A 63,394-nucleotide genomic window follows, 5' to 3' on the forward strand; every position below is an offset into this window, starting at 1 on the left:
GATCTCACTTATTTGCGGATTCTAAAGAAAAGAATAAGTGAATGAACTAATCAGAAACAGTTTGGGAGACAATGAGGAAAAACTGAGGGTTGCTAGATGGGCGGGGGGGGTGGGGGGTGGGGGGGAGGGGGAGGGGATTGGAGGGCAGTCGGTGACCACAGGATGGCCACGGGGTTTGAAAATTAATCTGGGGAACGTAATTTGGTGGTTACCAGAGCGTAAGGGGGTTGGGGGGTGGGGGATGAGGGTGAGGGGGATCAAATGTATGGTGATGGAAGGGGAGCTGACTCTGGGTGGTGAACACACAGTGTGATTTATGGATGATGTGATACAGAATTGCACAACTGAAATCTATGTAATTCTACTAACAATTGTCACCCCAATAAATTAAAAATAAATTTAAAAAAAAAAAAAAAAAAAAAAAAAAAAGAAGTGATCCCCCTGACTAGTCTAGTACCCACCTGGCATTATGCATAGTTATTACCATATTATTGATTATATTCCCTATGCTTTACTTTACATCCCCCTGATTATTTTGTAACTACCAATTTGTACTTCTTATTCCTTTCCCCTTTTTCACCCACCTCCCCAACACCCTGCCCTCTGGCAACCATCAAAATGTTCTCTGTATCTGTAAATTTGTTTCTGTTTTGTTTGTTTCTTTGTTTTGTTCTTTAGATTCTACATATAAGTGAAACCACATTGTACCTGTCTTTCTCTGTCTAACATACTCCATTCAGCACAACACCCTCCAGAACCATCCGTGCTGCCACAGATGGCAGGAATCCATTCCCTTCCTTTGCCAAGCAATATTCCATCATTATATATATATATATATATATATATATATATATACATATATATATATATATATATGTATGTATATATATCACCAATTCTTTATTCATTCATCTATCAGCTGATGCCCAGGCCGCCTCCACATCTTGGCCATTGTAAACAATGTTTCAATGAACATATGGATGCCCAGGTCCCCTGGAAGTGGCATTTTGTGTTTCTTCGGATAAAGAAATTACCTGCGAGTAAATGTATCTGTGTGGGGGGCATTTAAGAGAATTTTGGGTTTCCCACAGCCTTCCATCCCACCCTGATAGTCAGAATCCCCTCATTGTTTTTAACAGTCAGATGTTGTGGGAGCTCTTCTTCCCAACACCAGTACTCCAGGCTGGGACACCTCCCAGGTGTGGAGCTGGGGTCCCTCGCTCCTCCAGGGGGAAGCTCTATGGCTGAGATAGTCCTCCCAATTCTCAACCACCACATGGAGGTTTGGGGCTAGCCTTTTCCACGTCGCCGCCCCTCCTACCAGTCTCAAGGTGGTTTCTTCTTTATATCCTTAGTTACAGGGCTTCTTTTTTAAAAAAAATTATTAGTAAATTTATCAGGGTGACATTGGTTAGTAAAATCATATAGGTTTCAAATGTACAATTCTGTAATATATCATCTGTATATTGCATTCTGTGTCACCACCCAAAGTCAAATCTCCTTCCATCACCGTATATTTGACCCCCTTTACCCTCTTCTACCACCCACCTCCCTCCCCCCTTACCCTTTGGTAACTACTAAACTATTGTCTGTGTCTATGATTTTTTATTTGTCTTGTTCATTTGTTGCTTTGAGTTTTATATCCCACATTTGAGTGAAGTCATGGTTCTCGACTTTTTCTGTCTGACTTATTTCGCTTAGCATGATAATCTCCATGGATGGATAAGATCCATCCATGTTGTCACAAATGGAAGTATTTCATCTTTTCTTATGGCCAAGTAATATTCCATTGTATATATGTACCACATCTTCTTTATCCAATCATCTATCAAAGGACACTTTTGTTGTTTCCATGTCTTGACCACCATGAAGAATGCTGCAATGAACATAGGGGTACATACATCTTTACAGATAAATGTTTTCAGATTTTTGGGTTAGATCCCCAGAGGAGGGATTGCTGGGTCATATGGTAATTCTTTCTTAATTTTTTGAGGAACCTCCATACTGTTTTCCATAGTGGGTGTACCAATTTACATTCCCGCCAGCAGTGTATGAGGGTTCCTTTTTCTACACAACCTCTTCAACACTTGCTATTTATTACTTGTCTTGTTGATAATAGCCATTCTAACAGGTGTGAGGTAGTATCTCATTGTGGTTTTGATTTGCATTTCTCTAATAGCTAGTGAAGTTGAGCCTTTTTAAATATATTTGTTGGCCATTTGTGTGTCTTCTTGGGAAAAGTGTTCAGGTTTTCTGCCCATTTTTCAATTGGATTGTTTGTTTTTTTGTTGTTGAGTTGTATGAGTTCTTTATATATTTTGGATATTAGCCCCTTATCAAAGGTGTTGTTTGCAAATATCTTCTCCCATTTGGTTGGTTGTCTCTTTGTTTTGTTGATGGTTTCTCTTTCTGTGCAGAAGCTTTTTAGTTTGTTATAGTCCCATTCATCTATTTTTGCTTTACTTCCCTTGCCTTTGAGGTCAAATTCATAAAATCCTCTCTGAACACAAGGTCCATAAGTGTAGTACCTATGCTTTTTTCTATGCAATTTATTTTTTCAGATCTTATGTTTAGGTCTTTGATCCATTCTGAGTTACTTTTGGTATATGATGACAGATAGTAGTCTAGTTTCATTCTTTTGCACGTGGCTTTCCAATTTATACATTTCAGTGTATAGGTATTCACATCCTTTAAGTTTATTCCTAGGTATTTTATTCTTTTTGTTGCAATTGCAAAAGGAATCGTTTTTTAATTTTTTTCCTAAAATTTCATTGTTAGTATATAGAAATACAATGGATTTTTGTACATTGATTTTATCCTGCAACTTTAACTGCATTTGTTTATTGTTTCTAATAGTTTTGGGTGGAATCTTTAGTGTTTTTTATATAAAGAATCATGTCATCTGCAAAAGTGACCATTTAACTTCTTCATTACCAATTTGGATGCCTTTTATTTCTTTCTCTTTTTCTGATTGCTCTGGTTAGGACTTCTAATACTATGTTGAATAACAGTGGTGAGAGGGGGGCATCCCTGTCTTGTTCCTGATCACAGAGCAAAAGCTTTCAGTTTTTCACCATTAAGTATGATATTAGCTGAGGGTTTGTCATATATGGCCTATATTATGTTGAATTACTTTTCTTCTATACCCATTTTATTAAGTATTTTAATCATAAATAGATGTTGTATCTTGTCAAATGCTTCTTCTGCATTTACTGATATGATCATGTGATTTTTATCCTTTATTTTATGTGGTGTATCACATTGATCAATTTGCATATGTTGAACTATCCTTGTGTCCCTGGAATGAACTCCACTTGATCGTGATGTACAATCTTTTTAATGCATTGTTGTATTCAATTTGCTAGTATTTCTTTTAGGATTTTTGCATTTATATTCATCAAAGATATTGATCTGTAGTTTTCTTTTTTGTGTTATATCCTTACCAAGTTTTAGTATCAGGGTAATGTTGGCCTCATAAAATTAGTAAGTACTGCATCTTCTTCCATTTTTCTGAAAGAATTTGAGGAGAATGGGTTTTACATCTTCTTTGAATGTTTGTTAGAATTCACTAATGAAGCCATCTGGTCCTGAACTTTTGCTTTTGGGCAGGTTTTGGATGATTGTTTCAATTTCCTTACTATTGATCAGTCTATTTAGATTTTCTGTTCTTCATGATTCAGTCTAGGAAATTTATATATTTCTAAGAACTTGTCCTGTTCAGCTAGACTTCAGATGGTTCTCCAAGTTGATTGTTCTATAATTTAGTTGTGTTCATGGGAGGAAGCAAGCACAGTGTTTATCTCCTCCACCATCTTGGATCTCTCCTATCTTATCATTCTTGAGCTTACATTTAAAAGGAAAATTAAGTGAAATAAATTGGTTAGGATTTTCCTAAACTTCACATTCAGAGTCCAACCTTTCTGAATCACTTTTTGACTCAGAGTCATTGATGTCCATATTGTTACATACATATTCTCTTCTGTGGCCTCAACAGAAGTTAGAGAACTTCATTATTTTCCAAGTCACTGTCACCCATCCTGCAAGGCTTAAAACAGACCTTTCCAGAAGTTAACAGGTTTTCAAATAACCAAAATTCATATTCCGTCCTTAAATGATTTGCTGATTGAAAGTCAAAGGGTAGAAGTTGTCTAGTCACGCGGCCAGGAATGACAAGTATACGTGCACGTGCGTGCATGCACCATGACCTCTACAGCATGATAACCACTTGATCAACAGCCATTATAAAGCATCATCTTTTGTAACGTAACCCCCCAATTTCAGAGTGGATAAAATATTTTTTTAATCTTAGAATCAATGAAATGTGATATTAAATCTACAGGGACTTAGAATCAAATATCCTACCTGTATGATCTTGCTAAAAGGAATGATAAGAGTAGATATAGAAAAAGAAACAGCTATATGTCCCATGTGGACCTTTGCTTTGAGGTAATTAGGGGAGTTGTGGACATCAGAATTTTAGGAAAGACTTGTAGAAACCATCCAAGCTATCCTCATTCCACAGATGAGAACCTGTGAGCCCTGAGAGTTTCAGTGACTTGCTACATCATTTTTAAATGAAAAGAAAGCCAGTCCTCCTGTGACACATGTGTCCATGTAGGCACACTACATACACAATCCTAACAGCTAAGTAAAAATTATATTTAAAGAGTTCTTTGCTTGAATGACAGTAAAACTGGTTAAGACATAATATCAGGTGAAGAAAACAAGATACAATATTGAAAAATACAGTGTGATTTAACTATGTCAAAAATATAAAGAAAATCAAATGGCAAGACATAAGACAAAATATGAATAGGGATTGTCAATACTTAGTTCTTAGGTACTAAGAGTATGAATGGCGTTTTTTGTTGTTGTTGTTATTCCTCCTTTGTTGTTATTCCACTTGGCACATTTTTCTAGTGAACATGAATTGCTTTTATAGTCACACACACACAAAAATCTTTGAAGAGGAAAGAATACAATATATTCTTACTCAAAGCAAGACCTAAGACACTGAGAAACGGGTAGAACAGGGATTAGGGAACAAACCGCACCTGAAGACAATGAATGACCGAATGCCTCTGCAGGGGAGATGGAACTGGCACTTTGCCAGGAAACTGAAGGGCCTCGTGTATTTCATGGATATTTGATTTTTCCTTTTTACAAAGGAAATAAGCATGGCTCAGTGTTTGCTCCTGAGAAAACAACCTCTAGACTAATCAGTGTAAAATAAATAAAGATTCAAATTTAAATTATATGTATAGCCTGGAAAAACACTTACCCAGCCTTTACTCTCCACCAAGATGCTCATTAGGCGTTTTAGTGAATGCTTCTTACCTGTCCCTGTCAGAGATAGTACCATGGCCTCTTTTTAATCAGGAAACCTACCAGAACCACATTCCAGAACCTTCCAGAATTACACAGACCAGAACATTCCAAAATGTTGTGCTTCACAGATATCAGTCACTTACAAAAAAAACACATGACACATAAAGATGAAATTTAATGCTCAAATAAGGTAATGAAATGCATTAGTTTATGCCCATTTTTATATCTTCCTTTATAATAAAAGTATATATGCATTGTTGTCAGATGCTTTTCTTAGGCCAAAGCGCAACTCCCTCCTACTTCTCCACTTCCCCTGGGTCTGATGTGAGGTTGGTCCTCTCACAGTTGTCATCACAACATCAAAAGAGAAGGAGAGAAGGCAGTGGTAAAGGTGACTCTGGAGTTAAATCCCCCATTAGCCCCAAGTTCTACTGTCCCTGGGCAGGGAGAGGAGGGTTAGCAATGAAATGAGGGTTGTGATCCATTTGTGGGCAATTAAAGTGACTACTTCCTCACTTTTGCCTAAATAAAAATTAATTCACAGAGGGATGGAGAGGACTCAGTGTGGGGAATGCAGTAAAGAGGCTTGAGGAGGAAGATATTTGGGGGAATTGGCAGCAGTGAGCAAGGTCCCAGGCTGCTGAGAGGGCTCACACTGACCATTTCTCATTTGAGGCTACACTTATGATATTCGTGTTTCTTATTTGCACCACCTGCTATGGACTAAATTGCATCCCCCAAAAAGTCATATATTGAAGCCATAACCCCTGATATGACTGTATCTGGAGATGGAGCTGTCAGGGGTAATTAAGGTTGAATGAGATCATAAGGGTAGAGCCCTGATCCTACGAGGTCTGACAATTAAGTTCACAAACTCATCCTAGAAAAAAATGCTACATACATCATTGCTGAATATCACTATGGTCACCTTCTAAGTACTCCCCTTGGGAAGCTGTGCACCACCTCCATCGCCTAGTCCACTCTGCAAAGCAATTTTGGAATTCTTTTTCTGAAATGGCCATCAGAGCTGTCGTCATATTACCCTTGATGTCCTGAATGTCATCAAAATGTTTTCCTTTCAATGTTTCCTTCATCTTTGGGTAAAGAAAGAAGTCATTGGGGGCCAGGTGAGTAGGGAGGGTGTTCCAATACAGTGATTTGTCTACTGGCTAAAAACTCCCTCACAGACAGTGCCGTGTGAGCTGGTGCCTTGTCGTGAGGTAAGAGCCATGAATTAGTGCCCTTATAAGAGGACACACCAGAGAACTTGCTTTCTCTCTCCTTGTGCATGCTCAGAGGAAAAGCCTTGTAAGGACAAAGCAGCCATCTAAACGCCAGAAAGAGAGCTCTCTCCAGAAACTAACACTGATGGACCTTGATCTTAGACTTCCCAGCCTCCAGAACGGTGAGAAAATAAATTTCTGTTGTTTAAGTACACAGTCCATGGTATTTCATTATGGCAGCCCCAGCAACCCGAGATGCATTGGAGGGACTAGGGAGTGCAGAGGAAGAAACACATGACATTGCCTGGCAAAAGCCTTTCTGTAGTTGCAGACAATTAAATCAAATGAAGAGGAAGGGTTTTTCCACTGCGAGAAAAGGAAAAGGATTTTATAGGACAAGAATATAGCTTGAGCACTGCCGTAGAAAAAAAAGACCAGCATTGTTCACCCTGCAGCCCTGTGTGGCTGAAGTATAAGCAGTGAATAGTCAAATGACCAGAGGTGTGGCTAGAAAGGTAGGCAGGAGTCAGACCACCTGGTCACTGTCAGGGTGAAGGCCAGGAGACACTCAGCATAGCCGGCCCACGAAAGCCCTTTAGCGCATTGCTAACTATACCTTGCCAAGAACAGTCATTTAAGGGCACTATTCAGCCACTATGGCAAGCATCATTTTGGTATATTAACATATAAACTTTTATAATTTATCAGCATTTCTAGTGTAGTGGTTAATCGTACGTGTCAAATTGATTGCCACAGGGTGTCAGAATTAAACATTATTTCTAGGTGTGTCTGAGAGGGTGTTTCTGGATAAGATTAGCAATTAAATCAGTGGACTCGGTGAAGCAGATAGCCCTCCCCAGTGGGGGTGGGCATCATCCAACCCACTGAGGGCTTGAATAGAATAATTCCTCCTTTGGAGGAAGGAGGAATTTACCCCATTTTTCCTGCCTCCCTACTTGAGCTGGCACATCTCATCTCATCTTCTCTAGCCCTCAGACTGGGATTTACACTATGGGCTCCCCTCGTTCTCAGGCCTTATATAAATATATAAATATATATTCTGTTTGTCTGGAGGACCCTGACTAACATATCGAGTTAGCATTACAAATTGGTCTATATACGCCATAAACTTTTTTAGACCCTGAGAACTGCGGACTGAGGTTCTCACAGGTCAGCAATCTCTTAGTGTTCAGTCAGCTGCCCCCACTCTTCTGCTCTGGGGGCTGGTGTCCCTGGACTGAGCTCCCAAGCACTGCTGGGGGGGAAAAATCACACAATCATTTAAACTGGTGCCAATAAAAATTCAGGGGCTCCATCCCAGCTGTGCCCTTGCCACTATCTTGCATCTCAGCAGAGGTTTTTCTCAATCATCCCCACTTCCTTCATGCCTCACTTCCCATGCCTTTCTCTCCCATGCACAACTTCATTTCCAAGTCAGACAGATGTGAAGCTGACAGGCCTGGGCTCCTTTGTCTGCTCTTTATCATTTCCTGCTGCCATTCCCTCCTTTCACCCTCAAGGACACTTCTGGATGCCAAGTCCTTCTGACCCTGAGCACACCTCAATACATCGTTTTCTCTCCACTCTGGCCCTCGCCATTATTTTCAGCCTCTCCTTTTCACCCATTCACCCTTCATCCCACAGCAAGGGAAAACCTAAGCTGTTGGTACTATAGCTACCCCTGCTGAAGAGGCTGATTTAAATTAGTATTGCTGGAAGTGGGAAATTTCATGAACAAGTACTCCAGTAGGAGCCAGAACAGGCTTTGAACTAGGGCTGGGAAGACCAGTCTTCTCAAACAGGGCTAAAACACCTGAACTAGGTCCTGGGCTGACCCAACCAAAGTCTGGGAAGAAAGGGCTCAGCAAACTGAGCATTGATTTAGAAAAGTTTAGGAATTCAATTCCTGATGATTCTGCTCCTAGAAAGGTCAGCCTACCTAACTGGTACAGAAGGGTTAAAAACTAGAAGAAAACCTACATAATTACCTAAATATTTGCTAAGCTTGTTGATTGATTTATTGATTACTAACAATACTTACCTGAGATGTTTTCCTTCAGGGCCAGAAGGTAAAGATAAGAAAACTACTAGAAAATCACCCCAGACCAATTGAAATTGACCAGAGGACACTTCCATGACCTGGCAAGAGCTTTTCTCATTATAACCTCATTATATTGCAAAACTCTCCACCCAAGTAGGGGCTTATCCACCATTTTATGTATATGGGACATACATATAGCCATGACCACTTACTGAGCATGCTCACCCCAAACATACCTCAACATGCTACGATGTCAGCAACTAGCCCTATAATACCAGGTGGTCTCTTATTCTCAGGGAGGCACCGCTCAGGGAATGATCCCCAGTGCACTCCTTGCTCGCTGGCTTGCAATAAACTTCCTACTTAAAAAAATCAACTTAGATATTCTTTTGGCTGACACCTACCAAGTGACCGGACCCCTTTGCAGGCTGGTAACAAGGACAGCTTTGTGAGCCTCCCTTTTCATGTTTGGGAGATACGAAGCCATGAGCAGAGGCGAGGGCAGTCAGTGGCCGTCACAGATTTAGAAAACCTTTGTGCTTCTTACGCATCCATCCTCCCTGTGCCCTTGCCCATGTGCACACACCGCCCACACCAAATCCACACCCTCCTCACCCACCCAGCATCTTCCATTCAGCCCATCTCAAAGAAACTAGCAGTGCCCAGAAGCCCATTCCCTAGGATTTTTAAACCTAGTTTGCATTTCAAGGGAAAGTTAAGTTGCATTCCGTGATTTACTTTACATTTGCCTCTTCCACAGGCTGGCGCCAAGCTGCTGGAGCCCTTTGCACAACAAGCCTCTTTTCTTTGAAACAGGAAGTGCCGTTTGGCCCAGCCTTAAAGGAGTGGTCCTTCTAGCCCCGTGGAGGAGCACCACCAAGATTGGCTGTGGCGCCTCCCTCTGCCCCCTCTGGGCTGAGGGTTCTATAGCGTGGGATCAGGCTGTCCCCAGAGGAAGCAGGGGGTGGGGACCTGGGAGTAACCCTTACTTAAGGCTTCTCTGTAGCTAGAACTGGCAGAACTGGATCATGTTTGCTGGGGAAATACCACTGTCCTGGTCTCTACCACTTTTTTTAGTCTAAAGTAGATTAAATGTCCTCTGAAAGGCCAACTGAATAAGTGGCCATGGGCTCATTGTGACTACTACTGGCATGAGAAGAGTAAGGTTTGAGCGGGAGGGGCAAGAGGGACAGCTCTCTCCTTTGTCTTGGTGACACTGGGAATTTCTAGATCCAGATCAGCAGCAGCTGGTTGAGACTCTTCACTGACCCCCAGTCATTGCGCTGTTGCCAGAACACCAGCCCTGATTAAAGAAAGTTCTTCCCAGTTTGTCTTCCAAGTGGTGTGAGGGCAGGCCGAGGGCACATTATGAAACTCCAGGTTTGTCTTTGACCCTCACGTTTCCAATCCTACTCTCCCTTCCTCTAACTCCACCAGACCTGAATTCCCTGCCTACTGCTATGGGAACACACCTCATCTATGGAGGCTGAACTGCTCTGGGTTCCAAGCTCAGCCAGAGAGCAGCTCTTTACAGGAAGGGCCCCTGGAGGCTAGATTGCTGTGAGGTTAAACCTGCCACTCTGGGGACAGGCAGGCAGGAAGCACCACAGGACTTGGGGAAACCATCAATCCTCTCATTCTGATCCTCTCACCTTCTCACCTTTTCCCCAGGGGCAAAGCAGAGGCAGAGAATTTGGATTTCAAGCAGGCATTCTGAGACCACTAGCAGGTTCACGTCCATAGGATTAAATAGGGGTTTCATCCCCAGCCCAGAGACTTCATTTCTGACCACAGGGCTTGTATATATATACCTGCTTGGATCTCTGTGTTAAATCTTTACACCAAAGGCCTAAGCCCTCTTTGCAATGTGATGTTACCTCCGCTCCCATTAAGAGGCAGAGTTTATGTCTCCATCTCCTTGAATCTGGGCAGTCCTGTGATGAGCTTTGATCAATAGAATGCTGAGGAAGTGACGCTATGTGAGTTCCAGAATCTGGGCCTTAAGGGATCTTGCGGCTTCCGCTCTCACGGAATGATAATCTAAAGTCAATCCAGTTTACTCCTGGGTGAGAGACCTCACGGAGAACCAAAATGCCCCAGCCGACAGCCATAACCCTCTGCCAGATGTATGAATGGGAACAGCTTGGCACTTTCAGCTGTTCCAGCTGCCCTCTGACTATTCACAGCATCAGTGAGCCCCGGCAGGATCACAGAAGTACTGCTAGGCAACTCACAAAATCATCAGAAGCTGTTGTTGTCTTAGGATAATCAGTCTTGGGGTGGTTTATTATGCCACAATAAATAATGTCATAAACATGTCAGCCTTATGGATTGGCCTCCAGTGTCTGCCCCATCCTAGTAGGTCATTCTCAAGCAACATCTTTCAGTGTCATTCCTACCTGTCTAGATGGCTATTGGCTGGAGCCTGAATATAAAATAATTGTAATTATATATTGTCTTCTAAGCTGTGAATTTTTCAAGGGCAGGAACCAGGTCTTACTTATCTTTGAATCTCCAAGACCTGGGAGAATGAATATATGAAGGTAGGAAGGAGGAAGGCAGGCAGGAAGGAAGGAAGGACCAAAGAGAGGAAGAAAAGAAGGAAAGAAGGAAAGAGTCAGTAGGACGATGACCTTCCATTAGTGTAACCCCCCCTTATCCACGGATCTAAGACGCCCAGTGGGTGCCTGAAACCATGGATAGTACCAAACCCTATATATACTATGATATTTCCTATATACCCATAACTTTTCACTTAGGGAAAACACCTTATGGCTTCTCTTTGGCATATCCCAATTGCCAGCATCACTACTCTTGTGCTTTGGGGCCATTATTAAGTAAAACAAGGGTTACTTGAACACAAGCACTGCGATATCGAGACTGTCAATCTGATAACCAAGATGGCTGCTAAGTGACTAATGGGGCTGGGAGTGTCTACAGCACGGAGACGCTGGACAAAGGGATGATTCACATCGAGGGGGGACAGAGCAGGACAGTGCGAGATTTCATCACATTACCCAGAATGGCGCGAAATTTAAAACTTATGAATTGTTTATACCTGGAATTTTCCATTTAATATTTTCAGACTGCAGTTGACCATGGGTAACTGAAACCATGGAAAGTGAAACCATGGATAAGGGGGGTCTATTGTATCTTCACCTCCGTCCACTTTTCTAAATAGTTTTAAGTTACAATAGATGAAGGGGTTAGGCACCTTCTATCCAATTCTGGTTTCACGATGCCTTGGGACATACATGCAAAGTAACTTGGCTAAAGAAGATTTGTATTATTTCCCCACGGGTGCCCAAGGTGAGGTTGGGTGTGGCGCAGAACTGAGATAGGGAAATTCAGAGAGAGACCTCAAAGTTGTCATCTTCCACCAGTCAGTTTGCTCCTAAGAATCAATCTGACTGGAAAAGATCAGCGAAGTGGGCTGTAGTTCATCAAACAGCCTGTTTCATCAAATGGGCCGTTCAGTCAAAAGCAACCATGTCATAGAAAATAATCTAATTATATTTGCCGTCTCTCTTGGGGAAGATATTGTATATGGAAACAGTTTTGTCAGATTGTAATGCTCTATAAAAACATTAGCTAATTAATTTTTCTTTTACATCATTGGCAAGACTAGAGTCCATGTGCAGTATAGCAGTTTTAAATAACTGTCTTTGAAGTCACACAGACCTTAGATTCAAGTCCTGGCTTCCCCTTAATTAGTCGTGTGACCCTAACCTACTTAGTTTCTATGAGCTTTCATTTCTTCATCTGTAAAATGACCTCACAGGTGGTAGTGAGTATCAGAGATAATGCATGTAAAGTTCCTAGCAGAGCACCTGGCCCAGAGTAACTGTTCAAAAACATCAGCTACCATTTATAATAAAAACATAATAAATATTAGCTAGTACTACTTATAGTTTATTACATACAAGGAAGTTAAACTCTCTTGAGGAGGATAAGATGTCTAATCCTTTCTCCCAGACAAGCCGGGGTCTGGGGTGCTGACCAGAATTGTAGCTTTGGTTCCCCTCAAAGACTCCGCTGCCGGGAATCCCCCCTAAGAGATTCAGGGACCCAAAAGCATTGGGCAGAGACAGGGAGACTCTGAGTTTGTGGCAGCTGGAGGAATACCATGGGAACCAGATGAACTCAAAAGGTTCCAAGTGGAAAGCGGAAGAAAAACATTAAGGAAATTCAAGAACCCAAAAAGAAGGCTGCAGCTTTGTTTCATTGGGTGCTGGAGACCTCGTGTTACCTGTGGCCAGGAATCCATAACGGCACCACCAAGGTCAGGCTCTCTTCCTCATCTTCCTCCAACCCAGTGTTGTGGTGGTAAATGTTTAATAACCAGTTTGGGTGGAATGGCCTATTTGTATATATAGTTTGCTAATATAAAGGATATGTAATACACACGTTAGAAATAGTAATAAAATATACAATACTCATTATTGTAAATTCCATATAGCCAATTAATTGATAAACCAAAGAAGGCGTTCATTGATTTTTGCCAAACTCTTTTATGAATAGCCAACCTAAGGTTGCAATTGCCAAGTGAGTAGTTCTGACATGAATATTGGTTGATATTTTATTTACAGTAACAAGTAACTTGCTCATTATAATACTAGAATATCTTCCCATTTTTGTGCTATTCACAATGTAACAGCTGCAGATACAATACATTTATGAGTTTAATACTCATTATTAATATCTTCTCCATCACTCTTTAAGTCTAGATGGTCAACAAAAAAATCACGTAAGCTCTGATCTGTAGCCTTTGCTAATTTCTGTAATATAAATACTACCAGCATGGCCAGTTTTCAAGTTGCCAACATAAAGTCGCTACACACAATGAGTCAGAAAATTTTTCAGTAGTATAAAATTATACAGTATGATCACCATACAGAGAGAATCGATATAAATAACCTCAAAAACATGGGTAATTATAAAACTATAGTAAAATAATTAAGAATTTGTTTTTAGGACTTATGACTGCTATGTAATATAATTTATTTAATTGTAAATTTAAATAAATTAATTTTTAATAATGGCTATGTTTAGCAACCAGTTCACAAAATTTCTGAAAACTTAACCATTGGCTCTCACAAGTCCATGTGAGCCAGATTGGACACACTGCTGTCCCAACCGTCCTTCTCCAAGACCCCGTTGCCACCCCCAGCTGAGCCATCTAGTGCTTTCCCCATCTGGGTCTGGCAGGAGGGCCTAACACTGTCTGACAACTTTTTGGAGAGAGATGGGTATCCATCCCACAGCCACTCCTCTAACCCCTATCAAAGGCCCTGAGAAACAAAACAAAATGAAATGAAACAGAAAATTCCATGAGGTTGGAAAATTTGTAACCTTGTAAGGATGCAAGCAACAATATTACATTTATTAGTGTTTACTAGATGCCAGGCACTTTTATAAGCATTGTTTGTGTGTTAACTCGTTTAATCCTCAGACCATCCATATGAGGTAGTTACTATCATAATCTCCACTTTACAAAAAAGGAAACTGAGGCACAGAGAGATGAAATACTTTGCCTTGGGGTACCCAGTTAATAGATCGCAGAGCCAGGATTCAAACCACACTAGGAAAGGACCTTCGACTCTCAGCAAGGGGAAGGAGGGCATGCATGCTTTTGCCTAGAGAAGAGTCAGAAAGCATCTGCCACCCAAATGACCTCCTTTGGGGCACAGTGCCAGCCAGCACACTCCTTGTACAAGTCTTTGACAGAGAAGGGTATTTTGGGTGAACTGTGACTGAACCCTTCTACTGTCCCCTGCTGTGTGAGCTAAGACAGGCCAATAGCCCTTTCCTTTTCATTCACAAAGACCTTCATCCATTAGGCTGGCGCCCTCTCTCCTCCAAGACAGAATCAGGACTAAATTCCACATGTGCCTCAATCCTGTTCCCACTGGTCAAATCCCAAAGCTGTACACTTGCCCACTACCACCACTTTCTAGACCACTCCTCTTTTTATTGACCCTCTCTTTTGAGACTCACCCCACCCAACTGTACAGCCCTTTTCCATTCCATGTCACTTCCCTTTCCTGAATGCCTTATTCATGACAGAACTTGCCACCTGGGTCAACCTTTCTGTGCTTCTTGGGTGAGTTAGATGTCTATCCGCAAAGCTCCCCCGTCCGAAACCCGGCGTCACAGTTCCTTGACAGCCTCGTCTCCGCCTCAGCCACGCAGCCCCACACGCTCCCCTGGCTCTGGCACCTTGCTCCACCTGGCCAACTCAAACATCGCACTCTAACCACAACATTCACTTTCCACTCCGCTTGCTCAATTATTCACACTTAATTACGACTGTCCTTAACCTCCTCAAAACCTCCATTCCTTGACCTTTTTAATCATTAACTCCCTTATGTGTTCATTTCCCTCTCTTTATAGCTTTGATTTCCTATTCCATCATTTCTATCACGCTCTTGCCAATACCCTAACCTAGTTAGTTCCTCTATTCTTTTCTAATACCTATTTGGCAAAACTCCAATGCCGTATAAACCCATTCATATACCTTCTTTGTGCCTAGGCTCAGGCAGCTGAAAGCAGCTAGAAAAATTATTCAGTGAGTATAACTTCCTGCAATGAATTCATGATCATCAACCTCAGGCAAGCACTTACCATGGCCTTAAATAACTATTTTCTCTGGCCCACTCTCTACTTTGACTATATCAATTACTCTTCACTTTCCTCAGACTTTTGATCCTCCCACCTCCTCCCTAGGGCTCAGCAGATGACCCTGCCTCCTACTTAATAAGACATGGTCAGGGCTAAATAGTGTGTGTGTGTGTGAGTGTGTGTGTGTGTTCACCTGAACTATCAGGGAACTTTGCCTCTTTTATTCAGGTTTTCATCTTTTTCAATTCCGACCAGAAACTAAATATAATTTTAAATTGGTAAACACTAGTTTTACTCCAAGGGGTAGGATCATTCAGATTTAATTCAGTAAAGTATGCTACCCTTAAGCTAAGCTTTACTTACTTAAAAAAAAAAGAAAAAGAAAACTATGCAGTAGTCTTTCTTTATGCTCATTGTAAAATAAGTTAACGTTTTCATATTCAAATTTTTTCTCACAATTTAAGATCTCAATCATATAACTTTTTCTATTCTGAAAAACCCTTATGAGATTTTCTTTAGAATTGTATAGAAACCAGTATTTTGGCCAAGATTCCCTTTTCATGTATATTTATAGGCCATTTGGATATGTGCTTTTGTGAAGTGCCTATTCAAGTATTTTTTCCATTTCTGGTTGTCTGTCTTTTTCTTACTGGTTTGTGTGAAATTGTCATAGATTCTGGATACCATTCCTTTATCAGATTGTATGTATTTACACAATATATATATATCTATATAGATAGATAGATAGATATATCTTTTCACAAACTTGTTGCAATGAGGTCCCTAACCTTTTTTGACATCAGAGGGATTGTTCATTATGAATTTGTGCCAACTGGACGGTTAACCAAGTTTACTATTTGGAAGTACTGAAAAGGCTTCATAGAAAAGTTAGATGACCTGAACTTTTCACCAACAATTCATGGCTCTTGCATCACAACAATGCACCAGCTTACACGGCACTGTCTGTGAGGGAGTTTTCAGTCAGTAAACAAATAACTGTATTGAAACACCCTCCCTACTCACCTGATCTGACCCCCAATGACTTCTTTCTTTACCCGAAGATAAAGGAAATGCTGCAAGGAAGACATTTTGATGACATTCAGGACATCAAGGGTAATATGATGACAGCTCTGATGGCCATTCCAGAAAAAGAGTTTCAAAATTGCTTTGAAGGGTGGACTAGGCACTGGCGTCAGTGCACAGCTTCCCAAGGGGAGTATTTCAAAGGTGACCATCGTGATATTCAGCAATGAAGTATGTAGCACTTTTTCTAGGATGAGTTCGTGAACTTAATTGTCAGACTTCATATGTGTATGTGTATATATGTGATTATACATGTGATTCTGATATATATATATATATATATATATATATATATATATCACAAATATCTTCTCCCAGTTTCAAGACTTTCTTTTCATTGTCATAATGAATGAACAGAAGTTCTTAATTTTAATGTAGTTTGTCTACATAAGAAACATCCAAACCTGTAGAGAATTTTTATAAGTTTATTTGAGCCAACTGATGACATATGCTGGGGAGCAAGATCTCAAATGCTCTGGAGAATAACAGTTTTGCAGCTTCTTTTATGCATTTGAAGATTACTTGGAGGTGGGAAAAAGCTAAGCAGGGATTGGATTACAGGATATTCAACAAAATTGTGCGCTCTCTTGAGGGTGGTTAGGGCTTATTTCAAAGGTGTTAACCTAGATGCACAGAAACAATAGACAGGGCTTTCTTAAGGCAAACATAAACCTTTTACTAAAGAAGCTATGTACGTGGGGTGTGACTACCCACCGTGACCTGCCCAATGAGGAATTTATGATCAGATCACCCTGTGAGATTACTTTCCATAAAACTTCTTTTTCATCCACAGGTTTTAAATATATATATATGCATATACATGTATACAAAAGAAAATTTGGAAAATACACACAGAACAAAGAAGTAAATCAAATGATCCCCAATCCTACTGCAAAAACTAACCCTCTGAAGCCCTTTTGAAAAGGGCCAGGGATCAGCTCAGGGCTGCTAAAAGCACACCCATCAGGCTATCAGCTGCCCTTCTGCCCACAAGGGAGTTTGGCTACATTCAATCCAGTAGACCTCCTAATCCAAATAGCACCCTAGGCTCTGCAAAGGTCATGGTGCCCACCCACCCTTTGCGATTCAAAATACGTAACTCTCAACAAAGTTCTGAATTTTCCCATGACTCCACCAGGGCCTTTTTTTAAGCAGTGAACATCAAAATCTTTTCAAACCAATGCTCCCCCTCCCTTTCTTTGTTTGAATATTTGTTTTGTTTTGCTTTATTCTGTCAGAGGTTTTTGTGTCCCTGCTTTTGGTGCCCTAAACCCACACACAGTCTGCCTGTTGACTATTCCTGCCCTGCTCCTCTCCCCACTCCCAAGAAGGCTGAGTCACACCCAGGTTGCCTGCCCCCACCAATCCCCACATCTATCCCTCCTTTTTCAGTCTTACCATTGTGTCCCAGGCAAGCTGCAGAACAATGAATTCATAGCAGAGGATGGCATTGCCCTCTCTCCACGTTCTAAGCCAACCCCAGTTATGCCTGGCATCCGGGAGTCAGCATTTCATAGGCTTTTGTGACCTTTGAGAGTTTACATCCCACTTCTTCCAGCATTTGGAGAAGAGAAGGAAGGACAGAGAGCTGCCCTTCTTACCACCAATGAGCTCATCCTTCTCAGAGAGGCAATAAGAAAACTGAATTTCAATCCATGAATCAGGAAGCCTGAACTCATGAAAAAGCACATATTCCCCAGCTGTGTGGCCCACCCAGCTGACCTTTCTATAAAAAGGAGAACTAGACGAAGGCCTCCTCCCTAGAATGAAATAACTAATTAAACAAAGAAATACATTTTTTAGTGAACAAACCTTTTAGGCCATCCACCTGAATCCTTTGATTACTGTAGACCTTCCAATGTCACATTTTTTTTCCAGACCTCTGTGGCTGAAGTCACGCGTTTCTGGGAGCCCTTCCCAACTTCAACACGTGGGGCAGGATAACCATGGGCAAGTCACTTAACAGCTCTGAGGATCCGGTTTCTCGATCTGCCAACGGGGTGCACTCATTCCTCTCTTTTTGCATTGCTGAAAGGGTTCACTTTGTGATCCTAGGGCAAAATGCCCGTAAGCATTACTCACTGTCTCTCAAAATAGTGGTTGTCCAACAAACTGCTAGATAAATGGTACCATGAGATTCGGTTTGACCCCTTAGCGATATTCACTCTATAATGAAGCCATTGAGTTGTCATCCCCTGTCTTACAGAACAGTGGCCTGGTTCTCCCAACAGAGTCTCCTCAGAATGGAGAAGCCTCGGTGTTCTTAGCCATCTGGTCTTTCAAACTCAACTGACCATAACAAGCCTGCCCGCCAGCTTTCCTCCAAATTCTTTAACTATGAGGCCAGTCTTCCCCTGTTCTCTTTCTAAATTACTGCTTTACGTTTATTGTCAAGCATATCTCTGACTTTCTGTTTGCTTTTCTCAGTGGGAATTTTGAAGACTTTGGCATCAGAATCTACAGGCTCTTCTTTCTCCCTTGGCCAGCAGCCACGGTCCTCCCCTCTCTACAAGGCACTTGATTTATCTTTCTACTCTCCAGTCTTTTGTGAGCTTGCCATAAAGGTTATGCACTGATTCAGAATCTGAATCTGCTCCAGGCTTGGAGTTTGCACCCCTGAGAGCAATAGTCTCTTTGCATCCTTGTAATACAGTATCTGTTGTTGTAAAGCATGGCATTGGAACATATTAGCTCTAAATTATCCTTTATTCCTTTTATGCACTGGTAATCATAATGCTAGATCTCCTCTTTTATGGTACTAATGCCACTAATCTTTAATAATTTTCGAATAGTCAGGAGTCACAGGAATTGGAAAGAAAGCTTTTGGGTCCTTTCTCTGGGATTGCCTCATCCATTGATTCAAAATTTCTGGAAGGAAAGGCAAAACTATGGAGACAATAAAAAGATCAGTGGTTGCTAGAGGTGGAGTGGGGAGGAGATGAATAGGCAAAACACAGAGCATCTTTAGGACAGTGAAAATACCCTGTATGTAATATAATGATGGATATATGTCATTACACATTTGTCCAAACCCAAAGAATGTACACCAAGCATGAGCCCTAAGGTAATCTACGGACTTTGGATAATTATGATGTATCAATGTAGACTCAATTCTTGGTTTAAAAAAAATGTACCATTCTGGTGAATGATATTGATAACGGGGGAGGTTATGCATGAGGGCAGAGGGTATATGGGAAATCTCTACACACGCAGAGGAGAAGGTCATGTGAATACGGAGGCAGGATGCAGCCACAAGCCAAGGAATGCCGAGGTCTGTCAGCAGCTACCAGAAGCCAGGAGAGAAGTATGGAAACAGATTCTTCCTCAGGGCTTCCAAAAGGTAGCAACCCCGTCATCACCTTGATTTCTGAATCCTGTCTCTGTGAGAGAATAAATTTCTGTTGTTTTAGGCCAAAAAATAAAGTCAACAGTGATTGATTATGGTGATGGTTGCACAACTCTGTGAACATGCTAAAAAAAAAACAACATTAAATTGTTTACCTCAAATGGGTGAATTATATGGGATGTGAATTATATCTCAGGAAAGCTGTTATTTTAAAAAACTTCTGTCCTGATCTGCCAGTGAACTCATTTGCTCCCACTCTCAGGGCCAGCTTCAGAGGGTCCATACACATTCCTCATAGAGCTGTTCTGTCTTAACTGAGCTTCTGGGGCTTTTTGGGCCTACATGGATCTGTCCTGAGGCCCGTCCACCACATGCACTACCATCCCAGATCCAGGGAGAGTGGGAGGGGGAGGGAGAGAGAGAGAGAGCCCATTTAAACAAAGAGAGACTGTTGAAACAAAGAGAAAGTATAAAAAATAATCGAGCAAGTACCTATTGAAAGACATTTATGTTGTTTCCATTTTTCCCCTCCACAACGGAATTACAGTGGCCATTCTCATTCACGTTTACTTGTGCACCAGTGTGAGAGTTTCTCTAGCAGGTAGTCTAGAGTGGAATTACTGGGTCACAAAGCCTATATTCAACTCCCCTAGACACTGATAAATTATTCTTCAAAATGGTTGAAATACCTTACGTTCCTACCAACAATATGTAAGCGTTCCCATTTACCTAAATCCTACAAGCCCTTGGTATATCAGATGAATTTTTTTGGGGGGCATCATAATTATAAAATGTTATATTATTGTTTTAATGGGCATTTCTCTGATTACCAGTGGAGTTAAGCATATGTCCATAAATTTATGGATATTCAAGTTATTTCTCTATGAATCACCCTTTCGCATCCATCACCAATTTTCTACTGGGTTGTTTGTCTTTTACTTATTGATTTTTAAATCTACATATATCCTGGATACTAATCCTTTGTCAGTTACAGTCAGTTACATGCATTGCAGACATCTTCACTCAGTCTACAGCTTGTCTTTTTAATTTCAATATTGTCAAATTTTCCTTTATGATTCATGGGATTTATTTTTTGTTTTATGTGAGAAATCTACGCTCTATAAATATATACTTCTGTGTTTCTTTTTAAAGATTTACCCTTTTCTTCCACATTTGTTCTTTAATGTATATGGGATTTACTTTATGTGTGCTATGAGGTAGGAATTTAATTTTATTTTTCTCCATAGAGAGTCATTGGTCCCAGCATATTTATTGAATAGTCCATTGTTCCCTATAATTCATAGTGTCTCACCATTAAATTCAAGTTCCTGTATACAGATAAAGACCTCAGAAATTGATCCTTCAGCAAAATTACATAATTTTAATTTCTACAGTTTTATGATGTCTTCATAACTTAAAGGCAAATACCCTCACCATGCTCTTCTTCAAAGATTCTTAGTTCTTTTTGATCCTTTAACTCTTTAGTATTAATTTTGTCAAATTCCATGAAAATCTTACTCAAAATGTGACTTACATTACATTAAATGTATGAATTATTATTTGGGAGAGAATTGTTCTCATTCATGAATATAGTGTATCTCTCTGTATTAGTCTAGTTTCTCCAGAGAAATGGAACCAATTGTGTGTGTGTGTGTGTGTGTGTGTGTGTGTGTGTGTGTGTGTGTAGAGAAAGAGAGAGATTTATTTTAAGGTATTGGTTCACACAGTTATGGGGGCTAGCAGTCCAAAATCTGCAGGGCATGCCAGCAGGCTGTAAATTCCAGCAGAAATTGATGTTGTCGTCTTGAGCCCAAAGGCAACCTGGGGAGAGAATTCCTTCCTCTTCTGGGGACCTCAGTCTTTTCTGTTAAGGCCTTCAACTGATTACCATGGTATAAACTTCTCCTCTGCTCCCTGCCCCAAGTACTCAATAAAATATGCTACACACAAATGTCCTTGTTTGCTGGGAGCATAGATTGTGTGGAAATTAAGGAAGAGGCCAGAAAGCCTCTTCCTCTGTCTTCCATCCCCACTCTAGCCCACAGCCCTAACAATCCACAGAAATTTTAGGGAGACCTCTGGATTACCTAGATATGAAAAAGATGGCTCACAGCAATCTTATCTAGTTCTTAAAGAATTAGATGACCCCCGGCTGACACTTGGGCAACACTTCAATAGACTCAAAACTGGCAAGGTTCTTGTATTTATTTTATGATGCTATTCTGTCATTATTCATTCATTCATTTAAGCATGCAGGCAATCAATAAATCACATTTCTGGGGGATTGGCCACAGGGAAGGCACTGAGCAATAAGCGCTGGGGATCAGCAGTGAACAATGAATGAGCTACCTGTCCCACCCCTCAAGGAGCTCCCGACTTGTGAGTGATGAGGTGAGGTGAGCGCAGAGGGCTCCACACTTTTGTCAGGGTAAGCACCTGGGGAACAAGGACATACAGGAGCCTACCTGGTTGGTTGTCCAGCCTCGAGGCAGTGCAGGTGGCACAGCAGAGGGAAGTGCTAAGGCAGCCCCCCCTTTGGACATGACATGGCTGTTGCGGGCCTCACCCGTGTCTCTTCGAAGGCCCTCCTTTCAGCTGAGCTCCAAGGCCCCCAGACACTTACAGTCCCCTTTCCTTCCAGCAGCAAGTCCCTCTCTTCACAACGGCAGCCACTCCGGCCTCTGATTCTCCTTCCCAGCTCTCCCCATCCCAGCTCGAGCAGGGGAATAACACACAGTCTCCCTAGCTCCCCTTTGTATTACTCCCCAGAAATAAAGAACCCAGCAATCTTGGCTTTGAGAATTGTACTGCTAATCATTATAGGATAATAAGGAATATAAAATTAGTAACACACGTGTCACAAATATTCCAAAATCTTAATACATTCTTACAGTCCTGGTATTGAGTCAGGAGTTCCTGATTTTTCTCTGAGATAGTAAATGAAATGACGGTGACGATAATAAACATAGAGCAGCTATTAGATGTCTAGAATTTTTAGGTAATTTGCATTCCACAAATGCACAGGTTTAGTAGAATTATCCCCTTTTTGCTGATGAAGAAACAGAGGCTCAGTATTAAGTGCCTTGTCTATGGGTGCAACGCTAGTGAAAGCTGTGCAAAGGCCATGCGATCCGCGCCACACCATCCTACCCCAGGAGACTTCGCCCTCCACATTTATTCCCGAAGGCAGACCTCACCATCTCCTCGTCCTCCTTCTGACTAGACCATGGGCTAAGCTCAGAAGGACCCTTTCCTCCACACTGGCCCCTCTTCCCAGACTCAGCAGAATCGTGGTTACTCTCCTTTGTCTCAAGTAGGCAATTTGCTTTGCAAGGGCCTCTGGATTAGATGATAACTAGTTTCTGAACTTCGGGACTGACCTGGAATGAGCACACCCCTCTATTTCTCATAGCTCTATTCTTTTCATGTTTAAGTAAAGCAAGGAACTCACCAAGGAAGACGTGAGAGCCTGCAAATAGGAATGCTTTCTGTTTCACATAATTTTCAAAGTATACAGTAATTTCTGTGAAAACTCTTAACACAGAGTTGATCCTGTGTGTGTGAGTTGAAATTAAACAGGCTTTCACTCACATCTAACTGCCGGGTAAATTCTTCTCAAGCCTTCTACCTCTCCTGGCTGCTCACTCTGGAAACAGGCCACTTGAACCAGCTCAGCTGATGCCCCCTTCTCCCTAGACCTTGACCTCTTCCCTATTTTATGGGTTCCCCTCTCTCCCAGAAGCAGTGTACACCTTACAAGGTTAACCCTTCCATTGGACTTTGAACCCCACACCCCTCTAGGCTGGGCTGTATCAATTATTCCTCTTTAGTCTCCTCCCCCATCTCCTTTCCTTCACCTATGCACATGCTTGGTCTTGCCCAAGATTTTAAAAAAGCAAACCTCTTGACCCTGTCCCTCTCTCAGGTTTCCACCCTTTACTTCTCCATCCCATCACTACAGAACTCCTATAATACCCTACCTACCTGGATTCCTGCAAATGTCATCACAAAAGTCACCAACAACCTCCATGTTGCCAAACTCAAAGGTCTCTTTTTAGTCTTGATTTTGCTGCTACACTTGACCCTCAGGACCCCATCCCCTATTCCTGGAAATTCTGTCCCAGCCTGTGCCGCCATTCTCACCAGGTTCTCCTCCTGCATTTCTGACCATCTCTCGCCTTCTTAGTCTCCTTTGCCACCTCTTCTTCTTCCTTTAGAAGAAGGCAAACATGCGGAAGGCCCCCAGTTTTCTCACCTTGGCCTCTTTCTCTTCTCACTTTATGCACTGTCCCTGGAAAAGCTCATCACTAACACATCTTCAATAGTCTTCCAAATCATCATTTCTGGTCCCTGAGCACGGGAGGCATGGAGCCAGACATGCTTTATTGAGAGCTGTGTGTTCCATGAGGGTACTGGGGGTGGCACTATCCTACCCAAAGCTTGGACTTCTGCCTGGTGACACTTTATGTTTAGCTGTCAAAGTGGGTCCATGTGCAAGGCCTTTTGCTTGAGGGGGTGGGAGGAAAGCATGAGGGGTGGGGACGCACATAGACGTAAAGCCCTACAAGTTGGTCATCAGTCCTCCTCCTAGTGTCGGACGGTGGGGCAAAGGTGTACCGGCCACTGTAATGAGAAGGTACCTTCAGACCACAAGATGAAGCAGGCAACTCCATAGAATATAACAGAATTTATTATATGGTAATTTACTTACAGGAAGATTGGGCTGGAGCAGACAGATGGTCCAGAAGTTTTGTGCAAATTATTCTCCACTAACAGACCCCTATTACAGTACTTTTTTATAATATAACTCAAGTACTAATGATTGACAAGACAAAGGGACAAAGAATGCCGTAGCAGCAGGAGCCATACCTCCCGGTGGGCTTGTCTTAGATAATTGTTTATAATTGATACTATTACCAGATTGATATTTATCTTGGTCGCGATTCTGGCTATTACTAGCAAAAATATGTATGGCTACATTTTAAGGAACATAGACAATCATCAACTAGAAAGCTTTGATATGCTTACTAAGGACAGTGAGGTTGGTCAAAGGTCACAGAATAAAACTTAAAAAATGAAATAAAATCCAGGACCGATTTAGAGTTAGCTTTGTTCACATCTACATCTATATGCAGCCTAGGATATCCACATGACCACACCCACCCATCCCTACCGTCATATGGTCTATGCAACAGAAAGAACGAGAATTCAAAAAGGATGAGCTGCTCCACCTTTACCAACACCCAAATCCTGTTTCTCTCTTCCCAGCACCCTACCCATCACTCCACCCCATCCCCAAAGTGAAATGGATCCAATGTCACATGATAACAGTGCCCTCTAGAGGAGTGCTTTTCAAATTGCAATGGTGACTTATAAGAGGGTGTGACAGATTGCATTTTCCAACGATAGCAGCCACAGTAACTCCCATCCCACCTGCTCGTCTTACAATGTGACTTTGTCACTTCTTCCATCAAGAGGTGGAGCTTATGTTCCCTTTCCTTCAGTTGGGGTGAGCTTTTGGTTATGGAGGACATGAGGCTATGTGACTTCCAAGGTTAGGCTACCTTCTGCCTGGTTCTCAGGTTTGCAGCCTTGAGCCACCTGTAATCAGTTCAACCGCCCTGAGGTTGCCATGCTTCAAGGAAGAACACAATAGCCCATGCAGAGAGACCACATGGAGAAACTGCTGGAGAGACAGCTGATTCAGCCCCACACTATTGCAGCCCCAGACTCTAACTGATTATAACCACTTAGAGTCTTAAGTCAGAACAGCCCTGCTGAACCCTCCCAAATACCTGCACCACAAAAAAACAAGGGAGATACTAAAATGATTGGTGCTGTTTTAAGACACTAATTTTTAGGGTGATTTGTTATGCAGCAATAGATAATGAGATTAATGGGTCATGAATTCAATCTAGTATGTCATGACCAGTATGTTTTTTAAAACTAAGTAGAACAAAACAATAGAATGGAAAAATATAATAATAAAGGTATACATATTGTTGAGAAACTTTTTTGATAAATGTGTGTGTTGTTATATGTTATATTAAATCAAGAAGTAAAATATATTTGTTCCTGTAAATCATATAAAAATTTTAAAGTTTTGACAGGTTGTATTATTATCGCAATCCCAGAAGTTATAAAAATCAAAGCCCACTGAGGCCAGTATTATCAGAGTGAGTCAAGGAGGCCGGGAATTCGACTATCTTGCAAGCACATTACAGGTGGGCCCATTCAGCTTTATCATCTAGACCCGACAGAGGAGCAGAAATGCCTTCTGCTTGGGAGAGCAAGAGAGAAAGTGATTCCTAGGAAAGGGATGTTCTAGGTGGTTCTAGGATGTTTTTACTATAATACTTAGTACGTGAGTCTTTCGGTAAATACTCTTGCATTAATGGGATTTCTGAAACCATTCTGTGATGTGTTTCTCCATGAAACTCCTACATCAGAATCACTAAAATGCAAATTCCTGGGCTGCTTCTTGAATTTACGCCGTCAAGGTCATGAGGCCCAAGACCCAGCTCCCTGGTCCTCACCATATTAAAGTTTGAGATCTACTGAGTCACAGGGAGGACTGTGTTGGCAGCGTGTTTGAAATTTAAATTCCTCTAAAAAACTGAAAGGGAACTCTATCATACAAAGGCCTATAAGCTGGTCAGAATACTGAGTGGTCTCACTGAACCATGGATACCACTGGAAATAGCACTGCTCGTCAAGAAACCTCATCCAGTACTCCTTTAAAGGGAGAGGGCCAAGGCTGGAACGCCTCCATTTTGTAAAAAAGAAGAGATTGTATTTCTGAATAGTAGTATATTTCTCTGTGTGTGTGTGTTTATATGCATCTCTCTGTGTGTGTCTGGGTGTGTTTGAGTATATTCTAGAATATATACTATAGTACAATATATTGCTCTAATATATTTTATCCGTATATATTATATTACTGTAGTATAATATATAACAGAACACACTCAGCTATATTATACTATTACAATAAATATTGTATTATTTTCTATATATTATGATGTTTCATATCTTAAAAACCCTTTCTGGCTGAGGAGAGATTGCCCCTCTTTGGGCCAGCCAATTTTTAGAGTTAGCAAAGCGCCCAGCCAGGAGCCTGCCCTAAGTAATCCAGAGCCAGACCATACCTCCTTTGTCTGGCCCAGAAGCAATATTCCTGTGCCTTAATCATCTCAGGGCCAAGTACAAAAACAACAACAACAAAAAAAAAAAACTCTGACTGGCCTTGTGAGTTGTACCAAACTGCGCAGGCTGATCAAGCAACTAGGGTTCAGCCCCCTAGCTGAGAGTACACTGAAATTAGTCAAACTAGCCAGTCCTAAATTGTTCACCCTGCCCTGCTTTGCCTTTCCCACAGAAACCCCCAGAAAGGCCATGGGCTAAGTGCTCCCCTTGTCCCTGTCTCCTGACCACCCTGTGTCTTTCCCATGTAGCCCTGTGTGGTGTGCCATGCCTCCTGTCTCTAGGACCTATAAGTATAATAAACTTTGTTTTCCTGCGCTTCTCCTTTGTCTCCTTTTGTGGCTGCACTTGACTGACCTTCTCATAAAAGAATACAAAACAGTGTCTGTGTGTGTCTCTGTGCCTGTCTATGTCTCAGTATGTCTGTGTTTGTGTGTGTCTGGGTGTCTGTGTGTATCTGTGTGTGTGGCCATGGAAGGAGTCCTGGGAAAGCGCTGTAGGTAAGGTGTCTCCTGATAAGCTCCAGGAGCAGTCCCTATCTACTCAGGTCCCTTTAAGCTTCCTTGTGCTTGAGTGTTTTTACACACACACACACTGCATTACCCACCTGTACACATATACACACGCTTTGCTTTGATTGGTAGATCCCTAAGTTCCTATTGGATGGGGCCTCCTACTTTTGTTTCTTCTTTTATTCCCCAAATTCCATCTATATTAATACAGATTCACTGATCCAAAAGAAAACTTAGAGATCCTACAATCCACTGCTTTCTTAAGAAATCTGACAATACAAAATCTTGTAAATCATCGTCCATTGACGGAATGTGAGTAGGGTCCCTTGGATTCAACTAAGCAACCGAAATGTTCTCACCAGGAAGTTAAATGCTACACAAAAGGATCCACAGTTTATTCATATGGTATTTTATCTCAAACTGGAGTAAAAATATTAAATAAATTAAATCAGTTTTATTGTATGAAGAACAAAAAGCACAAACTAGGGCAAACATGCGTAATAAGTATAAGACAAGAGGCCTAACATAGTGTCGTGGTCGTCAAGTAGATGCTGGGCCTCGACCCCACCATGGCTGGTAATCACTGCTTATCCACCAGCAGGGCCTTTACCTCACGAGCCTAGGCCTGGGTCACCACCCCTTAAAGATACTTGATCACATAATACGCACCATATAGCTGTGTTTCTATTTTATTAGATCTTTTTAAATATATTTAAGAAAAAAAATATCTGTATTATTTTGAGAGTTTGTTTTGGTTGGTTTTAGGATTTTTAGGATTACCTCACAAAAGAGAAATTTAGAAACTGATTCAACCTCCTTTACAGCTGGGAAAACTGAGTCCAAGAAGAGCAAAGACCTGCCCAAGAGGGTAGGTTCTTCTTCATTTCAGACTGTCAGGGGGAAAAACTATGTGGAGAAGATGCTCAGGCATGCTAAATACCTCCTGGTCTCAATCCTGAGGGGACTCTGGGGCCCACAGGGGCCCACAGTGGACTGCTGGGAATCCTGGGGAGAATCAGAAGAACTGGAGCTATTGCTGGAATTTTCAAGATGTTAAGCTGGTCCTTGGGCCTTATTTATAGATTTCATTATTTTCTTCACATGCATAACCATCTAGAGAGTTTATAAATAACTTACATAATTGGGAGGGTCTAATTTGTCTGTCCTTGGTCCCAACAAGACTCGGGGAGTTGACAATGCTGGCTAAGCCACAATAAAGTCAGATCCATTCAGCTCTGCTGTGCACATTGGCATAGTTATACAGACCTCCTGGGATAAAAAACTGGCTCCACGTTGCCCCGATTTCCCTGGAGCTCACACCAGAAGCTGGTGAAAAGCTGCCACCTGGTTGTAATCTTTTGTGCAGTGACCCCTGCTGCCGGGATCTGTAGACACACATGAAAACCATGGTGCCAAGCTTGGGAGGCACTCTGGCCCCTCTGTTCTCTCTCTACTCAATGAAAGCTCTTGCCCAAGACCCTCACTCACCCACAGCAAACCCACAGATTGGAGTCAGGTGTTTATGTGGATTAAGAAACAACATTGTAGAGAAGCTTGGGAAGTGACAGATGGCTAGCGAGGCATGGAGGTGGGCACAGGCACTCAAAGGGAGACCCCTGGCAGAGGGTGTGGTCTCTGACAGCACAGTGGAGAACGGTTATGTTCAAACTTGAAGAATGTGTAGACTTCTGTGGGGACAGAGCCCCAAAAAGCAGTTTCCAGGCTCTCGGCCTCACATAGAAAGGTGCTGGCTCAGGTAGTAAATGGCCATCGACTGTGATCAAATGGCCATCAGCTGTGGCTAGTTGGCCGTCAGCTGTAACCAGTGAGCCATTGGCCACTAATATAACTGCCGTGGCTAGGCTAGCAAAAAAATGGGGGCTAGCAAGAAGATGGTGGCTGAGCCTGCAAGCGGCACAGTGAGGGTTGAGAATTGTGTGGCTCCTGGTTCCTGTGTCTCCAACCCAGCCGCCAGTGAGAGTATAGTGGTGTGACTCCCCTACCTATGGCTCCGTGGGTGTTCCTTTTTGGCCTCACCATGTCCTGCATTCTTATGTGGGGAGCGGGACTGCAGACCCCGCAGGATACCCCGCACGACAACTTCTCTCAAGGAAAGGAAAGTTCCAGGCCTGAGACTGTTTTTGCAGACTTATCTACTGGCGTATCCATAGAGAAAACAATTACATTTATAAATTTGAAAAATCACGTCAGGGCAACACTTAGTGCCAATGTGATGGTGAACACAGATGTAAACATAGACCCTGAAACCACATGGGAAAATACAATATTAAAAATTTGTATAGAATGTACAAACTCTAAAAACACACTTAGGCCCCCAGTAGTTCATGAACTCCAGTTAGAAGAACACTGGGGGTACTGAGTTTGTACTTGGATGATTGTGATCAGAGAATCAAAATGGGTTTGCAAGGTTAAGCGAGCACTTCGACTCTGGTTTAAAAAAATTTATCCTCCCACCCCAAGTAAGAGCAGGTTTGGGTTGATAAACAACATAAGCGTAGTTAGGCCTCACCTTTGGATGCCTGGGCCTTGTGAGTTTTACGGGACTGCCCTCTCTGCTCCCACCCAGCCTGACCCCAAAATAGCTACTTCTATGTGTTCCCAGAAGTACCTGAAGAGTTCACCCTGCCCCTAGAATCAGACATGTCCAATGACATCAAGCATAAGACATAAGTTTCCAGAGGCACCTCCGGGCTGCTTGGAGGAGCAGGCAGCAACTTTAATGCTGGTGCCTGGATTTCAAGGTGCAGAGGAGTGAGGGCCCCACTCTGAGCCTCCCAAACTGAGTACTGGAGGCCAAGGCAGGGCCTGCCCCAAAGACCCACGCTGCAGCCTCCTGGAAAACTGACGCCTTACTTGAGATGTTCTCTAGTTGCCCAGCCCACCACTCAGAGCTTCTTAGGGAATTATGAATATTCATAGGCAGAGGTCTACTATCTTGGATAAGGCAAAGTACAATCAATTTGTTATTCACATAGTTATGTTCTATAAACTTGCCACTGCCACTGAATTGCTGAATACCGAACTGTTGTTCCTAGGCGGAAATACAGGGCTGTGAGCCTCTGAGCCTCTGGTCACAGCATTTTTGTCAATGATCAACACATAATCTTTGGTGAATAAATGAACTATTTGTTGACCACTGAATATGTGCCAGTCCCAAACACATGGTTACTTCATTTACTCCTCTGAACAACCCAGAAAGGCACCATTATGGGGGAAACGAAACAAAATAACCCAATGTCTTTGAACATGCTCGCTGAAAACCAGTGTGGTGAATAGGGTAACTGGTACATACTAGGTGCTCAGTAAATGTCACTTCTCTCCTCAATGGTCTCTAAGGAACAAAGAATACAATGCAAGACCTGCCCCTGTTGAAAGGCTTAAGCTCAGGTCACAAATCTCTCCTTAAGAGAAAAAGCTATTCCAATGTCTGTCCTTGATCTTTTCCGTTTGCACTTCATTGATGTGCTCAGAAGAGTCAAAGTGAAAAGTCTGCCCAAAACATCCCTGAAATAAAATAACTAAAAATTATAGGGCACCTTATAGTTCTTAACATGTTGGCACACACGTGTGTTTGTGCACACATATATAGTATATGGAGAGGTTAACAGCAGATTTTCATGATTAACTACTGTAAACAAGTTACCAGGTGTATCTTCTACCAGAAGTACTTCGCATACTCTGGCAATCCCATCAGAACAGAAGTCAAACTCCAGTGTGGCCCAATCTGCTTTCCCAAAGTTACAGAGGCAAGATAATTCTGTTAAATCTTAGAGTGATTTACATGGGGAGGACAGCAGGAGAAGGGAGTAGGAGGGTGTTTTCTTCAAGTTGAAAGAGGCAAGACAGGGAAAAAAAAATCCCATTGTAGCAATCAGATTATCGGTCCCAAAGATAGTGACTCAGGGCAAGTCCTTGGCAAGCAGGCACTAAGCTAGGATGGGCCCACACCCTGGAGAATCAGAATAGCATTCTGTGACCCAAGTGGAAAGGAATGTGTCTGCTCAGGAAGCCAGGTGAGGCGGGGCTGTCATTAAGGCAATCTGGCAGAGCTGTGATTACAGATGGACCGACCTGTCAGAATGAAAGCCGAAATCCACACAGCCGGCTCCCTGACCTGTGTCTGAGCTTTTCTCATGCTGCCCACGCTACTCCAACTAGTATATCTGGGCAGCGACATGACCTTAAGGCTTTGTGGTGAAAGCACCTGATAGTATAAATAATAATAATTTTAAAGTGTTGTTGTTGAGTGAGCTGCACTATTACATGAGCTAATCCATCTTCACTCTCTTGCTCATCAATTATGATAGAATGTTCTGACTGGAGAGAATTTTTACATAACCAAGGGAGACATAATTATTAGACAAAACTTAGAAACTCCATGAAAAACATTCAGAAGAAAATTATCACCCTAAGCATAGTGCTCCGTGTATGGCAGACACCCAATAAGTCTTTAATAAATGAATGTACAGGATAGTGAAATTGGGGTGGAAGATGGGGCATTCCAGATAGAACTGTTCCTGGAACACAGAAACAGCTCGCTGTTGCTGGCACATAAATGTTTCATCGTCCATTAAATATCTGTAGCCTCTGCATTGCCTTTGGGGCTAATAATTTTTTATTAGAAACAAATGTATAAGCATACATCTGCCAACAATCCAACAATTCTACTTTGAGATATTTACCCAAGAGTAATGGAAATCTATGACTTACTCAAGGATGTTCATAGTCACTGTTTTATTCATAATAGCTAATAACTGGAAAAGACCCAAATATCAACAGGGAAATGGAAAAACAAATTGTGGTATGTCCATGCAATGGACTACCATTCTGCAACAGACAGGAATCAAAGATACAGCTGGATATCAAAAAGTCTTATGCTAGGTGAAAAAGTCAGACACAAAAGAGTACACATACTGAATGATTATATATATATATACACACACACATAAATGTATTTATATACATTATATATATACATAAATATAAATATATATAATTATATATTTATAGATATATATTTATAGATAGATGATAGGTAGGTAGGTAGATAGGTAGGTAGATAGATAGATAGATAGATAGATAGATAGATAGATAGATAGAAATCGAGAAAGGGAAAATGTAATCTGTAGTGACAGAAAGCAGATCAGTGATGGCCTGGGGTCAGAAGTGACGGAATAGGGGGAGAAAGGGCAGAAACTGGGGAAGGGCGGGTTTGTTAAAATTCATCAAGCTGTACACCTAAGATCTGGGCACTTTTCTGTATGTAAATTACACGTATTAAATCCTATGTGTTAAGAATTTGCAGGAAGAGAGGGAAGGGAGGAAGGAAGGCCGTCGCAGTGCGCGCACGGAAACCGTGCGTTGATCAGGTGAAGCAGCCCTCCGAGGCCCGACGCGGCGCTGGCAAGGTGCACACAGCGGCCGCGGGAGGGGCGGGTGGGAGCTGGAGCGAGCGGGAGGCGGGAGGCGGCCGCCGGCGAGCAGTTGCTTCTCTCGGACACCAGGCGGCGGCGTGGGCCGGGGAAGGACCCGCCGCGTTGCCCCGGGAAGCTGCGACGAGGGGGCGGGCCGGTGCGCGGAGTCCATGTTGGCCCACGCGCGGCCGGGGTCGCTATGGCGGAGCTGCAACAGCTCCGGGTGCAGGAGGCGGTGGACTCCATGGTGAAGAGTCTAGAGAGGGAGAACATCCGGAAGATGCAGGTAGCGGTGCGGGGACCATCCGGGGGGAATTCGCTGCCCCTTCCCACAGCCACCGTGCTATGTCCCGCGCCGCTGTCCCCCTTCCCGCAGATTCCTGAACGGACGTCCCTGGGGTTGCTGCGGCGACCTCGGAAGCAGGCCTTGCCCTGAGACAGAAAATCTGGAGCTTCGGCTGAGCGGATGAAATCTGTGCGCCCTCGCCAAGCGCAAGGCCGTTTTCCACCCAGGCCAGCCCGAGGGGCGTAGGGGTGGGTCCCCGGACCACGGTTAGGAAGTCCCTGGTGTGAGGCATTGGCCTCCCCCACTTCCCTTCTTGTGCGGCCCCTTCCGCAGGTGAGCAGCCGGAGGCCCAGAAAGAGCACGGCCAAGGTGAAAGACCGGAAAGGCGAAAGCGCGCCGCCTCCGCAGTGGCCAGGTCTTGCCCGGTTATTCGCTCCACACAGCCCTAGTTTTTATGCTGTTCTGCTTTGATCCCCTAAATATTTTGTGTCCTGCCTCCCTAAGGAGATTGTGGGTTACCCTTGTAGTGCCCCTTAAGTCATTGATTAATGAATGGGTTGCCCCCTGGTGGAATGTAGATTACTAGGTTGCTGACCTCTGAAACCCTGTGATATAGGCTCCTGGTTTTCAGAATTTGGCTTCATCTGACCCACCGCCAGCTTCCCCGTCCACCCGGCCTTCGAGGCAACAGGTGCCACTGAGCTAGCAGCAAGAAGGCCATGAAACACTGCGAGGCACTGAGGATAATTTTCCCATTCGTGGTCTTAAGGTCCTGATGTCTCTTCTAAGGAGAGGTGCAAATATAGACGCTCCTCCTAACCTCTGTTGCACTCCATGGTCATCTCTGTCCCCGGGGGCTTTCCTACCTAACCTCTCCCTGCCCTCCCGCCCCAGGGCCTCATGTTCCGGTGCAGCGCCGGCTGCTGTGAGGACAGCCAGGCCACCATGCAGCAGGTACACCAGTGCATTGAGCGCTGCCACGCACCTCTGGCTCAAGCCCAGGCCCTGGTGACCAGCGAGTTGGAGAAGTTCCAGGTGAGGAATATCCCATACAGAGGACTCTAGTCCTTGATGTTGCCCTTTTGCAGAAGATGACAAGCGTTTATTACAAAACTCTTGGCTTTAGTACCTTGGTTCTGTTAACATTGGTGACAATGCTACGATCAACCAATCTATACAGGGTTTGAAATTTTGGACACAGTTCTGAATGCTGGAGTTCATGACCAAGAGCTTATGCTTTTTTTTTTTTTCCATAGACACCAAATATATACTGTATAGTACAAAGCTTTCTAAAACATAGTAACTCATAGCAGAATCATCAGAAAGGTGGAATAGGCTAATCTTAACAAGGTGCAGATTAGAGCAAGATCCTACCATTATTTTGTCGACTTACCCCACCCAGCACTGTCCCTATTTACTACACCCAGAGGGCATGTCACTAAAGAGCAGTCATTTGTATGAAACATTATTATGCCTGCCTCCTGAGCCCCTCTAAGGTCACTAACAGCACCTCCCCCCGCCAATCCCTCTGGAGCAAAGGGTAGCCACAACTTCATTCTACTCCCTTCCTCTAAATATACTTGTCTGGAACTTGGGGAAGCAGGGCCCACTTCTGAACCAAATTTTCAGAGCATAGGATTCTGTTCACAAAGGAAAAATTAATGTGATAATATTTTTACATTCTGCTATATAAAATTCTTTAAAATCACTGACACTGTAAAAGAACAACATTTCCAAGATCATGGAACTCCCAAGGGTTTCTTTTGTTTATTTTGACACCTAATTTTATAAACAGGGTCTTTGGAATTTTGATTCTTGAATTGTATAACCTTTCTTTTTCCATTCACTTTTCAGTCCTCTCCAATCAGACTTACTCTCCCACTGTGCCAGAACTGCTATTGCCATTCCCCTCCATGGGGCTAAATCCAGTGGTCATTTCTCATTCTTCATCTTACTTAACCTGTCTGCATCACTGACACAGTGGATCGCTCTCTTCCTCCTTGAAACACTTTGTTCAGTTGGTCACCAGGACACCACACTCTCCTGGTTTTCCACCTTTCTCCCTGCCATCCTTTCATGGCCTCCTTTACTGGCTTTTCCCCACTCTAACCTCTGAACATTGGAGTGCCGAGGGCTGTCCTTGGACCTTTTCTCTTTTCTATCTAGTTCTCTAGTCTCATAGCTATAAATATCACCTATATGCTGACAACTCCTACATTCATATCTCTAGACCAACTTCACACCTGTCTCCAAATTCATATTTCTGTTTCCTCAACATCTCATTTATTTATTTTGTTGCTCTCTCTCTCCTCACTGGAATATAAGTTCAATGAGGGCAAGAATTTTATGCTTCACTTGTTGCTGTATTCCCCAACATTAAGAAGAGTACCTGGCACATAGTAGATACTCAGTAAGTAGGTATTGTATGGAGTGTTTTTCTGTAGTAAGGACAGACATTAAAGAATCAAGATGTTTGTAAGTCTTTCTGTAATTGAGTAACTGGCTTCAAATTACTTCCTGGAGGCTGCTCCTATACAATCTATTGTCATTCACTTGCTTTCTAGTAATGCTTTGCCTGGGCCCTCCTGGTGCTACCTTCTGTTTCAATCAGGATAATGTTGGTTAATTGCACTATGGTGTCCCTTTAATTAATAAGATAATACATGTCAGGCCAACACACAGCAGGTTCTCGAATAACATCATTTTGTTATATCATTGGTCAGTTATCATAGGAACTTAACTGTTCTTTTTTATATCAATTAGCCTATGGTAAATTTGGTTTCCTTGTATGTTGTTTCGCCACAGTTCCAAGAACCTGTTGACATTAAGTGAGGACTTACTGTATGTAACCCCGGGCCTGGAACATGATAAGCACTTGGTAAATGAAGGCCAGCCTCTCAGCCTTCTCTGCCCTCTTCCTTCTTGCCACAGGACCGCCTGGCCCGATGCACCATGCATTGCAACGACAAAGCCAAAGATTCAATAGATGCCGGGAGTAAAGAGCTTCAGGTGAAGAAGCAGCTGGAGAGTTGTGTGACCAAGTGTGTGGATGACCACATGAACCTCATTCCAACCATGACCAGGAAGATGAAGGAGTCTCTCTCATCCATTCAGAAATAGGAGTCTGTCATTGGCCATCAGGGCTGAGGGCAGGAATCTATTTAAAAAGAAGAATGAGAATTGGTCTTTTAAGCAAAGTTTATGAGTGAAGAAATTAAGGATGGCAGCAAGGTTAAGGCATATGTCACTTGCCTCTGGACACTGGTTCCTTTATGTTTTAATCCTAGATAATGAAATGGAAAAATTGGTGCTAAAATTTGAGTCAGAGAGTTTTTGAGAGTCTAAATTTTTTGTGGCAAGTGCTTATCCTAGCAGCAGGCATCTCCCTCATACCAATCCAGAGCCTCAGGTACCAGGTACCAACAGGGTGACAGGTTCCTCTCATCTGCCAATGATCTGCTGGAGTGTGAGGAGAGGTGTGTCTGTTTGTTGCCAACCTCCTGTTAACCAGAAGCATCACCACACCATTTTCCATAAGCTGTAAAGCAAAGTCAGTGAGGTCACCAGGGGAAAAAAGGTTTCTGGGTCTTTTGTTTTGCTTGGTTTTGTCTTACAACAGCATGAAGTTGATTTAAGATGTGGAGCTGGGAGAGGTAGTTTAGATAAGAACTTTGAAAGGTTCCTTTGGATATCCATTTCTGGCCATCAGATGTGAATGTGCATTTCTTAAAATTCTCACACATTACATCTTTCAGCCTGGAGCTCTCCTAAAACATGAGCGGTGATGTCACACTGGGTGTGGGAAGCAGACCTTCCCTCTCACTGGCTGCCATGATGGGCCCTGAGGCTGTCTGCAGCAGAGTGACAGGACAATCTTGCAGTGACACTCCCTTGAAGAGAAAGGATTTTGATTGTGCTGTATATCAGTACTCAGGAATGAACAGTGAAAGGAACTGTTGGCTGCTTAATAGAGTTCTGAAGTACCGGATTTGGAAAAACTTGGTTTTCAGGAATGAAACCTATATCCAGTGTTGCTTACTTAGCCCGCTGAAATAATATAGCCCTACTGAGACAATCCCTTGGCAACAGGAAGGTCAAAAAAGAAAAACTAAGCAACTCAGGTGAGCTGTGGCTCCTTTAGAGCAAAAGAGGGGCAGCCCCCCATTACCAAATGCCAGTTTTGCCTGGGGCCTTTGCAGTGTTCCAGCTCCAGCTCTGGCACCTTACTGTTTTGATAAGGACCTTGTCCTTTTACCAGCTTATTACTTGAAATGATGATATATATAGCCTGTCTGCTGTTTCAGGACTGTGACATATTTTCCTAGTGGTCTGGTTTTTAAAAATAAATAAGGTTTAATTTTTTTCCTCTACTACTGTGTTTCTATCCTTATATCTGGGTAGTGTATATATAAATTTCTAAGGATTGCTTTTCTTTGTAATGTGTGAAATAAGTTTCTTAAGAGGTTCAGAAGAGTGAAATTTATATGGTTTGGATGCAAGATCTGTTCATTGTATTATAAATGGGAAAACCTTTAAGGGCAGGCTAGGGCATTATTGAAGTCCGTTCATGTAAAAAGATAGAGAACTAACTGTCCATAAGGCTGAAAAGAATTCAGTACCTAAGTCAGGTTTACAGCTTCAACTAAACACTAGCAGCAAGAGGTGGAAAAGATCAGTTATGACCCCTTGAGAGAATATGCAATATCTGGAATTTTGAGGACCAAGAGAGTACAAAATACATGAGTTTAACGAAGTCTTTACTATCATTGGTATTTAAATAGAGCCATTCCTGAACATTAGGAGTGAACTGAATTTTGGAGAACCACCCCCTACTTAGAATCATCAAAGCTTTTCTATTTTGGCCCAAGTCTTCTATAATCTGTATTATAATGGATTCATAAATGTGGATTCTCCTATTTTGGGGAAATTAACTGAGAACAAGTCAGGGACCACCTTTTACCCTTAGGCTCTTGACTTGAAAATCCACACCTCATATTAGAGATCGTTGTTGTGCGGTACTTCACATTTTGTGTATGGGGTCAGAGTACATTAGGTGGGGTTCTCGAGGCAGTGTTACAAGAATTGCAAGACCATCCGTCAGGAATACACTTCCGGGCTCTAGATTCAAATTCGTGGAAACAGGCCCGGTGCAGAGGTCACTAATTGAGATGTTAATGAACCCTCTAGGCTTGGCATAATAAATATGCTGTGGGAATACATTCCAAAGAAATATCAGGGGTCCACTCATCCAGAGCTTATTTTCATTTGGTATATATGAAGATAAACGATGCGATCCACTAAAATTAAGGATGGGCGGGTGTCGCTCAGAAGATAGACTCGAGGGATTTCTCTCAATTTTACAGACAACAAAACGGAATTAAGAAGGACGCCTCGAGCACCCACCCTTGCGTCCAGGCCAATCGCTGGCGACGCAACCGGAAGCTTGGGGCTGATCGACACTTCCGGGCTTCCCCTAAGTATCGCGAGTTGAACTGTGAAAGGGGCCGACAATCCATTGGTTAACGGTATCAGTGGCGTCAGACGCGAAACCCTGGGTTTGCCGCGGGAGCGTGAGGAAGGCCACGATTTCCGTTTGGACGCTTCTTTTGAGCTCGCTGTGTAGGCGCCATGAGCAAAGCTCACCCTCCCGAGTTGAAAAAGTAAGTATGTGCGAGGGCCGCACGCGATTGGCAGCTTCTTTGTATGCCTCGAGTTCCTCCGATCCCCTCGGTTCCCCTCCATTTTCCGACAGTGTGCCTGGCGTGCGGATTCCGGTCGGAGGCCCGGGAGAGCCTAGCCAGCGTCCCGCGCTTCCGAGCCTGAAGCCGGCGCTGACGTCGCCTTTCTACTTGGTTGGCATGGTTACTAAAGGCATCGAAGGCGCCCCAATTCTGCCGACTTGCCTTGGCCGGAGCTCCCAGCCCCGCGTCTCCCCCACGCTCTCATTACTAGATCTCGAATGCCACCCTTTGTTGACCATCTTAAATAGCGTCTTGTTCTAGATCCGGTGACTGGAGGGTAATTCTATAAGGAACTAAGGGTGAAATGGAAGTATTTGATAGTATATGAGGAATCGAAAGCCACCTTAACCTTAAGAGTGTGTTTGTAGCTGTTTCTTTGAACTTTCACTTAGAAATCCCATTCCTTTTTCTTGCTTTCTTGCACTTAAATTAAACTTGAATGTTATGTGATATCTTGCTCAGTTAACACAGATATCTGAGAATATTCATTTTTTTATAATCAAAGAAGGCTAGGTTGTTGTTTTTTCCCTGCACCCAATAAAATCAAGTCGAAGTAGGATATTTCTACTTTAGGTAGGACCCAGTATGTTCCATGTCTCCTCAGTACGTACTTCTCTATCTTGTTTATACCATGTAATGCTGAAATTTTGCGTGTAGTAGTTGGCTAGCACAAAGGATGCAAAATGTCCGGGGATCAATTTGTGAAGCAACCATCTGGTCAGCCTTGCCTATAGTTAATTTATTACCGGCCCCATAAAGAAGTCAGATTTTAAGGAAAAGTTCATATTTAATAATTTTGCATTTAAGTGCACGTTTGTATCAAAGCCATTTCTTTTATGCAGAAAGTCCGTGTATATTTTCGTTTGATCTGTTAAAGACTTAATTATTGAATCATAAGCTTAACATTAAGAAAAATAGAAATTATTGTCATGAAAATGCTTATCTGAAAGAAAATATGCTTATTCTTTTATTGGTGAGCCCATAAAAGCTTGTAAGTATTCTCTGGATTCCTCAGGAACGGGTGGAATGATAATTATTGTCTAATAAAGGACCATTCTCTACTTGTAATCTTAGATTTCATTTTTGATTCATAACATACTTGAGAATTTCAGATGAAACTAATTTTAACACCTTCCTCTTCTCTAGATTTCATGGATTGTAAGAAATTCTGTCACATCTGCCACCAAAATGACTTTCAAATTAATACCATCTTCTTTTACACTTTTATACCCTCCTCCTGGTTTAGCATAACTCAGTGGTTCTTAACTGGGAGAGAGGGGTAGGGAGTCTGGTTGTACCAGCATCTAGTGGGTAGAGGGCAGGAATGCTGCTAAGCATTCTACAGTGCACTGGACATCTCTCAACAACAAAAAATTATCTGGCCCCAAATGTCAGTATGTTGAGGTTGACATACCCTGGCCTAACCAAATTCTCCCTCCCACCACTTAAAAATTGCTGCCATGGTAGTCTGGCCAATGACTGCTTTAATAACTTGTTGCTGTCTGCATAATAAGTCCCGACTTCTTAACCCAGCATTCAAACTTCTCCATCTGAAATCCATGTACCAAGTTTTACACACACCAATATTTGAATGTCTTGTTCTCCAGCCAATGGATCCATTTGTGTTTGCTCAAACTTTCTCACCTGCTGTGTGACTCGGGATAATTTACTTAACCTTTCTGAGTCTCACTTTGCCATCTATAAAATTATGGTAATACTAGTATAACTTACAAAGTTGTCATAAGGATTAAATAAGCTCATGTGTGTTATATTTGCTATGCTTTATATAATATATTCTATTAAAATACATAATTTTATACATCATACTACATATTTTTATTTGTTAATGTATCCTGTCACACGTTCTGGCAGGCCCCATGTCTTATTTATCTTTGCATTCTCCCATACTACCTAATACATTAAAATGGAATTAAATTTCCTATTTGCTAGCCTATAACTGGAAGAGGTAAAAACTGGTTTGACTACACAGCCTAGTATTTTCATACTACCCTGCTGAGATCGGATTTTCTTGTTTAATTCAAATTGTTTAAAGCTTCAAATATGCATTTATTTTGCTAAAATAAACTTAATGTGTTGAAGAATAATGCTTAATATTAAAATACTACTTATTGTTTCAAATATAAAATAAAATAGCAATTGGATTGAATATGGTTTGACTATAACCGTTTTGGTTTCTTCACAACTTTGTTTTTGGAAATAACCAAAATATAATCAAATCTTTGTTTTTCTGTTATGGCTGTAAAATCCAACCATTGAAAATTAGGTCAGTATTGAACAACAAGAATGTTTTTATAATTCACATCAATATGATGACTCAGTTTAATGTACATTAATATAAACCCATTGGTTTTTTATTAATTATCTTGCCCCTTCCCAAAATACATTGCTTTGTATAAGTACTAACTGAGGTGGGCCATTATTCCCTCATCCTTTATAGCAGTACAAGATTTTTACTATTTTAGATTTCATTATTCCTATTGTGTAAATTTTAGCCAATTATATTGACTAGGAAATTATTATATAATTGATTGTATACCTACGTTTGTGCTTATTTATGCTTAAATTTTTAAAATTGTTTATATAATCTTTATCCCCTTTGCTTTTTCAGATTTATGGACAAGAAGTTATCGTGTAAGTTTTATTCTTGTTTTGTTTCTTTTTAATTATTCAGTTGCTTTTTACGTGTGTCTTGGCAGCGTATACTGTTTGGAGCAACTTTATAAAAATTCACACAGAGTCCCTAATTCTCATTCATTCATTAAGCAGGTTTATCAGAACCCTGTATAGACAGTTTTATTTACCTAATTTCTGATATTTAATAAATTTCACAGTACTTCAGACTTTTCATTTCATATAAACCCTCCCTCACTGTCACAAAATTAACAGGATTTTCCTATTTTGTGATATTTGAAATTTTATCAACCTTTTTCCTTTAAGCAAAGGACTTACAAGGACTAAAAGTCTAGCCCATAAAGTACTTTTAAGTATATAGCGGTTAAGACTGTGGCTTTAGTGGTAAGCACCCTTCAGTTTGAATCACAGCTCTGCCACACAGTAGCTGTATAGTCTTGAATCAGTTACTTAAAAACTCTATACTTCAATTCCCTCATAAAAAAGCTAGGATAGTTCTACTTTATTGGATTCTTGCAAGTTTAAATGTGGAAGTAAGTGTAATATGTTTAGCCTGCGCTTGGCATATAGTATGGATAGTAGATTATACATCTCATATGCCTGGATTTTACCCACCTGGTTTTTAATGAATGCTTGATAGTTAATGGCCAGTTTTATTAAAACTTCTTTTTCCCTTTTTATAGTGAAATTAAATGGTGGCAGGCATGTCCAAGGAATATTGCGGGGATTTGATCCCTTTATGAATCTTGTCATAGATGAATGTGTGGAGATGGCAACTAGTGGGCAACAGAACAATATTGGAATGGTGGTAAGTAAAGATGTAAGGTTTCTCTTAATTAGAGATTTCGTTTTTCATTTGAATAAGCATTAACTTCCCTTCTATCAAAGTCTTGGTTTAAACTGAAGTTAGGCAAATTATAAGCAAGATTAGAATTCTGTCTCCCTTTGAGTTTAACCTTTGACAATCATTTAACTGTGGTAATATCCCAGTTACCTATAGATTAGATCTGAATCTTATATAGAACTCTCTGAGGTCCTTGGGCTTGAAATAGCTGTTGGAAATCATTTTTGAGCTTTATTATGTAATATAGGCCCATAGTCATTCTTTGTTAGAGCAGTAGTTCTCCATCTTAGTTGCATCTTCAAATTAGTCTGGGATGTAGCATAGAGGTTTTTAAGTTCCCCAGGTGATTCTAATATAAGGTAAAAATCAACTACTAGCCTAGAGCATTTACGATCACCTGAAGAGTTTTGCAAAAACAACTTCCTAGATTCCACCCCAAAGCAATTGAAACTATCTCTAGTGGTGCTTTTTCTTGTTAAAGATCTTGGGTGATTTTAATGTGTAGTGAAAATTAAGAACATACTTATGAATTCTCAGATGATCTTATAAAAATGCAGATCCTAATTCAATAGGTGTGGGGTGGAACCTGAGATTTTGCATTTCTATCAAGTGCCCATTTGATGTAGATCTGCCAGACCACAGATCACACTTTTTATTTTTAATTGTATATATAATTAACCTAGATTTCTGATTAGTAGTGTGGGGACAGAGTCCCAGAGAGCAGTTTCCAGGCTCTCGGCCTCACGTGGAAAGGTGCTGGCTCGGGTAGTAAATGGCGGTCAGCTGTGGCTAATTGACCATCAGCTGTAACCAGTTAGCCAATTAGCCACTGATAAAACTGTTGCTGCTGTGCTGGTTGGAGAGTCAAGTGGAGAGTCAGTCGGTCAGTTGGCAGGCAGAGAAGCGGACAGCATGTTGCAGGTCATGTGGCTCCAGCCTCCAGTGAGCCTAGTGGTATGACTCCCCTACCTATGGCTCCGTGGGTGTTCCTTTTTGGCCTAGCCACATCCTGCATTCTTATGTAGCTGAGACCCCACAGGCTGCCTCGTGTGACAAATGGCTCAGCGAGCCGGGTCTCCCGCACTACAAATAGCGCAGCGAGCAGGGTCTCCCACAGAACAGTAGTCATGGTAAAAGTTCCCAAGGGATGGTCATGATGACAGCCATTCACATGAGAAGAAAACAAATCCTGAGTTCTTAATTATAGGAGCAGACATTTCTGCATTCATTAGGCCATAATGGTATGACTACTAAAGAAGTTTTTGATGTTTGTCAACAAGACCCAGACTTTGAATCTGTCTTTACCCAGCACAGGACAATATACTTAGTAAGTGGCATGTCCAAGTTTCTTGGGAAAGGTGAATCAAAAAGGACAACTTAGGGGGCCGGCCTGGTGGCTCAGGTGGTTGGAGCACCATGCTCCTAACACCAAGGTTGCCAACTAGACTGAGAAACAACGGCTTGAACCAGAGTGGGGGGGAGGCAGAAAAGGGGGAAAAAAAAGAAAAAGGACAACTTAGCTTTAGCAAATCACAGAGCATAAAGACCTCTAAGAAATAGTAAGAGTTCCTAATTGTTAGCCTTGATTTTTTTGCCTATTTTTTTTTAAGTTTGAGCAGTAGATAGGTGTAACTTTTTTTTTAATCACTCATTCCAAGATTTATATTATTGCTTATTTCAAATGTATTTCCATTACTGCATTTTGAAAAGCAAATCCATGATCAGGACCAGAAAAACAGCTTATAGTCTTTAGATATATGACTCCCCGTCCCAACCCTCCCCCCGTTTCATGTAAATGGACCTTTTTCAGTACATTCTCCTTGAGCTTCTGTGGAAAATGAATAAAACTATGGGGAAATCATTAGCAGCCTGTTTCTTATAAAAACAGTTTTCAAATACACTTAGATTTCCTTTTACAAATTAGGAAGTCTTTGTTCTAATAGAGGATAGATTAGGTTTTTAGTTCATACAGCAACAGATTTGCTAAAGGATTCAAGAAGGACTTGACATCTTAAAAAAAAGCTTCACAAACTGACATATAATAATGAAAAACTATTAATGATGTGGTGAAAAGTCTTCAATCATGATTACTCTGTCTGTTAAATAAATTTGTTCTTTTCAAATTTACTTTTTCTTAGGTAATTCGAGGAAATAGTATCATCATGTTAGAAGCCTTGGAACGAGTGTAAAGAATGGCTTTGTTCACCAGAGAAATTAACTGCTTCCCCATGTCCCCTCGCCACAGCTGCTGTTTTACTACAATATAAAAATTGGATCGGGTACATTTTCATGTTGAACTTTTTTGTTAAATAAACTTTTGTAATAGTCAAAAATGCTTTTCTCAGATGTTCTAAACTTAGAAAATAGAGTACTAGCTCTAATTTTGTCTTACCTGAACTATTCCTGGTTAAGACTGATTTTTTCCCAAAGGTTTTTATGTATTAATATAGAAGAATCTGATTAAATGTGAAACATGGCAAGGATGCCTTTTTCCCATCTCTTAACACAACAGAGATAAAGAACCTGCAAACCTGAATGTGTTCTTCTGAAATATTAACTATAATTTTCAAAACTCATAGTAACTTTGATATACTCTGACTTTCCAAGTACATCTACATTCCAGGTGTACTACAACAGAAGTAAAACTGGAGGTAATGATGTGGTTGGTTATTTTGAACATAAAAGGGGAAAACTTTTTGAATACAAGAGTAGACATAGAATTCCAGAGAAAAACATTCCAGTGTATTGTTCACTATGGAGTATAGAGTAGTGATATACTCCACTACTGTCCGTAATACACTCCTCTAGGGCGTGAATTTTAGAGCAGGCAAACTGATGAAAGATACATTACAGGTGGTTGTGTCATAAACCTAATCTTAAGAAACCTACCAAGCAGATGCTTAGGCCTGTTCTTTTTATGATCTGATAAAAAGCCTACAAATCTTCAATTACTTAAAACTGTAGAGAATGGGGTGTACACAAGTATGTACAGTACGTGCAAAACAGCACAATGGATGGTTTATATGCAGCTCTGAAACAGTATTTCCTATTTATAGAAAATGTTTATGGCAAAGGAACAGCTCGAGGGATCAAACAATCACAACAAGAGATGGTGTGAAGTCCAACACATTTTTATTCTAACATTCTTCAGCAACTATTTTTAAATCTTCACTGAAATTGACAGGCTTGCAATTTTTCAACCACATAGAACTGAATTGTAGAACTGGTTCTGTTAAGTGTGGTTTCTAGATCAGGAGCATCACCTAGGAACTTAATAGAAATGCAAATTTTTGTATGCGCTCCAAACCTATTGAAACACTCTGTAGGTGAAGCCTAGAAATGTTTTAACGAGCCTTCCAGGTAAGTCCAATGCATACTCAAGTTGGAGAAACACTGGAGTGGAGCTGGCTCTTGCTTTCATTTCAGCCCCTGCATCGTTTTTATCATTCTCTTCTGTAAAAAGATGAGTAGAGTGGTCTCCTGGAGTTACAAGCTCTAATAGTATTTTTCTTCCAATAAAAAAATAATGTTCTTTAACACTGTAATTGCATTAAAACTAATATGCTTGACAAATTGATAAACTGTTTTGCTCTTTGAGGAAGCAATTTCAGATGCCCTGTGAAAATGAGAGGTTTGACATACAGCAACACTTTACACCGGTGTTCTTAAAAGTAAAAATATATCCCATTGCAAAACAAGTTTACAGGTGATAGAAATTAAATTAATTCATTAGTATTTACCAGTTTAACATACACATAACTATTACATTCTCTACATGTCTTTATTAAAACCACAAATGGAAAAAAATATGAATGCCTCAACATTCTTCTATAAAAAATTAGAAAATGACCCTTTGACAAATTTTTAACAGTGCATGTTAACTTAGCTGCAGTTACTACTGAATTCACAAGCTTTTACTTGTTCTGTCCTACCAGTGACAATAAGGACAGTCATTCATTATCTTTGTGCAACAGATGCAGAACTGGTTCTCAAGTTTGGCTCCATATTGGAATCATCTGGGAAGCTTTCAAGTCCTACAGGGGTGCCAACATGCAGCCGAGGTTGAGAACTGCCTTAAAATGAGATTCAGCAACCAGATTCTCCCCCAAAATGGTACAGTAGCTTTAGAAGTATTTAACAGTTTGAACATAACTGATTTTATCGAACATGGTGTCATTCTGAATATCCTGCTCAGGTCAACTCTGGAGTAATCTTAAATTGCCTCTGCTGTTAGACTGTCAGTGCGTCTTACTATCAAGGTTACTACTAGCATTCTCATTGAGAGAAATCATTCTTCTCAAAGTGGATCTGCTTTGATAATGGGTTAGATTTCTTTGGATTTTTAAGGCACTAAAAATCCTTTGGAGACATTTAGACCCCCAAATCAGTGATACTCAATCCAGGTTGCACATTAGGGAACTTAACTTGTAATGTTAAGGTCCTATCCTCAATCCATTAAATCAGAGTCTCTATAGGGTCTATCAGTATTTTTTAAAGCTCCATAGGTGAGGATTTGATAAAAGAATGCCAATTTCTTCAATTAATAGGCTAGATTTGCTTTTCATTTTACTGGAGATTATTGTATGACATCTTAAAGTTATACTACTAAGACTTCTATGTTTCACCGCTAAAAAAAATGAGACAGGAGCAATCAAAGGAATATACTGAAAGTCGGGTGCATTAATTTTTTAAAAGGGTAAAAATTACTGAAGCCAGGTGTAAGACACCAACTCCCGTAGTAGTTTTAACTATCTGATTGAAGATCACATCCAGCAGTTTAGTGCAAATGAACCAGTCCCCAACCAAAAGGTATGTCTTTTAAGTTCTTCAAGTGTTAGGCTTAAAAATGCTCTATGGTTTTGTTCAAAATCCAGGGCCTCAGCTGCAGAACTATTGAATCAGAATCTCCAGAGAAGCTAGGGAATTCTGTATGTTTAACAAACTCCAGGTGATTTTTACAATCAGACAAGTTTGGGAAACACTGTTGATGGATATTAAGAGTTTATTAAGAAATTTTGGAGATGGCATAAATGCAATAATTACACCTTCACGCATTAGACCCTTGTATTTTCTCATGACTCACTGGGAATACTCTTGATAAACAATGATAATGGCAAAATATGTGATTCAAAATTATCTCTGCTCAGATTGTGTTTTTTTTGCCAGTGATATTTCCATTTGGAACCCAGAGGGGGGAAAGTGTGTTATTTCATAGCTCTGTTTTGAGTTTCTCATATAAATCCTCTTGGTCAATCATGTGTGTGTGCCCATTCCAGCGGTGATAGGCAAGGAGGGCGGCATTGTGGGCTGCAATGGCACTCATCTCCATGGCACTGGCTGCATACTCGATGCCATTGACATAATAAAGTTGATCGTGGAGTATGATGGAGGGGCATTTCTCTGGAGGCTTATAGTGAGGATATGCAAGCCACTGCTGCTTCACAGTATAATCATAGGACAAAAAGAGCTTTAAAAGTTGTTCTTGAGTAAGAGTTTCTTTGGAAAAGATCTTCCAAACATTTGTCCCATCTGTGGATGACTGAGGATTATTTTTTTCTCTTACAGAGGATACAATTGCAATGCTGTTAATGAATAAATCTGAATTATCAGTGGTTAAGATTGCACTGAGACCAAAATTATCTAAGGTTCTAGAGCTAAAAGTAGTGGAATTCAACTTCCCCTTAACAAGAGTTGTCACTATATGTTCGTAGTATTGATGGAATTCCTCAATTGGAGGATCAAAGTTGAGAAAAGTTATATTGGACATTTTTCGATTCAATGGAGTGGCCACCAAGACGATGTCATAAAAGTCTGAACGGGTCTCAGATCCAGTTTGGTAGACCACTTCATACATTTTTGTGGGGTTTCCTAGAGGAAATAAGGAAACATACATTTCTTTAGCGTTTCTAACATACTATATTTTATACCTTCTAAAAATAATTCTATACTTTCTTAACAGTTTATAATTCTACGGGAAAAAAGGAGTTTATCCATTAAGATAACTGTCCGAAATTGAGGCCAATTTCCTACCTGGAATGGAAATAATACCTTGTCAATAAGTACAAAATACGGAATTTTTACTTTTGAAGATGAGATTATTTTTTAAATCCAAGGAGTCCTGCCAGTGTACGTGAGCACACCTGGGAATACTTCTACATGGCACGACATACAATTTAAAATTCCATCATTTGGAACTGAGTGAGAGCTGGTGGAAGACAGGTTTTTCTCCCTGAGCAATTATTTTCTGCAGGGGAAATTAGGAACAATAAAATAGAAGTTAAAGCTTACCAATTTCCTTGGTCCTTGTTTTCTCTTCTATGGACATTACTGAGCCAGATATCAGATTGCTTTTGGAAGCCTTAAGGAGCCCTGAGCAAACAAGTTTATTGCCACCTTCTACTGCCCAAAGGCCAGAATCAGTACAAGTTAGTGACACTGCCCCTGTTAGCGGTAGGAAAAAAAAAACTGTTTTAATTCTGACTCCATATGAGGCCCTCCATCCACTCTCCCTTCCCAATTAGGTGAGTTCTGCTCCAGATGTCTCCACACATTGCCAACTGGCCCCCGAGGCAAAATCTCCCCGAGCTGAGAACCATTCAACTGATGAAAGCTAAGGACTACCCCCCACCCATAAAAATACACATCTATATTTACAGAATTTTGCCAAACAATGTCAAGGTTTCACAGTGAAAGGCAGTTTTCTCCAACTCATGGCCTAAAGTCAGGAGCCGCCATAACTTCAGGTGAGCCCCTCTGAACGAACGACCGTAACAGTTCCCAGCTGTGGCTTACCCACAAAGCCATGGATGTCTGTGCTTTGGCCGTAATTCACCCTCATGACGGGAGCAACAATTTCCTCAAGGAATTTCTCGGAGAAGCCTGCTTTCAGCAAGGTTTCAAGAAGTGTTCGGTTAAGCATTCCAGTGAAGTCGTCCCCTCCTAGAGAATGTAGTAAATTTTCTACACTACTGAAGGCATAGTCATGCGACTGGTAGCGGTAGATCCTTTGGAAAAGAAGAGAAATGGCCATTAAATACCAAGAGAGAGAGGGGAGAGGGGGGCATAACGAAGGGGAATATCATAAGACTCAAACTGACTTCCACGTTTCCTTCTAATGAGTTCCTATCACGTGAGACACACCTCCATCACCATCTTCCCAGGTATCCCAGAAGCTCTTGGCTCTCCCTCTCCCTCCACCTCCTCTGGAAGTCCACGGGAAGTGTTTGCATACACACTTCCAAATTAGAATGGTCACTGGGAAAGCCCTTAAAGAAGTGGGTATGTCTTGTTTTCATTCATCTTTTTATCTTCCAGTAACACTTAGACATGTCTAAAATGAACCTTGATCTTTCCACCAGGCTTGATCCTCTCTCCACCCACCCACTATCCCAACCAAAAATAACGGCTTTCTCCTAACATCCTATACGTCATCCTCAGTTCACTTTCAAACTTAAAGATTTTCCCTTCTCCTTTCTGCCTCTCGCACCCAAGAAGAAAACCTTGTCAATCTTTCTAACATCTCTCTGGTTACTTCATTCTCATTTCCCTGATCTTGAGTCGGGACTTACATTCGAACTACTGAAATGAATTAACTTATCTACCTGCTTCTATTTTTTTTCAATGAATCTCCCTAAGCCCTAAAATACCTCTTTTGTTTTGTCATCCATCCACTTACTAAAAAACATCTCGCTTACTGCTGCTTACTAAATAAAGTCCTGACAGTTTAAAAAACAGATGTCATGGATTTTAGAGCCAAACACCAATCTGACACCTTTATTCTACATGCAGATAAAGGAACAATGTAGAAGTGCTACAAGAACTTGCCTAAAAGTCACAAGGCAAGTAGAAAGCTCAAGCACAACTTGCCCTCTCTGCCCCCCCACACACACACACATACACACACACACACACACACTCATCCCCTCAAGCACAACTGACCCACTGACGGGTCTGTAACTACTCTCTCCACATTGCCCCTCAGCACTGCACTAGCTCTTCCCTCCAATATTTCCCATTCCTACCCACAGAACAGCTACACTTCCTTCAGAGCGGGCATCCTACCTCCTCGGCCAAGGCTTTCCCAACTTCTCAGGCCACAGTAATGTCATCATCTCCAAAAGTCCCATAAAACTTCACACCCATGCTACTCAATCAGCACTTAGATACTACTTTGTATTATTTAATTTTTAGAAAATATCACCAGATATTTTACTTTATGGACTTAAGAGATGTCCACATAAATTAGTTAATGCAATAATACATAATTTTTCAGATTGCAAGTGATACAAAAATGAGAAAGACATGGTTCCTTTCCCTCAAACTTACAGTTAGGGACAGGTAAGAAGATACACGCACAGGATGTATATGAAAAATGGAAGAAATTAATGCTAAAGAAAGATCTCTATCAGTGATCAAGGGAGGAGAGTTTTACATCAACTTTTGTCTCCAAAACAAACTAAATTTTTAGAGAACAGGGGACAATGTCATAGCCATTTCAATATTACCTACTGTCTAACAGCATAGTGTACAAGATGTTGAATACACGTTAGGGGAGAAACGGATACCAGTGCCAAAACTGAAAAACTAAAATAACTCCTTCCAACCATATTATTTGGCTTCCAGTTCCTAGGAAGCTGGAAAAAGTAGGATAAAAACACGTAGTTCTTTAGAAAAATAATAGACCGAATATCTCATGAAATGAAGAGTGGCTAATGAAGAGTGACCATTGGCTTAATGGTCAGCATGACAAAATAGGAGCCAATTAAATAACTTATATATGTTATGAAAAAATTATTCTCCACCCTCCCCTACCTAAGCCCCAACCCCACTCAAGGAAGCCTCCTAAGTAAAGGTCTCCTAGAGGGCAACATGAGACAACACACATCATATAAACAAAGAATACTGTCACTGTTTCACAATACTAATTGCATTAGAATATATATTTACTAAAAAGTTAGACATGTGAGTTAACTAGTAGTTTCTGTTAATTAAATATACAGCTTATACAGCTTTTCTTCTTTTTAAACTACATTTGTGTAACTCAGCACTTATCTATTTGTTCATTAATTTATTCATTCAACAAATAATTATGGAGCATCAAATTTGAGCCAGGCACGTTTCTCGGTGCTGAGGATGCAGATGTCAACACAATAGAGAAAAAAAATCCCAGCGCTAACGGAGCTTGTGTTCTAGCTGGGGAAACGGATAATAAAAAAATAAACAAATGCGATTAAATTATAACAGGTTAGAGAGGATGACAGTATTAAGGAAAAAAACTAAATCAAAAAGGAAGATTAGGAATGCTTGGACTTGGCTGGGCTGCAACTGTAAATAAGATGGCCCCCCAAAAAATGAGTGGTAGAGGAAAGCCTCACTGCAAAGATGGACATCTAAGGAAAGACCTGCAGGAGGTGAGGATGCAAGCCTTGCAGTGTCTAGGGAAGATGATTAAGTTCTGGAGGTCTAATGCACAGCATGGGATTATAGCCAACAATATGGTATTATGTATTTCAAAGCTGCTAAGAGACTAGATCTTAAATGTTCTCACCACATGAAACAAATGATAATTATGTGACATGACAGAGGTGTTAACTAGTGGTGGTAATCACACTGCAATGTATAAATGTATCAAATCAACATGTTGTACATTTTAAATTTGTATACCAAAACAATGTTCTATGTCAATTATATCTCAATTTAAAAAAAAAGGCATTATGTGTTAACAATGAACAATGTGAAAAGGAAATTAAGAAAATCCCATTACAACAGCATCAAAAAAGAATAAAACATTTAGGAGTAAACTTAACCAAGGAGACAAAAATACTTGCACACTGAAAACCACAAAATACTAATACTGCTGAAAACATTAAAGACATCCTGTGTTCATGGATTGGAAGACTTGATATTGTTAAAATGACCATATCACCTAAAGTCATTTACAAATTCAATGTAATCCCTATCAAAATCTCAATGGCATTTTCTACAGAAACCAAAAATAACCCTAAAATTCCTATGAAATCTCAAAAGAACTGAATAGCTAAAACAATCTGAGAAAAAAAAAGCTGAAAACCTTACACTACCTGGTTTCTAAGCATATTACAAAGCTACAGTAATCAAAACAGTATGATACAAGCATGAAGACAGACATATAGACCAATGGAACAAAACCGAGAACCCAGAAATAAACTCACACGTATATGGTCAAATAATCTTTGAAAAATATATCAGGTTATTGAATGGGATAAAGGACAGTGCTAGGAAACTGGATATCCACATGCAAAAGAATAAAAGTGGACCCTTACCTTAAACAAAATACAAAAACCAACTCAAAATGGATTAAAGACATAAACATAAAACCTGAAACTATAAAACTCCTAGAAGAAAACACAGAGAAAATGCTTCATGACACTGGATTTGGCAATGATAACCTGGGTATGATACCAAAAGTACAGGCGACAAAAGCAAAAACAACAGATAAATGAGACTACATCAAACTCTAAAACTTCTGTGCAGCAAAGGAAACAACAGAGTAAAAAGGTAACCTATGGAATGGGAGAAAATATTTGCAAACCATATACCTGATAAGGGTTTAATATCCAAAATATATAAAGAACAACTACTCCTACAACTCAACAACAACAAAAAAATCCAATTAAAAAATGGGCAAAGAACTTGAATAGACATTTCTCCAAAGAAGATATATAAATGGTCATCAAGCATATGAAAAGATGCTCAACATCACTAATCACTAGGGAAATGCAAATCAAAACCATAAAGAAATTACCTGTTAGGTAATTACCTCACACCTGTTAGGATATCCATTATCTTAAAAATAGAAAATAATAAGTGTTGATGGGGATGTGGAGAAACTGAAACCCTTGTGCATTGTTGGTGAAAATATAAAATGGTGCAGCTGTATGGAAAACAGTACAGAGGTTCCTCAAAAAATTAAAAGTAGAATTACCAAATGATCCAACAATCCCACTTCTGGGTAATCTATCCAAAAGAATTGAAAACAGGATCAAAGAGATATTTGGACATCCATGTTTATGCAACCTTTTTCACAGTAATTTTAATTACCTCATTAAAAAGCCCTATTACTGCAGCAATAGGCAAGAGGTGGAAGCAACCTATATGTCCATCCAACACATGAATGCATAAAACAAAAGAAGACAGTAATGGAGGAATAGAGGAATAAAAACAACATAAAACATAGAAAGCAAACAGCAAAACAGAACATAAATCCTACCTTAACAGTAATTATATTAAACATAAATGGACTGAATACTCCAATCATAAGGGAGAGACTAGCAGAATGGATTAAAAAAACATGATCCAACTATATGTTGTCTATAAGAAATACACATTAGATTCAAAGACACTAACAGACTGAAAGTAAAAAAGATGGAAAATCGTATACCGTGCAAACAGTAACCAAGAGTGCTGGAGTAGCGACACTAATAGCAGAGAAAACAGATTTTGAGACAAAAATTGCTCCTAGAGACAAAGGAGGACATTTTATAATAATAAAAGGAAGACATAACAATTATAAACATACATTCATCTAACAACAGAGCTCCAAAATACATGAAACAAAAAAGACAGAATTGAAGGGAGAAAGAGACAATTCAAAAATAATCGTTGGAGACCCCAACATCTCATTTTCAATAATGGGCAGAACAAGTAGGCAGAAGATCAACAGTATATTAGTTCACTAGGGCTGCCATAACAAAGTTATCAAAGACTGAGTAGTTTAAACAACAGAAATTTATTTCTCACAATTCTGGAGGCCAGAAGTCCAAGATAATGAATGACACCGGCAGGTGTGGTTTCTTCTGAGACCTGTCTCCTTGGCTGCAGGTGGCCACCTTCTCGCTGTGTCCTCATATGGTCTTTACTCTGTGTGCACGTCCCTGGTGTCTAGTCTGTGTGTTCTAATGTCCTCTTCTTATAAGGTCACTAGTCAGACTGGATAGGGCCCACCCTACCGGCCTCATTTAAATGAATTACCTCATTAAAAAGTCCTATCTCCAAATACAGTCCTATTCTGAGGTACAGGGGGTAAGGGCTTCAACAAATGAATTTGGGGCAGACAAAATTCTGCCCATCACAAACAGGGAATAAAAAAATAAGGAATTGGATTATCAATGTCCTGTCAGGTCTTCCAAGCCATACTACAGATTTTGGCTGTTACTCTGCACAAAATAGAGAAAGTTTGAGCAGAGAAGTAGTGTGATGACTCTTAAAGAGTTAAAACAAAACAAAACAAAACAAAACAAAACTCTGGCTGCTGTGTTGAAAACAGATTGTGGTGACACAAGAGCAAAAAGAGGGAGATCAGTTAGGAGGTATATGTATGCCATCGAACCAGAAGAACTGCATAAATAAATGCTCAGAACAGGAAATGAACCTGGCAAGTGTGGATATCAGGGGCCGCAGGATTTCTGCCCAAGGACTTCCAACAGCAGAGAAGAATGGATGCATACTCCCAGGGGTGTGGGGTGTTGCCTACCACAAGCCTCTCTCAGTGTCAGGGTTTACTACTGTCACATGGGCCTTCACTCACACTGTACACACTCCGAATGGAAGCACAAACAGGACAATGTACCTCCCCAAAGCTGTTCAGCAAACTCCCCAAAAGTTCTGCAGAAGATCACACAAGACACATTTAACTATATCTCTCATATATAACCAAAAAAAAGGAGAGAAAAAGTTTGAGCAAGAACCTTAGGTTTCTATACCATTCAAAGAGAGAAAAATCTCAAAAATATTCTCCAACTTAGCATTTTAACCTAGTGTTTGTCAACTCTGGCTATAGGTAAGATGTACTTGAGATGCTTTTAAAAATACCAATGCCCAAGCCCCTACTCCAGAACAATGAAATAAAAAATGTCTAGGGATGGAACACAGCATGCTTATTTTTAAAAGATCCCTATGGTATTCTACTGTGCAGCCATGGTCGAGAACTACTGCTTTACTGAAATGCAGGGGAACTCGTTGCTCCAGATTCCTCTTTAGCAACCTCTATGTTCCCAATCATAGTTTTTGGACATTTCAGTTATCTCTAACATGGGCTAACATTACAAATATTTAGCAACTGGTAAAGCATTAAACAGGAAGGAGACTAACTACTGCAGTGAAACTGAGTCAAGACTCAGTTCCTGGGAAGGAAGCAAACAGCTATTTCACCAGGCCAGCAATATTTCCCTATTTTAACAACTGGCACATGCTGGCTCAATACCAACCAACCTTCTCTGCAAGTACTATCTCATAGGGTACAACAAAATCATCAAAATAAGATTTGTATGTTCTTAATTTATTGAAAGAAACAGAAATGTATGATATATGGCCCTTTAAATAACATACAAGTCAGGGTGAATAGTCAAATATCAAAAATAGACTGGAGAGGAGGGGGGTTGGGGAGCTGGGTGAAATTGGTGGTTACAAAACAGTCACAGGGTCGTAAAGTACAGCACAGAGAATATAGTGGACAATGTTGCAACAACTATGTATAGTGCCAAGTGGGTAGTAGACTAATGGGGATGGGAGGGGGATCACTGTATAAATTATATAAATGTCTAACCACTATGCTGGACACCTGAAACGAATACAAAATAATACTGAATATCAACTGTAGCTGAAAAAAATAAGTAAATAACTTAAAAAATAGCCTGGAGGAGGCAGTAATTTCATAATGTTTGAAATTTCAACTGTTTTTTAAAACAAAAAATAGTATAATCTATGTATCCTCTCACTGGGTCTTTTTCACAGTTCTGCAATACCCCAAATTCACTTCAAAAGTCATGTCTTAATTTCTCAAAGGGCAATTCTCTATATGTTAAGCAAGTCACAGATAAAGAAAATGATACACACGGGTGGGGTTGCATCTGATGCCATCGGAACTGGATTTTCTTACTGAATGTGCAGCAACATGTCATCTACCTTCTTTAAAAAGTGACTGCCTATCTCTACACAAATTCTACATATTTTCTTAATTATTGGTTTATCGCTTGTCTCTCTACTAAAATATATAGTCTTTGACTGCAGGGACATGTTCTAGCTTGTACATCCTCAGGACCTAGAATAGAGCCTGGCACATAACAGGCACTCAGTATTTGGTGAATGAATAAATGAATGAATGACTACTTTAAAATATCTACACTGTAGCTGAACCTAATGTACCCACTGGAAAAGTGTTCAAAGAATTGACCTAAGAATGATGTTTAGAAAGAAATCCCTAACTACCATAAGTTACAAAAACTAGAGTGTATTTATCCTATTCAAATTCTTATATTTGGTCAATATTGGGTCATATGACATGGAACTTAACCTTTTTTAACAATTATTGTACTACTTTGGAACAATCACAGTAATGAAACATTAGTAGCATTTACAAGTTGAATTTCTTCAACATCAAAAATAGTAAACCAGCATAAAAATTAGCACACATCAACAGGCTTACAAAAAATATGTTGCATCTTTCAAAGTTAGACTGGTAATTTTATATTATTTTTCTTAATTACCAAGGCAATGTGTGTTCATACACACAGACAATTTTGAAAATACAGAAAAACATAAAGAAGAAAAAGAGGCCCCTGTATTGTCACTCCCCACGACAGTATTGGAATTTAATGTCCTAATTTAAATTCTTAGGACACATACCCTACCTCAGGCTGCTGGCTCACTGAAACATTATGTCATGATTAAAGCTCATTTTTCTGATCCTTTCTACAAGCTCTTGCACACATGACCTCATTCATCTACACAACACCAGCACAGTGCAGAGATTAAAACTAAGTACTCTGCAAGATAGAAAGGGTTTTGGTGGGCTGGGTGAAAAAGGTGAAGAGAATACGAAGTAGAACTGGTATTCACAAAATAGTTACGAGGATATAAGATACAACAGAGGGGATGTAGTCAATAATATTACAGTAACTATGTATGGTGCCAAGTGGGTATGAGACTTCTCAGGGAATCACTACCCAAATTATATAAATGCCTAAATAGTTTGCTGTACACCTGAAACTAATATAAAATAATACTGAACGTCAACTGTAATTGAAAAAAATGTAAATACTGTTAAAAAAAAAAAAAAGTGACAACTCTGGAGCCAGCCTGCTTGGGTAGGAACTCTGGCTCGGCCACTTCCTAGGTGGGTATACTTGCACACTTGAAAGCTCTCCAAGCCTCCACCTTCCACATTTGTTTAAAAAAAGCTAATAATAGTACCTACCGAGAGTTGTCATGATAATTCAAGAAGTTAATATTTGTAGAGCATTTAAGAGTGTCTGGCAACACTAAATAAGCATTTGCAAAATACATTTTCAGAAGCAAAAATAAACTACCCTTTCTATTTTCAAGTGGATAAATGGTCTGCATATTTTACACAAAACATTTTGCCTAACAATCTTACAAATAGGCCTTGGAGTTAGGTAGAAAATTGTTCCAAGAAACTATAATTCCTAAAGATCATCTAACTAAAAGGTCTTAGGTTAAATGAAAGGGGAAAAAAATTACCTCATAAACTTGTCTAATATATCCTCTACCCACATGTGCATTCGAAGGGACTGAAATCCATACTGCCAAATTAGTTTAATTATGTTAATTATAAACCAGCTGCTCTCCTCAAACACCAGAGTCTCTCCATTATATACCCCCATTAGGCCACCAGAACTCTGAACTGTAGAGAGACCTGCAAAAACAGAGAAAGGGTAGCTAAGTCAATGGTTTCTATGCTGAGCAAATGAAAGAAGGTAATCTGAAGCTATTGGGGACATTCTGAAATGAGTGATTCTGGGCTCCCCCCGTTCTCCCGAGACATATTAAAGAAGCTCTATCTTTAGAATAGGGATACACTATACACTCACTACACTGTCCAAAAGCAGATTCTCTATAAGATGGGTCAGATGATCATGCACCAATATCAAAATTAGACTGGCTGTTTTTAGTCTAAAAAGACTAAAAAGTTAAGGAAAAAAGCCAGAGTACCAACTGAATTCAACTTAAAAACAGAAATGTCAGACATGAATCTTTGCAACATAAATTGCTCCTGGCATACATTTGCCCTCGTGGAGGAAAGAGAGCCCCAGGAGATGTGGAAGGCAGCTAGGGGAAAGGAGGCATCCCATCTCTGTGCAAATACTATTTTGCATAAGTGGATATTTCAGGTAGCCGGAAGGAAGCCAAAATTACCCAATATTCCCTGAGAAAAGGGCTTACAGAGGCCTGCCAGATTTCCCTCATATCCTGTCCGGCTCCTCTGCTGGTAGGGAAGAAGTCAGTCAGATGTCCCAGCTTCTAAGCACATGTCTGCACCCACAGCTGTGTGAGAGACATTAAGCCAGACACTTCAAGCCTTCTAGGCTTCATTTCCCCAGCTGTAAAATGAGCACACTAGGTTTCTGCTAACTCAAGCCATTCTGATTCTTCAACAGGAACGGACAGGTTTAAGAACTGACAACAGCAACCATCCCCACCCCACACCCACCCCACGGCTGTAATTCCAGATAACTGAAGATAACTGATAACTAGTGTCCCATTACAGGAGAGTGGCTCCTAACTAAGGCAGTACCAACTGCTAGCAGGAAACGGAGGAAAAGTTTAACCAACTACTTTGTAAAGACAACTAACAAGGCGGAAAAGTTTCAGTTCCCTATCTGATAAAAATATTCATGGATGGTTACACAGAAAGCTGCTTAGCTCTAAGACCAAATTACATACCCAGGTCCTTGACAAAACGCTTCATGTGCAGATTTAAAGGATGGATGACAGAACCTCCTGCCTCATATTCTTGCCCCTGCAGAGTCATGGTGGCCAGACGGCCCCCCACCTCTCCTCTTTCAAACAGGTCAATCTTCACATCTTTCCCAAATTTCTGCCGCAGATAATAGGCTGCTGAAGTGCCACCAATTCCAGCTCCAATAATCGCTATGGGGGGGAAAAAAGGAACAGTTTCTATCCCTTTTACCAGCTATGTGAGTTTTGTTGTTTTTAAAAAGCCATTAAACAATAACAGGTGTTACTTAAGGCTATTATCAACAATTTAGGGAAGCCTGGGTTAGGGGTGGGCCAATGACAGTTGCAGTGAAAACAGAACTCTCTGATTCTGGACAGCCATGGCCCCCAGACAAAAGTGGCAGTAGATTAACTTACAAATTGACATAATTAGATTGTTGTTGTTGTTGTTGTTGTTGTTGTTGCCAGATGCCCAAAGATTGTCAGTTCTTTGTGGAGGCACCAATGGGCCTGCACACACCCTTCTTTGTGCCCAGCGCCTGGGAACAGAAGAGGTGAGTCTTTCCAGCACGCATTTTATATACAGTGGCCGCCATTTTTTGCCTAGATTTGTTCAGCCTCATTAATGCAGACAGGCCAATGATCCAAAAGTACACAGTTTTAAGGAGAATAAGAAACAGAGCAAAACAAAACAAACAAGGAGCAAGAAATCAAGAAGACTGAAACTAGAAAGAGTGGATTATCTGGGCTGTGTAGTAAGTAGGTCTAGTAAGAAATTGTGCAAGACAGAGGTCCCTGAGAGCAAGCAGACCTCAGCAAAGCGGAGGTGGGAAGGGGATTCCACCCTATCGTGGGAAACAGACCGAGTCAGCTTGTTTGTCCGACTGGATGCAGTGAGCCCGCGTGCGCCTGTCATTTGCAGAGCGGAAGTGGCCCGTCACTCCAGGACAAATCAGAAGACTGGCCTCCCAAACGTGCAGCCAGGAAAGGCGGCGAGAGCGGGCTCGGTCTCCCCCCAAGACCCAGGTCCTCGAGACAGGGGCTGCAGTCACGCTTAACGGCTGTCCGCCCTCCTGGGTCCTCCTTCCATGGACCATTCCTCAAGTGGGCATATCTCCACACCCGGGAAGGCACCGTCTCTGGGGCACCGAAAGCGACACTGAAACGCTAGCAGGGAAGATAGCAACCTCCGCTATTCCCGGTTCGGCCCGCGCCGCCTGGCGGACGTCGCGGCTGCGGGGCCTGGTGCACCACGCATCGGCCGCCCGGCACGGGGCGCGCTCCCGCACTCCCTTACGCGCCGCGCCCTCTCGCCTACCGATCTTGTCCGGCGGGGCCCGCGGTTCGGCACTTCCGAGGCACCCCCAGCTGCACAGCAGCAGCCACAGCCCCAGATGAGACGAGACGAGCTCCCGAGCGGCTTGCCCCATGGCTCCGAAAACTCAGCACTCTGCCTGAAGCGCCCCGCGGTCCGCCAGCGGCTGCGCGGCTGCGCGCTCTGCCCGCCCCGCCCCCTGGCCGGCCTCGCCCCTCCGAGCCCCGCCCTCACGCTCCACGGGCATCCCAGGTCCCAGGGTCCCTCCTGGACCTCCGAACCCTGGTGAGCTCGATCCGCCAAATCCACCCCGCCCCTCCGAAGCCTACTCTGCTTCAGAGACACCAAAGGCACGGGAGAAGGGTTTTACCCAGCTCTCCTCCTTCCTTCCCATCTATTCGGGTGAAACACCTTATTCACTAGTGCTATCTCCTGTTCCTTCCATCGCTCCCTCTCAAAGAATGCACAAAGCTAATCGCCGTCTAAAACAGATCAGTGAAGCTCCATAAACGTATTGAGTGATCGCTCTGTTCTGGGGACTGTTGGGTACGAGATGAATGGGTGAATGGTGCTAGGTGAAAGGAAAAATGAGGGAGACCTGGGATGGGCTGGTCCAAGGTGAAAGGAGTGGAAAAGTAGTGACAGACATGAACAAAAGTAGCGTACCCATATCACACAGTGGGACACCATGCAAGCATTCAAGAGAATTTAGGATCTATAACTATTGCCCTAGTATTGTTAGGTGAGAAAATGGGTGGCTGAGTAATGGGTATTATATGATCCCATTTCTGTAATTAAGATACCCCAACCCCCAAAAGAAAAGAAAAATCAGTATATGAACATAAAGAGCAGTATGGCTGGAATGAAAATACTAAATTGGATAGAAAGAAAGATTGAACGTGGAGAAAGGGAGAAGAAAATTCAATGCAAAAAGCATTCATTCGTTGGACAAATATTTACTGAGTTCCTTCTAAGTGACAGAGAATGTTCTAGGTAATTGAGAAAAATCAATGAACAAAACGGATTTTTAAAAATATTTATTCTAACCGCATGAGCAGAGAGACGTGACCCAGAGTCACGTTAGCTCTGCTTGGAATGAAAATGCTGGGTTTCACCCGGGGCTTTTAGGCAGCCGGATCCGAAATGTGGGGTTCGGTATGGGGCGTTAAGGGGGTGCACCTCGCGGATCTCTTCTCTCTCCCCAGATCCAAACAGGCCACAGGAGGCCACAATCCCCTCATCCCATTCGGGTTGTAAAAAGGAGGAGGGGCCTCGGGAGAGAAGAAATCCGAGTCGGGCGGTGATGGTAGGACTTGAGGCGGGAGGAAGGGCAGACCCCTTCTAGGGGAGAGGGCTTAGGAGCGGTGGGCTGGGGGGGGGGGCCGGTGGGGGGGAGCCCCGGGCCACCCCACCCGGGCGCACGGCCTGGAGTATTGGGATCTGTTGTAGTAGCTTCACTGAGGTTATAAGAAAACTAAGTGTTAGGGAGTTGTGTAGAGCGCCTCTGGGAGCTGTTAGCATTAGTTTTGTGTGAGCAAGAGTGACTCCATATTGAATGAGCAAGAGTAACTTCATTTTGGACATAATGCAAAGAACTTAGCAGACAACGCCCAGGGAGCCACCGGATTGCCCTGGTTATTGGGTGTAACCAGCTACACTCCGAAGATCTGCTACTGAAGACATGATGATGTCAGGGTCCTGGCTAGCTGCCCTGATTAAGTGAGGTCAGAAAGGCACTCAGAACTGCATAAGAACTGACTTTTGCCGCTCAGAGAGCTGGTCTCGACTGAGGTGACCACGCTGTCACTCTGCTCCCAGAACCCTCCACTCTGCTCTGCTCCGCTCGGACCGAATCTCTGCCAGGCCGACCTCCTGGACCAGCCACCCTTCCTCACTCCACAAGGACTCTGTAGACTTTGGAACAGGTTCGTTATTCCATTTGACCCAATTATTGTATTACTCTGTGTGCCTTACTGTGTGGTGTATTGATGATTGATGCTTTACTGTTTGGTGTGTCGATGATTAATGTTTGAGTAAAGAGCAGATTGAAAGGCATTTAAGATCTTGCGTGCTCTGTTCTCCACTCGTGTCACGGCTACCGCAGAGGCCTCAGTCAGTGCCAGGTAGATCCTGGGGTCTGAGAGTCCCCCTGACTTACAGGAAGAGACTGCAGCACGGACTGTGAGCATAGCAGTCGCTCGTGTCAGGAGTAAAGGTTATAAAAGTAACCTGAGCCTGAGTCCCCAGGAACACACTGTACGGTTTAAAGCAAGACTCCCATTGCCCTGTTTTCCTTAGTTCTTCAGAGTGTGGCCATTTGGGATCCCATCTTCGTTGCAGAAGCAATGATTTGATCCTCTGTTGGGAATCTGCATAGAAACGTTTTCATGTGTATTCGAAACCTGGGCATTTGCCAATTAAAGAGTTTTCAAAATACACACACACACACACACACACACACCCCAAAATATTCTAAGGAAGCTGACGTTCTAGTGAAAGGAGACAGATGATAATTAGAATAAATAAGTAAATGATGTGCTATAGACAGCAGGGAAAAGAGGAATGGAAATGGGTTGCGATTTTAAATATGATAGCATGGCATTTGAGCGAGAGCTTTGAGGAAGTGAGGGAGTGGATCAGGCAAATATATGGGGAAAGAGCTTTCTAGGCAAGGCAAATGCCTGGCATGTTTGAGGAACAGTAAAGAGGCCAGTGGGGCAGAGTAAGAAAGCCCGAGTTGGAGGTGTTAATGGAACAAGATGTAAGTCATACAAGAAATAAACATGTCTACTTAAGAGCATAAAAATATGAAGATTAAGTCCCTTTTTCCACTACATCTAGAAATTACAAATAAAGAACTAAACTCCGTGTTTTTACTTTCCTTTTTCCAAATTACATTATGCCCACAATGCCTCCGTGCATTAAGCCTACTAGGCCCTCAATAAATACTTGTTGATTGATTATAATTGACCATATTAGGGACCTTGACACCAGTATCACATTTGGAAACTTTCATTTCTGCTACTGAAA

The 63,394-nt window shown here is 41.4% G+C and overlaps 3 protein-coding genes across 7 annotated transcripts; 2 read left to right on the top strand and 1 right to left on the bottom strand.

The window, feature by feature from the left end:
• Positions 1-32,875: 32,875 nt before the first annotated feature.
• On the top strand, positions 32,876-37,448 carry FAM136A (family with sequence similarity 136 member A). 4 transcript variants are annotated; one of them, XM_033125168.1, is made up of 4 exons: positions 33,108-33,493; positions 33,695-33,872; positions 33,973-34,113; positions 36,010-37,448. In XM_033125168.1, exons 3-4 carry the CDS (start codon positions 33,979-33,981, stop codon positions 36,196-36,198), a joined length of 324 nt encoding a protein of 107 aa, XP_032981059.1. In that variant the 5' UTR covers positions 33,108-33,493; positions 33,695-33,872; positions 33,973-33,978; the 3' UTR covers positions 36,199-37,448. The 4 variants fall into 4 exon arrangements, with proteins under 4 accessions (XP_032981057.1, XP_032981059.1, XP_032981060.1 ...); XM_033125169.1 differs by having other exon boundaries at positions 33,108-33,411; XM_033125166.1 differs by lacking the exons at positions 33,108-33,493; positions 33,695-33,872 and adding an exon at positions 32,876-33,078 and having other exon boundaries at positions 36,010-36,241.
• A 1,103-nt stretch (positions 37,449-38,551) lies between these two features.
• On the top strand, positions 38,552-44,648 carry SNRPG (small nuclear ribonucleoprotein polypeptide G). Its single transcript, XM_033125170.1, has 4 exons — positions 38,552-38,738; positions 41,449-41,471; positions 42,155-42,279; positions 44,454-44,648. The coding sequence occupies exons 1-4, from the start codon at positions 38,707-38,709 to the stop codon at positions 44,502-44,504; spliced, it is 231 nt and encodes a 76-aa protein (XP_032981061.1). The 5' UTR covers positions 38,552-38,706; the 3' UTR covers positions 44,505-44,648.
• A 782-nt stretch (positions 44,649-45,430) lies between these two features.
• PCYOX1 (prenylcysteine oxidase 1) lies at positions 45,431-60,539 on the bottom strand. 2 transcript variants are annotated; one of them, XM_033124886.1, is made up of 7 exons: positions 60,368-60,490; positions 59,467-59,588; positions 59,035-59,241; positions 57,832-58,006; positions 49,108-49,319; positions 48,604-48,756; positions 45,431-48,183 (listed from the first exon to the last, which is right to left on the bottom strand). In XM_033124886.1, the coding sequence occupies exons 2-7, from the start codon at positions 59,474-59,476 to the stop codon at positions 47,525-47,527; spliced, it is 1,416 nt and encodes a 471-aa protein (XP_032980777.1). In that variant the 5' UTR covers positions 59,477-59,588; positions 60,368-60,490; the 3' UTR covers positions 45,431-47,524. The 2 variants fall into 2 exon arrangements, with proteins under 2 accessions (XP_032980777.1, XP_032980776.1); XM_033124885.1 differs by lacking the exon at positions 59,467-59,588 and having other exon boundaries at positions 60,368-60,539.
• Between the last annotated feature and the right edge of the window lie 2,855 nt (positions 60,540-63,394).

The sequence above is a fragment of the Rhinolophus ferrumequinum genome, chromosome 13 (genome assembly GCF_004115265.2).
Source record: "Rhinolophus ferrumequinum isolate MPI-CBG mRhiFer1 chromosome 13, mRhiFer1_v1.p, whole genome shotgun sequence".
Lineage (NCBI taxonomy): Eukaryota > Metazoa > Chordata > Mammalia > Chiroptera > Rhinolophidae > Rhinolophus > Rhinolophus ferrumequinum.

Excerpts from the sequence above, each read along its gene's own strand:
- FAM136A (XM_033125166.1), top strand. The coding sequence starts at position 32,992 with ATGGCGGAGCTGCAACAGCTCCGGGTGCAGGAGGCGGTGGACTCCATG. Across the intron at positions 33,079-33,972 it reads AGAACATCCGGAAGATGCAG|GGCCTCATGTTCCGGTGCAG; the intron begins GTAGCGGTGCGG and ends CTCCCGCCCCAG. Across the intron at positions 34,114-36,009 it reads GCGAGTTGGAGAAGTTCCAG|GACCGCCTGGCCCGATGCAC; the intron begins GTGAGGAATATC and ends TTCTTGCCACAG.
- SNRPG (XM_033125170.1), top strand. The coding sequence starts at position 38,707 with ATGAGCAAAGCTCACCCTCCCGAGTTGAAAAA. Across the intron at positions 38,739-41,448 it reads CACCCTCCCGAGTTGAAAAA|ATTTATGGACAAGAAGTTAT; the intron begins GTAAGTATGTGC and ends TTGCTTTTTCAG. Across the intron at positions 41,472-42,154 it reads TATGGACAAGAAGTTATCGT|TGAAATTAAATGGTGGCAGG; the intron begins GTAAGTTTTATT and ends CCCTTTTTATAG.
- PCYOX1 (XM_033124885.1), bottom strand. The coding sequence starts at position 60,479 with ATGGGGCAAGCCGCTCGGGAGCTCGTCTCGTCTCATCTGGGGCTGTGG. Across the intron at positions 59,242-60,367 it reads GGCCCCGCCGGACAAGATCG|CGATTATTGGAGCTGGAATT; the intron begins GTAGGCGAGAGG and ends TCCCCCCCATAG. Across the intron at positions 58,007-59,034 it reads GCGTTTTGTCAAGGACCTGG|GTCTCTCTACAGTTCAGAGT; the intron begins GTATGTAATTTG and ends CTGTTTTTGCAG.